Source organism: Nicotiana sylvestris, chromosome 11 (genome assembly GCF_000393655.2).
Source record: "Nicotiana sylvestris chromosome 11, ASM39365v2, whole genome shotgun sequence".
NCBI lineage: Eukaryota > Viridiplantae > Streptophyta > Magnoliopsida > Solanales > Solanaceae > Nicotiana > Nicotiana sylvestris.
Window position 1 is genome coordinate 14,706,470 of NC_091067.1, and position 72,089 is coordinate 14,778,558.

The 72,089-nt window shown below is 36.1% G+C and overlaps 3 protein-coding genes across 15 annotated transcripts; all 3 read left to right on the forward strand.

Moving 5' to 3' along the window:
* Positions 1–10,609: 10,609 nt before the first annotated feature.
* LOC104228906 (ubiquitin-like domain-containing protein CIP73) lies at positions 10,610–18,542 on the forward strand. Of its 13 annotated transcripts, none has more exons than XM_070162996.1 (16): positions 10,610–10,851; positions 11,556–11,593; positions 12,476–12,614; positions 12,835–12,952; positions 13,184–13,264; positions 13,662–13,696; positions 13,894–13,963; positions 14,039–14,184; positions 14,291–14,458; positions 14,531–14,596; positions 14,682–14,805; positions 15,192–15,257; positions 15,342–15,625; positions 15,766–15,843; positions 16,900–17,908; positions 18,241–18,542. In XM_070162996.1, exons 3-15 carry the CDS (start codon positions 12,498–12,500, stop codon positions 16,912–16,914), a joined length of 1,368 nt encoding a protein of 455 aa, XP_070019097.1. In that variant the 5' UTR covers positions 10,610–10,851; positions 11,556–11,593; positions 12,476–12,497; the 3' UTR covers positions 16,915–17,908; positions 18,241–18,542. The 13 variants fall into 13 exon arrangements, with proteins under 13 accessions (XP_070019097.1, XP_070019092.1, XP_070019095.1 ...); XM_070162991.1 differs by having other exon boundaries at positions 17,026–17,908; XM_070162994.1 differs by having other exon boundaries at positions 14,045–14,184; positions 17,026–17,908.
* Positions 18,543–22,911: 4,369 nt separating this feature from the next.
* LOC104228904 (uncharacterized) lies at positions 22,912–25,510 on the forward strand. Its single transcript, XM_009781458.2, has 7 exons — positions 22,912–23,035; positions 23,597–23,676; positions 24,051–24,204; positions 24,614–24,711; positions 24,822–24,899; positions 24,973–25,038; positions 25,251–25,510. Exons 2-7 carry the CDS (start codon positions 23,653–23,655, stop codon positions 25,257–25,259), a joined length of 429 nt encoding a protein of 142 aa, XP_009779760.1. The 5' UTR covers positions 22,912–23,035; positions 23,597–23,652; the 3' UTR covers positions 25,260–25,510.
* Positions 25,511–66,096: 40,586 nt separating this feature from the next.
* On the forward strand, positions 66,097–66,405 carry LOC138880761 (uncharacterized mitochondrial protein AtMg00810-like). The gene has a single exon (XM_070160934.1). It carries the CDS (start codon positions 66,097–66,099, stop codon positions 66,403–66,405), a length of 309 nt encoding a protein of 102 aa, XP_070017035.1.
* The last annotated feature ends 5,684 nt before the right edge of the window (positions 66,406–72,089 follow it).

Genomic DNA, 72,089 nt, shown 5'->3' on the forward strand with positions numbered 1-72,089 from the left:
TAATTTACAAGGAATTACGGGGTGATCTACCAACCAAATTAAATATCTATGAGTCTAGTTTCCAACGCATTAAACCGTTCATCGATACGATCTCGGAGTAGAGAGATATTCGCGTTTTCGCGAGACTGTGCCAAGCACCTCTCTATGGGGCCCACTAAGGCGGTTTAAGATATTTGAACCTATATAGGATGCCTCCAACCCGTTTTAAGTCATTTCTTTTCACTATTTTCAGACCTTAGAACCCTAGGAACATCCTCTCAAGGTTCTCTCAAGATTCAAGACCCAAAAAAAGGGCAAACAACACAAATCAAGTGTCGGGAATTCCGTGGCGCTAGTAAGTCTCTTGTTCTTCTTGTTGTTGCTCATTTTTGTGTCGTTTCAGCTCGTGTGGGAGGTTGTTTTAAAGGGTTTATGTTCTGTAAATACTCCCTCATGTTCTTAATATCAATCCTAGGTGATTTCAAGCCTTCTAAAGTGATTCTAGTGCCGAAAAACACTAATTGATCGCTAGTTTCGCTTTTTTGTTGTTGTGGCAGCATTGGAGGGATATTTCATGGAAATTTAAGGTCAAATTGGAGTTGTTCTTTCTGTATAAAGGTAAGGAACCTCTTACTCTATATGTATTTAAGATTATCCAAGTTGCAGCTAAGCCATTGAAGCTAGAACTTGTGAAATATATATCGAAAGGCTTGGAAGTAATGTTATTGTTTTGTGGACTGTTTTGCGTTGTTGTTGGGCTGCGTATTTTACTACTATCTTGTGGAGTTTTGGAGGAGGAAGGGTGTGGAGAAACACCATATATATGTAGGGTTATGGGCTGATAGTTATTCGTAACATTTCCAGGTTGTTTGACACGACTACGGTGGTCGTCGTATGTATGGAGTGATTAGGCTGTGTGTGGACTATTTTGGGAGGCTCAATATGTTTATTATTGATGTTGTTTGGGATGTTTGGTGACTGTTTTGAATGGTGTGAGGTCATATATATAGGGGAGGTGCTGTCCGTTTCATCGTAAAATAGGTTGTGGTCGATACATAATAGTTATGACGCTTAAATGATAACGATAGTATCGTTTCTCTTATTGTAGACTAAGGAGTTTTGACAATTGCATAGCTTGAGATTGGGGAAGTATATACAAGGTATGTGAGGCTATCCCTTTCCTTCTTTTGCACGACTCCGATTGTACATAATGTAATGAACGAGCTTCCAAAGATACTCTACTCTTAGAAGCTAGCAGTACTTACATTGTTTTCCCTCTTATGGAACGATTGATGTTAATGTTGCTTCTCTTATTCTTATGTTATCAATGTTATTGGTACTTCCTGATTCTTATAAGGTTCATAGTGAAGAGTTAGTCCTAATAACGTGTACAGAGGATACCGACCTTACGTCACTCCGAAAGGTTTAGAATGTGATTCCATGAGTCGAGCATGCATTATATATATGTATCTATTTTACTCTACCGAGCCACGCTATAGTTGGCCGGGTACGGCACCTATTGTGCAACCACTGATCAGTTGGGTTTTACCGAGCTCCACGTGGCCGGGTACGATTCTACCGAGCCTATTATGGCCGGGTACGATATGATGATGATGATGCCCACAGAGGCGAATGCTTTAAAGGTTTATGTATTTATACATATGTATCATGCATTTCATGTAAGTAGCCCTCAGAGGTACTAAGATGTTACATGTTGTATATTCTCTATCCTTGCTTACATTACTGATCGTATTTATGGTTCCTTGCCTTACATACTCAGTACTTTATTCGTACTGACGTCCTTTTATTTGTGGACGCTGCATGTCGTGCTGCAGGTCCTGATAGACAGGCAGGTGCAGCTCCCCCACCACAGTAGACTGTCCAGTTCAGCGGTGATTGGCGAGATCCCTTCTCCGGACTTGCCTTGGTCTTGGTATGCAATTTTTGTTATAGACATTATGGGTATGTCGGGGCCCTGTTCCGGCTATGTTGCAACACTTATGTTCTTTTAGAGGCTCATAGACAGGTGTCGGCTCATGTATAGTTTGGTATGCCTTGTCGGCTAGTTTTTGTTGTATAGTCTTTCATAGTAGCGTGGTAGCTCATACCTTATATGTAGTTTTTTGATTGTCTAGTCATCCCCTGCTTTGTATGTTCATGCCGTCATACTTTATTGCTGGTTGTCCATGATCCAGGTCTACCATTTATATTGATCTCGTCAGCCCTAAAAGATAATAATGAAGGTTAGATGAAATGTACGTTGGTGCTCGACAAGTGTGGTCGGGTGCTAGTCATGGCCCTCCAGTTTGGGTCGTGACACTGCCAGTGGGAGAAGAAGGTGCTGGTTGACATCCCTAGCCCTAACGAGAGCATAACGGACCATAAGGCCGATTTTATTTATGTATAGACATACCCCTTTACCTTGGGCCCTGTTGACTCCTCGAACACTTCTTCTCCGGCTATAGACCTGGTCATTCTCGGCTTCTGTTGTAAATACCAAGTGACAATGGGCCAAATTTACCCCTCTTTCTAGAGGATAGTTTACATGCTTCGCTATTTTTCTAGCAAAGTCAAGGATACGACTTTTACCCTTGATCATTTGGTCAGGCTGTACAGCCCCCGTCTTTTTCGAGGCTTGATCAAGCTTCACCCTCAATCTTCAAAACCCTTTTTCTCGAGTATCGATGAGCACAAGGATCGGGGGTGGATGAGCCGATTATCCGAGTGAGGACCTCAGACATTATTCCGACTGAATGGATGCCGTTTCCGGAGGAGTGAAACATGAAACGTAAGTGCCTCTTCTTTGAGTATGATTTATTGTCTTCTTACTTTCTTCCCAAAATAAAGCCTCAAGGTAATGGTATGAAATACTCACCACAACACTGAACTTTAAAGGCTATTCTCACTCTCTCAATGATTATTCATTATTTTTTAAAGGGTCAGCAGGCAGGATTACAATTGTTGCAGTGTATGTTGATGACCTTTTAATTATAGGGGGTGATTTTCCTGAACAAGAAAGCCTCAAACTTTTCCTTCATTCTGAGTTTCAAATAAAAGATCTAGGGGATGCACATTATCTTTTGGGTTTTAAAGTCGTAAGGGAGACACAAGTATCATTTTGACTCAACGGAAGTTTACCTTAGATCTTTTGACTGAATTCCATTGCTTAAGCATGAAAGTAGCTCCTTCTCCTTTGGATCCCACCCAGAAATTGAGAGCAGACGTTGAGTTCCCATGATCTCACCTTTTATCGTCGATTGTTAGGAAAACTTAATTTCCTAACACAGAAAATTACAATTTTTTGGTGTTTGGACAAGAGGGAGAAACTAGTTTAGGAGAATATAATTGGGAATGATGCATTTAGTGCTTTACCTTGGAAGAGATAAACTATAACTGGGCTTTAAGATCATACATTGTTGAGCAGAAATTAGTCATTTTTCCTTAGAATAAAACAAGTGTAGAAAATTACTTAAGGTAAATGTAAAGAGTTTATTTTTATTCTTGGCATATTTTTGTATAGAAGTAGCCAACAATGACTTTGATTTTAACCTAATGGATTACTGTTTCATACATTTTCCGGTTACATAAGGTCTGTCAGGCTTTGACATCATAGCCTTTTTATTAGGGTACTCATATGTCATTTTTACTCACACATTGACATTTAAAACATTGCATATCTTTATGTTTAATGGGAATGGTAGAGCATCTGTACTTTTGCCCTTGTCATCCTTCTATCCATTGCCTTTGTAAACTTGTAGCTTAAGCTTGCTTCTCATCTCCGGGTGTGTTTCAAGTTCTCTGCAAATGTCTTTTGGCTTGTCCCATGTTGATGAAGTTTGTTTGCCTTTTTCTTGATTTGTTCTACCATTTGGCTTGCCAAATGCAATGCTTAATCTTAATTGTTCTCTAAAATCATTTCATGAACTCTCTCTCTCTCGCACAAACACACACACAACATATATGTATAACTTTATTGATTCACTGTAATCATTAAACTTCTTTTCGGTCTTGGCAGTTTAATGGAACTCCTGAAAAACCAAGACTTTCAGTCTTCTGCTCAGAAAAACAGTTATATGCTGCATTGGTAGATGACCAAAATAAGAAGTCGTTGTTTTATGGGAGCACTTTGCAAAATCAATCTGGGGTGATCCACCATGCAACACTGTTGTGAGTATTTTTAGCATATTGAGACCATAATTTATAATTATGTTAGGGCAAATTTTATAGTAAGTGTTATTTCATGACTGCTTAATTTGAAGATGGGATCTCAGTTTTCTTGTTTCAACACATTATGGGATTTTCAAGTCATAGCATCATCCCTTGACTTTGTCCCTCTCAATCACAGGAAGCAGCGGGACGTGTTGGTGAGAAACTTGTGCAGACTTGTGTTGATATCAACATCAATGAGATTTCATCATATGATTGCAATGATTCATCTCAGTTTTCTTGTTCCAACACATTATGGGATTTTCAAGTCATAGCATCATCCCTTGACTTTGTCCCTCTCAATCATAGGAAGCAGCGGAACGCGTTGGTGAGCAACTTGTGCAGACTTGTGTTGATCTCAACATCAATGAGATTTCATCATATGATTGCAATGGTTTCGCTTGAGGAGAAAGAATGCAAGCGTTTGAGATTGCCATTTCTCACCATGGTTTCCTGCCGAGATAGTTTCTTCCTTCTTTTCTATGTGAATTTTGTGTAGCTTTCAGCAGGCTGAAGCTCTTACCTTTTTCTGCCAGCTTTCTCATTGGGGCGTCAAACAGACACATACGTAACTACCTTAATAGTAAATTTTATTAAGGATAGCTTTTGAAATTCTGGTACCACAAAGTTGTGAGACAAAAAAGAGGCTTCACACAACTAGTGTCAGTTGTTTGAGGCACAAAATAAAAATTTTCTTGTAATTCGAGTGGTTTTATGGTGAGCGTCACACAACTGACATTAGTGGTGCGATGCCTCTTTTTATCTCACATACTTGTACAATTATAATTAGCGTGTTATTTGTACATCATGTCCTTTTACAATTTTGAATCTAAGAAAATGATCTTTTTAGATCTGTTATGTGTAAAAGACAGATCTCTTACGTGTAAAAGTAAATCTCTCATGTGTAAAAAAAGAGGTAGGGTTATAAAACTAAAAATAAGTTTGTAAAGTACCAAAAAACCAATTGACACAGTAACATATATAAGCTCATGTTAATCAAATATTTTTAGTTGCACTCTTTGAGAAATCATCTTGGAATAGAGATAGCAGTTATTTTGCCTTTTACCAAAATAATTTTTTTTCTTTTCAAAAAGTAATTAACGGGAAAAAAAAGTAACTACCAAAATGAGGACTTGCAAATTTTTAATTTGAGAGGAATAGTTTGCGGGTGGCAACCATTCGAAACAAGTTAGTTACTTAACGTTAACCAAAGTCAAAAATTGTTCACGCCATTTAATTTACCTACCCAAAAATCAAGGGCGGCTCCTTAAAATTAGTGGCCTAAAGCCAAATCTATATATATATTAAAGGAATAAAGTTACTATATATAGTTGACATTATGGTTAACCCAAGTGGCAAACTAATAAATGCCAATACTATATAGTAACTTTATTCTATATTTGAATATGTTAGTCATATATATATATATATATATATATATATATATATATATATATATATATATATATATATATAGAGAGAGAGAGAGAGAGAGAGAGAGAGAGAGATAAAGTTTGAATTAAAAAATAATTTTGAATTTATAGATAAAGTTTTAAAATTTGAATTTAAATTAAAAATAAAAATTTATCTTTTTTTAATCATGTTATAATATTTAATTCGGTTAATGATCATATGCAATCATGTTAGGAACTTTTGTTATATTTTCTAATTATTTAAATACTACTTTGCCTCTGGCAAAAAAAAAAAAATTATTCCATATAACTATAAAACTCTTTCACATTTAATACCCTATAATTATAGTTCTTTAAAGCACTGTAGCTAGATTTGAATAAAGCGGATTTCTTTTAAAATAAATGTAGTATATAGGGTACACGTCTATGTTTATCCAAATAACAAAAAAGAGTTTAAAAATCGAATAAAAGTTTACTTACATATATAATGAAGTAAACATACATGCTGGAGAAAATACATCACAAAAAGTAGTCAATATTTAAAAAAAGTTGTTTTTTTTCTTTTCCTTTATGAAGATTATTTGTTTGAAGAGTCAATTTGTATAAATGGACATCAAACAATTAACAAAATTTTGGTTATATAACTGCTATTATTAATTCAATTTAGCATATTTTAGGAATTGAAGGGTATAAGTTGGAACCCCTTCATCTAGCTGTAGTCAAGCCAATATTGCAAGGGTATAATATTTTTTTTGTTGAAGAATATTAATTTTGAATTATTAGATTATTTGAAAGGTTTTTTCCCCTCGAACTCAACAAGAGAGATATTGGTTTCTACTTGATAGTTTCTATAGCGATTTTGAAGTGTAACAAAAAATATATTTTATAAAAAAAATTGGTAAGACGTGAAATATTTTTTTATAAAATGTAAACAAATTATTTCGAAAAAACTCTTTATTTTTGTCTACTTTAAAGATAATAAAAATATAATATATTTTTGAACATTGGTAGAATTTTTAAAATTATTATAATAGAATTCGTATCATGGATAAACTCAAAAAACCAAAATCTTATGGAATATTTACATAAATATCCGGCCAGATTTATTGTTTACTTTTTATAGCTAATATAAGTAGATGATATGCTGACAACACACAATTGTACACATATTATATATGGATTGTATAAAAATTACACATCCTTCAATTGTTTAATTTAAATGGTCGGGTGAGTACCTATTTAGGCTGATTAGAGAAAGCCAGAAGAAAAATATAAAAAAGTTTCAACCAAAGACTAAAAATATAAATAAAATTCTTATATAGACAATTTCTAGTAAAACTCATCCTTTTATAGTGAACTAAATTAATTTCTTGTAACAAAAGAAAGAATATATAAAAATATAAGATAAAAGAAAAAAATATTAAAAAAATGTATGAAATATCTAAAAACCAGAAATAAGAGATGACAACGAATTTCTTTGATGATTCATCTTTGTTGAGTATAAAAAATTTGGACATAAATATCATCGATTTCAAATATTTTTTTCAACTCAAGTACACAAATTTTAAGGTTATTTACATATAAATAAAATAACTTAGTTATTTAACATGGTTAATGTCAAATATCAAAATGGGGTCATACTGAAAAATAAATTCACTGACATTATTATAAAAATAATTATTATTGAATTCTAAAATTTTAAAAAAGAAATATTTTTAAGAGATATCGACGCACTAAATAAAAGTTCAAGCAGTAGTCAAAGAATCTAATCGTATCCAAAGAATCATTCATAGTCTCAATATTTGATTGTTTTGCCATAATCATGAGTTATTATTTCGCTTCATGATTACTTTTAGGATCCAATGACATCGGCAAGAATGATATCGAAAAAGAAAAATAGAAGAAATGGTTAATTTTTTTCATGTAGTATTTTTTATTAATATCGAATGATTATTTATATTTACCAAGAAAGTTTAAATTGTAAGATTATTTACATATAATCTAAATAACTTAAATAATTAACATGATTAGTGTCCGCGCATCCGCGCGGGTGCTAATACTAGTTTTAATAAGAGGCCTTATACTTTTTTTTATTAGTACGTATACACATATATGCAAAAAAATTAATCTTGCCATTTTTTTCATACTTATTGTTTAGTATATATTCTTAAATGATATAAAGTCTTTAACTTCACATAGTAATATTATTATTTATATTAAAAAATAATAATTTAAATAAATGAGATGTTAGACATGTATTTACAATATATTACCTTTGATATTGTTGTAAAAAATGTATTTACTAATATGAAGATTTAAGTAGTTTAATTCAAAGTTTTAAAATATTTTATTGTTAAAGAGTAGACACCTTTCTTTTTACTTTTTCTTTTTTACAATTTTTTGTAATTTTTTATTTTTTTCTACAAACATTAATATTGTCTAATTTGAAATAAAATTTTAAAATTCATTATTAAAATTTTGGGGGACCTAAATCAAAGCTTTACTAGTCTCCTATCAGAGCTACTTGTCCACACATGATATTCTCAATCAAATTTATAGAGTCTCATTTAAGATAAGGCAAAAATGACAAGAACATTAAAGGCAGTGAATAAAGTTGGTTGAACAGTACGTTCATGGTGGGGTTATAGTCTATAAATAATTGTTGATCGTCAATGAGGGGCGGCTCAACAGAACTAGTGGCCTAAAACCAAAATATATTAAAAAGACCCTGAAACGTCTTTTACGAAATCCATAGTATATTGAGATACAAAAAAAACTACATGATTTTGATATAGTGGTGAGTAGGGGTGTACAAACCGAACCGAAAAACCGCACCAAACCGAAAAGTCAAACCAAATCGATTAAAAAACCCGGCTTGGTTTGGTTTGATTTGGTTTGGTATTGAATAAAAAAATTCGAACCAACCCGACATATAAATATATAGTTTATATATATTTTTTTAAGATTTTATATAGAATTTTCTTTAAAAAATATCTAGAAATATTTGGAATTCTATTGCGGGATGTAAATTTTAATAGAATATGTAGTGCTCCATATTTATTGACCTTAAATAATGGGTTGTATGATCACTTTCTTATCAAGTGTTACTGAAATGCGTCTATCTCTTTGTTCTTCCATATTCATATCATATGTTAAGATCTATTAAATTCTTATATCTTTTTCGAATGTGAAGTGGTTATTAATATTTAGATATCATATTGATTTTTATGTTTAATTACTATATTCGGTTAACCTGAAAGTGTATATCAACGAAAAATTATTGTCAGACGACCAAAAAATAGTAACTATTATGTGTTACTAATAGAATTCTCCCATAAGAATATTTTAATCGATAATATGTTTGTCAATTTTTTATATTTTTACTAAATAAATATTTGCTTATCAAATATTTAACAAAGTAAGATTGAAATAGTATTTACGTAGCAAAAAACCCGAAAACCCGACAAAATCGAACCAATCCAAACCAACATAGTTGTTTTGATTTGGTTTAGATAAAAGGGATTTTTACCTACCTATACCATATATGAAACCTTATTACCCTCAATGTTTAGGTTTGTGTTTATTACATTTAAGCATACCAAATTACCATTTCTATACCATAATTCAAATTAGGGATATAATTAAGGGTTCATTTATATTAGGCATAATTATAGGACTGTATCTTCCCACTTTCTCTTTCCTTTCATCTCAACTGTTCACAACACACACACAACTCACGATGCTCCTATGCTTCCTCTCGTTGATCATCCCCAACTGCCCACCACCGTCGAAGAATATCATATTTTCAGATTCACAAGAAAATTTTAAATTATTTAATCGAGCCGCTTGAATTCCCACTGGAAATAATAATGGCAGAGAGTTTGAAATTCTTTGACCTCTTTTTTTTGGGCAGTGGTTGAAGGTTACTGGTTAACACAGTCGATTGAAACTCGTCGAAGAAGAAGAAGAAGACATATTTCCAGAATTTGTAGATATTTTGTAGTCAAATTAGAAAAATTATAGATAAATTGTAGACTGTTTTTTGCAGAAGATTTTGTAGAAGCTTTAGTCGTTTTGGATTTGTGAAAACAGAAAATAATGCATCTACAATCAGAATACAAATAATCTACAATTTATCTACAAGATATCTACAAAATAGATACATTGAATTTTAATATCCAAATTCTCATTTCAATTGTAGCATAATTGGCATTTTCGACATAATTGTAGAAGATTTGTAGAAGTTTTGGTCTTCCCAATCTACAATTCATCTACAATTTATCTATAATATATCTACAATTCTATAATTTAACTACAATTTAACTACAATTTATCTACAATTTCTGGAAATACGTCTTCTTCTTGTTCTTCTTCTTCTTCTTGTTCTTCTTCTTCTTCTTCTTCTTCTTCTTCTTCTTCTTCTTCTTCTTCTAAAATTCAGTCAAAACCAAGTTTAATCTTCACCAAAATCCCTCAAAATTGAGATATAAACTCCTAAACATATTCCGAATTATTTACAACAACACCCAATCCAAACAAATAATGATTTTTGAAAACCCAAATTTGAATTCAAAGTTTTCAAGCTTTTTAATGGCTATCAATGATGGAAAATATATGAAAGAACAGATTTTTTCAACTTTGAGTTGTTGAAACTCGAAAATTTGAATTGTTCGTTTTTTTTTCTCGAGAATTTGAATTGTAGTTCTAGAGAAAAATACGCAGATGAGAAATCTCCTTTCCCTTTTTAAAAATTGAATTTAATGTAGAATCAATTAACACCAAGATTCTCTTATTAATTTTAGCCCATTTTTTAGGGAATATTCTGCCCTTTTAATGCCTAATAATCGAATGGTACAAAATTTGTAGGTAAAACGTAGATTGGACAGGTAATTAACAAATTATGCACATTTAGGGTAATAAAGTTTCATATATGGTATATGGTAAAATACCTTGATAAAAACCGAACTAAGGTCCATGCACACCCCTACTTTTGACCCTTTTCCGAAGAAAAAAAAAGTGAAACTGCAAAATATAACCTCAATTGCCACGAAGTTGAAGAAGTGTGAGAGTAGGCAGAATCCAAAATGGATTACAGAGAGTCAAACATAATCCAAAATGGATTACAGATTAGTGGAATAAAGACAATGCTCACAAAGAAATCAGACAAAATGAGTAGGCCTTCTTCATATATAGCTGTTCACATTCAACTGTTTTCTCCTTCTAGGCGTTACATAAGTTTCTTCTCTTTTTTCAGGTTAATTACCCAGTGACTTTACCTTGTTTTTTCAGTGAATTGAGTGATGAATTTTTGTGGGGGTTTTCAGGTTTTTGATAATGCTTCTTAATTTTTAGTTTTATTGGTTTCTATATTCTGAATCTTTTTTTTTGAGTTCTTGAAGTCTTGATTAAGTTTATGTATCAAAAACCGCATATATGGGAATGTCCTTATTTGGATGATAAAATTTGGGTGTTTCTCTGAATTTTTTCAATCCTGGCTGTGTTAAAACTTAAAACTACTTTCGCTTTAGGTATTTTAGTTTGTTGAGTTCTTCAAGAAAATTATTTTACGAATGAAAATGCATCATGCATGTGCTTAAGTCTGATAGGAACCCCAAGTTGATATAACTTGAGCAATTTTTAGTAACAGAGATATCCCGAGGGGCAGTAGCACAAGGTTCGAAAAATATGTGCCCGCCCCTCTACCCTTCTCCACCTAAATACCATGTTGTTGTCTATGTCAAGGTTCGAATCGTGATGTGCGCCAAACCCACACATCACATGTTGCATCCTATGGAAAATGATAGAATGAAATAACTTTGATTCATTATTGGTTGTTTTCTTGATTGTTGGATTTGAATTTAGCTTTACCTATTCCATTGTTTAATGTGTGCCAATCAAAAGCTTCTCTTCTTTATAACTTGCTAACGATATATAGCTGATATATTTACTGTTGTGCAGGTTTGGTAATCTTGAAGCTTTCCTTCAATTTTACTATTGTGAGTATTCAAAATGTTACTTTGTTAGTGGTTCTGATATTGTAACCTTCTCAATTTAAAATGCATAAAATATATCATATTGAATTCTACATGATCTTTGTGATATAATAATGAGCGTGACCTAGTAATTGATCCCTGTTACAATGTAATATTCTCAAACTAGGCGATCACTGTTAAAAATTAAAATATGTTGAGTGGCTTTAGATTGGTAGATAGTCAGTTTGTTTCTTGTAAAGAAACTTCATTAATTCCTTTTAGATAGTGATTTATTTAGATTCCACAAGGCTATTCATTACGGAAAATTCATTCATCTACCAAACTGTACAAATTTCATGCATTCCGCTGTTGCAAGTTCTGAACAGTTTCCATTATTTTGGAGTTTGTACTTCCATATGTGTGCTTTAACCATACATACCTTGCACATAAGTTTAGTTAGGGTTGCTGCATAAGCTGTAAGATCTGTAATATCTATTCATCTTCCTTACTTGTTAGTGTTTCATTAGTGGTAATCTTTTCGCCTTGTCTCTAATTATTTTCCCAGGCAGTTATAATTTGCGAGTCATTAGGATGTGTGCATTGTAAGTTGACATTAGAATTCTTAACAAGCTCTAAAGTAATGACAGATTTCCATATAGTATGTACATATAATGGTAAGAGCTTAAAGTTAATGCAACTCGATCTTGAATAAATGTTACTTTCCATCTGTATGGTTAAGACCAGTTGCCGGTTAATTGTTTCATCTTCATTGTAAATTTCTGCTCTCATATTGATGTTGAGGATGGATCTCATCGTCAACTGGTAGTCCCCGTTATCTTGATCTGCATGTTAAACGCATAAACAACAATCGAGAAACACTAAAGCTTATAACTTGACCTGCTTCAGGTGCGTAAGGTGTTGAAAGGAAATGACTCGCACTGGTGAAACTTCTGAGGGCCATGAATCTGAAGGTATTGATACGACGATTGAGATAAAAGTAAAAACTATGAATTCTCAAACCCACAATTTGCGCATTGGCAATCAGGTACTTGTTTGTTGATATTAACTTCTGAACTGTTAAGGTGTTACCTATTTCATTAAGTAAAAGAAATTTGTGCGATACATTAATTGTGCATGTTTAACACTAAACCATGCTATTTTTGCGTGCACAACCACATGTATAGTTTATGCATGCATCCTCACTTTTTTAATCACTAAAATGGGTTCTTGGTTATGTGCTGATCTCTATTTGCGATTTCATGCAGAGGAAAGTATGGAACTTGAAAGAACAGGTGTCTCTTTTGATAGGGACGCCAATGGAACAACAGCGTCTAATCTATTGTGGAAAAGTCTTACAGGATGATGACCTCCTTTCTTCATACAGTATCCTTTTTATTCACTTTATATATGATCATCTTTAGTATAATGTAACTAAAATGCATTACTACCGCAGTAGTTTCTCAAAGTAGCTAGTGCTCCTTTGAGAAAAATGGTTTTCTTTAAACATCAAGTGGCAGTTTCCTTATGATTTGATGCATTTACATGTAGGAGATTTAGGCTATGTCTCTTTGCTCTTATTATTTCTTTCCCCATCAGAGACTTAATGCTAATTAGATATTGAAAGTGGTGATACTTTGCATCTGATTTGCACCGTCCAGAGCATGTCAACCTTTGGTAATTCACCCTGTTGCCCAGGTTTAATGAGCTTTCTTTAATACGATGTTGGTTGAGAAGTTGTGTAGACAATCTCCTCCTAAATATCCATTATAAATTGTTTATTAGTTGTTCTTTAGTTTCTTTTTGTATCGCAAGTGAAGTAGAAAATTTCAAAGCCATTTAATAAGCTATGGGTAGTTTTCTGTCATTTCTAAGTTCTAAGATAGACGTGTCACCAGCCACTCCTGTTTACTGGTCATGTGATTTTGGTACTTTGTCTTAATGCATTTTGTCCTTCGGCTCATTATCAGTTCTCTGTATTCTAGCTGAAGAAATTTATACTTCGTATCTTTACATTTCTATCCAGTTAATTCAATAATGCCCATTTTGAGCTAGCTGTTACTTACTCCTGCCTGTTCTATTTGCTCTACCTCAGGTGCTACTGATAGGATTTCTCCCAATACTCAACAGGTAATTTCATTTGCATCTTATCATTTTGACCGTCCTTATAGTTCTTATATCTCAACATGCTTTATGTGTGTATACATCCTCTGAAAAACGTAATATTGAGGGGGTTGTCGCTGCCGTTCAAAGTATTACAGTATTTTCTTGGGATTTGTTATTTAGATTGTACAGAAGTATGGTATAATATAGTCTGGTTGTTGCAGGAAATCCCTAACTCTATAGAAACTTTGTCACGATATCTCAACCGAATGAGACGAGGATATAATATAAACGGTCAGTACTTCTCTCCCTCTTTTATGTTTTCCTGTCACTTTGGAGGTATGTGGATAAGTCATTTTCTATAATCAGGAACAGAAAACAATACGAATGAGGTACTCGGAAGTGCATCCAATACTTTCACTCCTTCACAAGGAATTCCAGAAGTAGAACAATTAGCAAGACTGCTGTCTTCCACTAGGGATATGCTTATTAGCCAAACTGCACAGCGCTTTCTTGTAAGTGCTTGCTCCTGCTTATGTTTTATTAACTGCTCTCCAATTCCTTCAAATGTTCTAAGATCAGCTGAACATTTTTGACTGGTTGAATTTTCTGTTGGCATAGGAATTGGAAAGAGATATGCGGCAAAATCTGAACATGAGTGATCCGAGGGTGCGCCAGGGAACCCAGTTAAATGCACAGACAACAGTCGGAACAGTGTTTAACAATCTAGGCGCATATTTTCTTGAACTTGGCCGCACAATGATGGGGGTCCGAATGGGTGACAATGGGGTATTAGACTTTGCTTTCTACTAAATGGATTATTTTTTCTCTTAATATGATCATGTCTGTTATCGTGTTCAGAGTACTGCCGTAGTTAATGCTGGCCCTGCAGTCTATATAACCGACTCGGGACCACTGTCCATCCAGGTAGCCTCATCATTGTTTCTCTACTAAAATCAAATCTATATCTGACAATTAAACTTTGTAAATCCAACATTCTGTCCGTCAACAGGAAGAACTTTATTCTGTGCTGCTCTCAACAATACACAGGCTGATCAACTCTGGTTTAGTAAATGATAATGGTACGCGGCTGCACCAGAGGCAAGTTGGTACACAAATGATAGGAGGTTCGTTAGGTAGGTAGTTCATAAGATTTGACATTATTTCTGTACGCTATCTAGCTGGCAAATGAACAAGGTAAGATGAACACGTAGTTCTATGTCCACCATAAATAGAAATGAAATAATATAGTTCCTTTGTGAAATTATTACTTATTAGTTTCCAATGGAAATACTTGTTTCCTTACCAAAATAATAAAACTGATTGGCCCTTTCCTTGAAACACATGCAACAAAATTTCAGCACATACAACTACGTCACAGTCCCAAGTCGGGGTCAACTATATGAATCCTCACTGACTATGTTTCTCCATTTAAACTCATCTCTTGGTCAATGCTTATTACACAAAATAAAAATATCAGTTTCAATATCAAGTATGTTTTTTTTCTTCTTTTTAAATCAAGGGAAAAAAGTGTCAGTGGCTGTAAAGAGGTTAAGAGCTAAGTTGGATTTACTAACAACTAGAAGAGGTATTCTAGTATCCAAAATAGAATACCTGAATTTGGTTTAAAATATTTCTCAAAGATGATTTGCTGATCTTTATTCTTAATTAGGAAGACAAGCACCCAATATGCTACGAGTCAGATACACTAGATACTTTCTTAGACCCATAGTTGCCACAGCTGATCAAACTGAAGCTCAAATACTGCCACCAGGAAGTGGCGTACCAACGGAAGTTAGCCAACTTTTGAGAAGTATGTTCCTCAGTGGTGAACTTCAAGCTGCTACACCTGCAGGTGCAACTGTTGATAACGTCGTTGACAACTCAAGGATATTAGGTCTATCTTCTGGACCATCAATTATAGAACCAAGAAATGCTCGTGAATCAGCTGGTGAAGTAAGTGTATTTTGCACCTTGAATGTTAAACTTATGGATAACTCTATTCATTTCTGATTTTGACAACCATCTTTGCTCTATACTTACACAACTAGCATTTAGACTCAGCTTTTATTCTAAGCATCGACGTGTTTGTGCAGCCTGCTAATGAAGATGTTGGGACATCTCATCGACGAACAGCTGATTTTGCTGAAAGCTCATCAACAAAACGACAAAGGGTATATTATATTACAATTTAAGCTTTCTTCCATTCCATTATGCCGGCTGTTGCTTCCATTTAGAACCTTATAATTTAAGGAAGAAGAAAGCAAGGTAACATGAGAGAGTGGCATAATTTCATACTGTCTCAACTTCAATCAAAATAATAGAGCAAGTTTCAGCCTCACTAAGTCCTCCTTAAATCCATTGACCAGTGGCGGAACCAGGAATTCTGGTAAAGGGGATTCACAAAAATACATGAACGACATACTTGGGATTCGAACTACGACATAAGTAATTTTTAAACCCCCTTTACCACTACATTAGAAGTTTCTCTTATGTCGAAGGATTATATATACAAAAAAAAATTATTTTTACCCTATTTAGGATAATAGGCGGATCGGCCCTGCTTTTGACATAGGAGTGTTGTATCTTTTAACTTGAATATTCCCTTAGTTTTCCTATGCAAGTGAACTATATATTCAACAATATGTTAAACAATCAATTAGGTTCTGATACTTCAGAGGATATGGAATAGCTAGATTCATTTGATTGCAGCTTTGTGTTTATATCTTAATATGGTATTGGTATTGGGAAGTTGAATGGGTTTGTGGATAAAGTAAGGGAAAATGACCAGACAGAATATGACAATATTCCCACATGCTCCACATCCTCCAACGGCAAGAAAGAATATGGCACTACTTTTAACAAAAAGTAGTACATAGTACCAGACAAAATTAAACAAATCCACTAGTATGGGCTGCTCATGGGCATTTGAGTATTCAAGAGATTCCATCTTTTATTGTTACCGGGTAAATACACTACTATGTACAACACTTTTGATTCAAGAAAGTAAAAAATCAGAAATTTCCTTATCTCTGCGTTTTAATATGGTATCAGAGCAGTGTTCATGTTTTAGGTTTCTGCGGATTTTTTTTATTTTTCATTCTCAATCTCCTTTCTTGCTTTCTTCATCATGGGATCTACCACAGAGGAGACCTCTACCCTTGATTCAGGGAGTATTATTGTGATTGACTCCACTCACGCTTATTACCTTCACCCTTCCGACTCTTCAGGGATGCTCTTGGTAAATTCCATATTTGATGGAAAAAGATATGCTGGATGGAGAAGAGGAGTTCTCATTGCTTTGTCTGCTAAAAATAAAATAGGCTTCATTGATGGAAGTTTTGTTGAACCAACAGGCACTTCAACTCTTTCATAAGCCTGGAATCGGTGCAATGACATGGTGATTTCTTGGCTGCTCAACTCACTCTCCAAGGAGATAGTAGAGAGTGCTATTTATTCAAAGACTGCTAAGGATCTTTGGACAGAATTGGAGGACAGATTTGGCCAATGTAATGGGGCTCAACTATATCAACTACAAAAAGAGTTAAGTGATTTAACTCAAGGTTCATCAGATGTAGCAGGGTACTACACAAAAGTAAAGAAAATTTGGGATGAATTGGATACCCTGAACACTTGTGTTCATTGTAGTTGTACATGCTCATGTGGTGGCAAAGCTAAGTCACTCAAATCTTACCAAGATGGAAGGCTCATTCAGTTCCTCATGGGACTGTATGAAGCTTATTCAAGTGTTAAAAGTAACATCTTAATGATGTCTCCTCTCCCAACCGTGAATCAGGCCTACTCACTTCTCATTCAAAATGGAAAACAAAGGGAGATTCATGTCACACAACACCCGGGAGAGTCTGCTTTCTTTACCACAAACAAGTTTGGAAACCAAATACGAGGAAAGTTTGAAAGTAAGCAGAAGGGAAGCAATGAGGGAAGGAAAAACAACCTGATATGCAGTTTTTGTAAGAAACCTGGGCATACAGCAGAAAAATGCTATAGGATTTCCTGCAGATTTTAAGTTTACCAAGTCTAAGAAATATCAAGGAGTCGCACACAACAATGCAACATATGCAAGATCAGAGATTCCATCAGAATCAGTCAATATTTTTGAAGGAGGTAACAAGTCTATAACTCAGGAGCATCTTAATCAACTTTTTAACTTACTTCAACAGGTCAAAGCTGGTCAGAACGAGCAAAACTCTGAAGCCGTAGTGTCTGCCAACTGTGCTGGTAAAGCATTGCCCAACTCCAAATCTTTTTCTTATTCTTCTTCAATCAACTCCCTCACCTGGATTTTATATTCAGGCGCATCAGAACACATGACATATGATGCATCAATCATGTTTAATATAAAGCCAGCAAACAAACCTTTACACATTAGCTTACCTAACTCACACAAGATAAAAGTTACCCATTGGGGAAATGTCAGGGTTTTTCCAAATCTCATTCTTTCAAATGTCTTATATATTCCAAGTTTTAGATACAACATACTCTCTATTCAGAAGTTGTGTAATCAATTTAATTGTCTGCTAATTTTCTCTTCATATGGCGTTATAATGCAGGGCCCTTCAATGAAGAGGCTTCGGGTTCTTGGTGAAGTCAAGAAAGGTCTATACATTTTGAAGTCTAGTCAGTCTAGTTCTAAGGATAGAAATCAAGATTTTTCTCAGTTTAAGGTCAATTGTAAGCAGCCCAGTAATCCCGCAATTTCTAATTCAGTCTTCAATTCTAAGAAGCCCGTAAATGTTGCAATTTCCAATTAGTTCCTAGTCTTCTTAAAGGTCCACTGATGTAAGCCTTTGGCACAAGCGTTTGGGGCATATGCCTTTTTCAAACATGAATAAAATTTTAGTTATTCCAAATGCTTCTTTATCTCAAATACATGATCCATGTCAAGTATGTAAGCTAGCAAGGCAAACTAAATTGCCATTTCAATCCAGTGCAATCTCCTCTACTTCTATTTTTGAGCTTATACATGTAGATACTTGGGGACCCTATAAACAAAGCACACATGATGGGTATAAGTATTTTTTAACTATAGTTGATGACTACAGTAGAGGAACTTGGACATACCTTCTTAGTACCAAAAGTAATGCCTTCACCATTCTCAAGTTTTTTTTGGAAATGGTTGAAAGACAATTTAACACAAAAGTTAGAATAGTAAGGTCGAATAATGCTTTTGAGCTAAGTTCTAGCAACTCAACATCGCATTTTTTTTCTTCACAAGGGATTATCCACCAAACAACCTGTGTGGCTACCCCTCAACAAAATGGGGTTGTAGAGAGGAAACATAGACACTTACTTGAAACATGTAGAGCCCTTCTTTTTCAATTACGTTTGCCAGTTTCCTATTGGGAAAATTGCCTTCTTACAGCCACGTTTCTTATTAATAGGTTTCCCTCCAAAGTTATACATTCAAAAACACCTTATGAGAAGTTGTTTGGAAAGTTGCCTGATTATTCTTCTTTAAGAGTCTTTGGTTGTTTATGCTATGCTTCCACTCTATCACATGTCTAAATTAGATCCTAGATCTGTGCGTTGCGTATTCTTGGGTTACCCTTTTGGAAAGAAGGGTTACAAATTGCTCGACTTTCAATCTAAAAAGTGTTTTGTGTCTAGAAATGTGATCTTTTATGAACATATCTTTCCTTTTTCATCTCAGATTGATCCTCCCATGTTTCCGGTCAATAACACATACACTCTATCTCCCTGCATCAGTACACATAATTAATCTCCTCCAGATCATACATCTCCCAAACAACCAGGTAGCTAGAAGCTATGGCTACAGAATTTGCACCTTTAGAACAAAATAAGACTTGGGAAGTAGTGGAGTTGGCGAAAGGGAAGAAAGCTTTGCCTTGTAAGTGGGTGTACAAGGTAAAGTATAATTCAAATGGAAGAGTAGAAAGGCTAAAGGCACGACTGATGGTTATGGGAGACATTCAACGTGAAGGAATTGATTTCAATGAAACATTTTCACCAGTGGTGAAAATGACAACCATACGATGTTTATTGGCAATTGCAATTAAGAAAAACTGGGAGCTTTTCCAACTAGATGTCAACAACGCGTTCTTACATGGAGATTTACAAGAAGAAGTTTACATGAGATTTCCAGCTGGTATGCAACCACCTTCACCAAATCATGTATACCTTTTGAAAAAAATCTCTTTATGGATTGCGTCAAGTTTTTCGACAATGGTATGCTCGACTCGCAGCAGCTTTGAATTTCAAAGGGTACTCTTATTCCATAAATGATTACTCTTTATTTTTTAAGAATTCTGGATCTAAGGTGTCAATTGTGGCTGTATGCGTTGATGATATACTCCTTACTGGGAATGATATTGATGAGTTTAGCAGACTAAAGGAGTTTCTTAATTATGAGTTTAGAATTAAGGATCTAGGCCATGCACATAATTTTCTCGGTATGGAGATAATCAGAGAACCAAATTGACTCATACTTAGTCAGAGAAAATTTACCTTGGATTTGCTACAAGAATTTGACTGCATTGATTCAAAGCCAGTATCTTCTCCACTCGACCCTAACTGCAAACTCCATGCCAATTCAGGGGAGCCTCTTGTTGATCCAACTACATACTGGAGAATTTTGTGAAAGTTAAATTTTTTAACGCATATGCGACCCGATTTATCATTCACAGTGCAACATCTAAGTCAATTCATGCAGGACCCCTGAAGACCTCATTTTTATGCTGCAATCAGATGCCTTAAATACCTTTTAGGAAACCCGGGGATAGGCCTTTTTATGACATTTGAGGCCTCTTCTCACCTAGTTGCCTTTTGTGACTCGGATTGGGCATCATGCCCGAATTCTCGTCGTTCTGTAAGCGGGTTTTTCATAAATATTGGGGGTTCACCTATATCTTGGAAATCCAAGAAACAAATCTCAGTTTCCCTTTCATCCGCTGCAGCGGAGTATCGATCGATGCGTCGGGTAGTCGCTGAAATCACTTGGTTGGTACGTCTATTGGAGAATCTATCAGTAGCACCATCTCTTCCAATCCCAATTCACTCCGACAATCAAGCAGCTATCCACATTGCAAAAAATCCAGTGTTCCACGAGCGCACTAAATATGTTGAGCTCGATTGTCATTTTGTCCGACAACAATTTGTAGCCGGACTCATCTCTCTCTCGTTTGTCCCATCCTCATCTCAGCTTGCAAATATATTTACTAAACCCCTCCACGAGCCTGCTCATCACTCGATAATTAGCAAGTTGGGAGTCTCTTCGAGCCCCTCCAACTTGAGGGGGGATATTAGGAAGTTGAATGGGTTTGTGGATAAAGTAAGGGAAAATGACCAGACAGAATATGACAATATTCCCACATGCTCCACATCCTCCAACGGCAAGAAAGAATATGGCACTACTTTTAACAAAAAGTAGTACATATTACCAGACAAAATTAAACAAATCCACTAGTATGGGCTGCTCATGGGCATTTGAGTATTCAAGAGATTCCACCTTTTATTGTTACCGGATAAATACACTACTATGTACAACACTTTTGATTCAAGAAAGTAAAAAATCAGAAATTTCCTTTATCTGCGTTTTAATAATTGGTAGGTGCTGAACGTGCCTATTAACTTAGTATATCTTCCTGATTAAAAGCTTTTGGTTGCTGTTTTTGACACAGATGGAGTGATGCCTTTGTTGTGGGAGCCTATTTTGTTACTATATTGTGTATTGGGGTATCAGCTGGCGACAAGATGTTCCCAATTACTAATAGACACTTTCATCTTTCTTCAGCTTTGTGGAACTTTGTAGTTATTTTCTTGTCTGTTTTGTGACGATCTTTTACTGGATCGATCTCCCTTTAAAAACTTATGACAAAGGATTTTAAGCTTTCTGTTCATTGGCATTGTCTTTTCATGACGTATGTTGTTACATGCATTGCCTTGAGATTATATAGTAGGAAAGCCAAAAGTGGATGTGTTATAATACATATATTTGCAAGTATTCTTTCTTCGTTTGGATGCTATACTGAAATTATTCAAGTCATTAATGTGGTCATCAAACTAGGTCATAATTCAAAAGCAGGGCCAGAATTTTGAGTTTGTGGGTTGTGGAAACTTTATATATATGGTATTTGTTACTGGTTGAAACTTCAATTGTTTCCTTTTAACTAGTGATTTATTTAGTGGTAGAAAAAAATTAGGTAACACTAGGGTGAGATCTATCTTGTAAGATCTATTTATCTTTCTTTATACCAAGGAAAGAAAAAGGTTCCTTTTGTATCAGGAATAATAAATAAAATTGAAACAAGATAAAATTTTATATCAAAACGACTTATGGCATCACAGGAAGAATCACATCCTCCTTTCAATCAAGTTTAATCTACGGTCGGATGTAGGGAAAGAAAGGATGGATCGATCGACCAACTTGAACAGATTCATAACTTGCTTTCGTCTATCCTGGAAGAGTGAAATTATGGCGTAACACTGTAATTTAACATGTTATAATAGGTTACTTAGAATTACTTGCATTAAGTGAATGGAGTAGAATGTATAAGAATTTTTTACATGATCATGTCACATTAAAAGTAAGTAATTATTCTTGTTAACTAGTACTATGCATTAATTTGTTTCTTTTCCTGCCCATCCTCATTATCCTAATCTGCACATCGAATTCATTAACAATTGAGAAGCACAATCTAATAATTTTTCCTACTTTAGATGCTTAAGCTGTTAAAAAGGAAAAAGCTCACACAGGAGAGGCAATTAAATGAATAGGTGGTATAGGAAAAGAAATAATTTTATTCTTTTCCTTTATTCATGGCAAACGCAAATTACATTAATAAATATTCAAATATACAAATATAATTAACTAAAATAAAGATGGAGCTAATGTATCCAAATTATATATATATATATATACACACACACACCCCATTTAGCCGGTTGAAACTGAAAATTGAATAAAAAATTTTGAGTTCCAAACTTTCTTATTTTTAATATTCTTTTAAATTGTTTATAGTTTAAAATATGATTATGACAAGCCAAATATGTTTTAATTAACGGACGTGTAAAATTGACTTTTTAATGAATAAGTTTTAAGAAATTGACACTTATAAGTATAATTATTTTAATGATACAAAACATAAATTTGTGACTTTACTGATACAACAAGTAAACTTCAACGACTTTAATAGTATAAAAATAGTTTTGTAATTTCATTTATACAACAAAGTAAAGTTCACTGAATTTATTGATTCAAAATAGAGTAGTGCCAGATAGTGCAGAATCCAAAATAGATTAGAGGGAGTCAAAGTGGAGCCTTCATTCAGTTTGTATAAATAAAGTTTCAAGTAAAGACAATGCTCAACAAACCAATATTGCAAAAAGGTGAGTTCACATTCAACCATTCTATCTCTATAGGCGTTACATTTCTAACTAAAGAAGAACCCAGTGATCTTAATTGTATTTTAGTGATTTGAGTGATGAATTTTTGTGGGATTTATCTGAAACTCGTCCAGGTTTTGATAAAGCATCAGATTTATAAGAGTATTCTTGATTTCTTTCTCAATTTTGTTTTGGTGTTTTTAAAGTTTTGATTTCTAGCATTCCTCAAGTCAAGTCTTTGTTTTTGATTTTTACATTTCCTTTACCCTTGTTTCTGCTCCCCTTAAATTGGTCACATGGAGCACGAATGTGAATTAGTCGAGTCAGTGAATCCTAGTGGTTAAACCAAAAAAAATCATCATGGTTGTACTAACATTCATCATTTCTTTTCTTGTTTTACTAAATGTTACTTAATTGTTAGCTGTGTTGATCTTAATATCTTAATATGGTATGATAGCTTATGCGTTTAAATATGAACTCTTAATGATCTCTTATGATATAATGAACATCAACTATTTCTTCCCATATATATCTGCTTGAACTGATTTGTTTTGAATTGTCTAGGGAACAGCTGACCAGCCAAGAGGAGACACTGATTTTTGCTCGTGATTTTTCTTACAATGAAAGACAGTGATTGGATTTTGGTGAGTTTGATTCTTCCCAAATCTAATTTTGTCATTCGATTTCTTTCCCTTTTAGTCACTTGTGTTTTTCATATAAATATGATTGATTTGACCTAGCAAATGTTACTACTTTATGCTGAGATATATACTAGCTCATGTCTGCAATAATTTTTTATTGATTCTGAAATTAGATCATTGCTAATTAACTTTAATTCTAGTAACACGATCAGCATATGCTTGTTTATTTGTCCCCACATGGATTTGAGCTCATTATAATTTGTTTTCCAACTTTGAACCCATCAGTACTATAGAGGGAAGATTTTACTCTCTGCCGGAATGAATTCTCAAATTTGGATATATAATTCGTTGAACTTGCTTTTTGTATAATTCTACAGTATATGTTCGGTTTGAAAGGGAAAGAACATGATCGTAAGAAGAAGATACAGAATCAAAGATCTGATGTAGAAAATGAAGGCAAATCCGGAAAGGATCAAGACGGCTCTTTTGAGGAGACAGTATTGGCTAAAGAACAGCCAAAAGACACCGATGGTAATTAATTAGGAATTCTACATCTTATACTAATTATTTTGTTTTTCTTTTGTATGGGGTGTGTTACTCGATAGGAGGAAGAGAAAGATAGACGAGATTGAGGCGTATCCAAGGTGGATGTAGTGCTTAAGTTACAGATTCGTCTAAACTCAGTAACTTTGGCTCAAAACCTATATATGTGTTTCAAAGTTCACGAAATAAGTACATATAACAAAATTTGAGCCCACTCCAAACTCAAACCCTTCAAATTCTGAATCCACTTTTGGGCGTATCCCAAATTTGAAATTAGCATGTATAGAGTATACCTTTGCCTATAACATATGGTCTTGAAAATTTTGAGAACATAAATATATCATGTTCTTACAAATTTTGAGAAGTTTCTAATTCCTCAGTGTTGAACTCCATGTAGAAGAAACTGCTACACCTGGAGCAACTAAAGATATCACTGAGAATGCAGGGAAAGGTGTATCTTCTGGATCTAAAAAAGTTCATGAATCAACTGATGAAGTAAGTGTAACTTTTCGCTATCTTTTGCTCTATACTTACACGGCCTGCATAGACTTTGCATTCCGTGTAGCCCTCGACTTTAATTCTAAGATTAATCTATGTGTGTGTAGCCTGCTAACGAAGATGTGGGGACCTCTTGTCAACTAAATGATTGTGCGCAAAGCCCATCAGATGCAAAACGGCAGAGGGTATTATTACAAAACTTAAGTTTACTTCCTTCCATTATGCTTGCAGTCGAGTCTAAGCATGTTGTTTGTGCAGCTTGCCAATGAAGATGTCGGGACTTCTCCTCAACAAAATGATGTTGCACAAGCAAAACGGCAGAAGGTACTATATTCAGTAACTTAACTTTCCCCCTTCAACTAAAGTTGTGCTCAAATTCGGTTCTTTAAATCCAATCAAATAGGTTCTGGTACTATAGATCAGAGCCATTTGGCAGCCTTCTCTTTACTTCTGATTATTGTACGTGTTGAACATGCTTATTTAGAATGTTTTCCTGATAAACTATTTTGGTTGCTTTTTTTTTTTTTTTTACACAGATGGAGTGATGCCTTTGTTGTGGGATATGAGCTGGTGACAAGATGTTACTACCAACTAGTATTTAGACAATTTCATTTTTCTTCAGCTTTGAGAACTTCGTAGTTGGTTTCTTATATGTTTCTATGACAATCTTTTAATGGATATTTCCTTAAGAACTTGTGGTGGTGAATTTTTTTAAGCTTTCTGCTTACTGGTGTTATCTCTTTGTGGTTTCTTTTACATATATTCCCCTTGAGATTATAAATATTGCACTTGCTTTACATACATCGTTTCCAGTTTTGGGTTGTACGTGTCCCCTAGAAGCTGAGGGAAAAACCAGAGACTACTAACTCCTCCTTTATAACATTACTAGTGATATTATGCGCGGTAATATAATTTTTTTTTAAAAATACTTCATTGATTTTTTTTTGTAGAAGAATAACTTTCATATATGCATACAAAAATTAATTTTAAAGGTAGATTAAATCACAAATATAAATATTTTTTCTAATTAATTAGATACACTACATATAACTAATTTCACATTAACAATAATACACTACAATATCAATAAAATTAAAAAAAAAATCAGTAAAAAAAAATGTTTTGGCCCTCCCGACAAACTCTCCCAATTGTTTTGTTCCTTTTAACTATATCAGAACAACTCAACCCTCTATCTTTATATTCCAAAACAGATTAAACAGTAGAAAACTACAATATTTGGGAGTTATTGAGATTAAAGTATGGAAGCATTACGAATATTATAAAGAGTAGAAGATAAAAAAAGTGTGAGTTATGAAGGTAAATCTAATATCTAATACATTAATTAAAAGAAAAAAACAATGATACAGTATAAAGATAATAAAAATATTCATATTAAAACTCCAACAATATAAACTATCCATATAAATAGAAGTATTAATTAGCAACATATATTAAAGGTAAGAAGATATTCTTGATAAAACTATTGGAGAATCTTGCACCTTCACTATGGTTATCAACCTTTTGATATGGTATTTTTTTTGAACCAAAAAAAAGAAAAGAGAACAAACTAAAGCAAAATATGTGCTTCCTATACACAAAGACCAAACAACAAAAACAAACCTTTCACATACTCAAGTACTCAACAACTTTTTTGCAATAATAGAACAATACAGAGAAAGATCCAGAAAGATGCATTAAAAAAATATCACAATATGGAATCAAATAGAAATAATAATCTAATTGATATAGAAGATTACCATAAAGGTTTTGCTCATTGATCAAATTGTAATCACAAATTTATGAATAGAGCACACAAAATTTGGGAACATTTTCATACTCTTAAACAATCAGAGGCGGATCCAGGTTTTTAAGTTCGTGGGTGCACTACCGGCTTTAACAAAATTTAATACTTGTAAATAGTGTTAATTTTTTTTCTTTTTTTTTTGGTAGTGTCAATTGATATGGAACCATTTAGTGTTTTAAGACTTATTGTCAATTTTAAATATTATTTAAAGAGATAACATATACACTTCTTAAACCATTCAGCTCTTACCATCAAAATTCAAAACAAAGAGGAAAAATAAAATGCTAATAACAATTAAATATCGTAAAATTTAAAACTTGTGTAAATTTTAGTGCAAAAAGAAACACAAAAAAATCTTAACATATGACTAATTCTATATATGTGAATTACTTACAAAATAAACTATATGTTGTAATAAAATATTATAGACAAAAGTCTAATAATTTTATTGAAACAAAAATATTCAAACAAGTTATTGTGTAATTTAATATTCAGTAAAAAACAAAAAGGGTAAAGAGAAAATTAATTGAGAGATTACAATTAAGATCGAGGTTAGCATAAATTGGGAGTAGGAAGACTAATAGATTATAGGGGGAAAAAACAAATGAAAAAAAAACAAAAAAACAAATAAAGAACAACAGGATGAGAAAATCACAAGAGGTCGATCCGTTGTTGGGAAAGTAAAAGAACGGACAACCAGTGAACCACTTAGCTTTATACAGCATGGGTTCCCAAAGTTAATATTAAACACTTTCTTTAAATTATATACGTGGAAAAACTAATTTGCTGGGAAGATCATGGATTCACGCGAACCCCAATTTACAATGTAGATCCGCCCCTGACAATGATAAGGTTCCCAAGATAAAAAAGAATGATGAAAAAATTAAAAAAAGACAACATAGAAACTATTTCCAACAAGTAAATTATTAGCTATGTATAGGAATAAACTCTTACTTTTTGCTTGTCCTTTTCCGATTCTTCTTTGTCCTTTTATCTTTTTTCTGCTCCTGATAAATTCTAATATCTGTGTTTTTACTCAACGATATAATAGAGTTTTGGGTTTGAGGGTGAAAAGAAGAAGGAAGTCAAGTTGGCAAGCAAGATTCACATGAGGCTAGTCAAGATGGTCTTATTTTGTGAAAAATGTGCTTAAATTAAAAGGTTTTATGAACTGAGATTTGACTACAATAAATAAATAATAAAAATATTGAAAAGAATGAAACTTGATACATGAGGAACAATGTAGAAATGAAGTTGAACAGGAGAAGCAAATAGATGGAAACAGAGGCGAAATTTCAATTTCTACTATTTCCTCAAATCTCTCAAAAAATCTATTTGCTGATATCCAATATATTATTAACAGAAAGAGGCTAATTATAATCCTAATATTGATTCATGAGATAATTGTAACCAAAAACTTTTTAGCAGTGGCATTTCTTCTCCCGGTATTGATTGTCATCATCTCGGTCCTCAGCCTCAAAAGAGAGCTTTTTTCTCTTTCGATCCGACTGTATCTTGTTCAGATTTAGCAATTGAGTATATATAGAGAAACACGTTAATCCTGAAAATACAAAGCAATTCCAACATTGTAAGATAAAGTTAGAATTGAAAAGGATCATAAAAGCTCATAATTTTTATATTCAGAGAAATATGTTATCATGAGAAGGCATAGCAAGTCCACTATTGTAAAAATATTATAGAAACTTGTTATCCTTAGAAGGCATAGCAAATCTAATATTTCAAAAATAATACTCCTATTTGGCAGGGGAAAGAGAAGATGTAAAGTTGTAATTAAAAAGGTTCAGGAAAACTTACAATTGAAGAAATCAGCATTCATCTCAACTCTAACTCTAATGCAGCGACAAATAAACGCAGTACCTATAACAAAAAACAAACTCATATCAAGTTCGGCAGATCAACAAGAAAAGTCATTCGGGGAGAGAAAGACGTAGTACCTATAACGAAAAACAAACTCATATCAAGTTCTACAGATCCGCAAGAAAAGTCAATCGGGGAGAGAAAGATTAATGAGAAAATACTTGAGAGAAAGACAACTTAAAGAAGAGGGACTGTAATTGAGAGGATTAATGAAGGTGACGCTTGGGTTTTGACTAATTGTTAAACTTCCCCAAAATAACGGTTGTGTGATCCTTCTTAATTGTGTCTTTTAATGCACGGTTGATATGTGAGATTTGAATCGGTGTTTTTTTTTTTTTTCTTCTCTTTATTGTGGTTGTTTAAAAGCCTAAGAAGCAAAAAAAGGCAAAAAAATAAGAAAAAAGATAAATAGATTTCTAGGCTAAAGAGAGGTGTCATGTTAGCATTCTTTGGCTCTCTTTTATATATATATATATATATATATATATATATATATATATATATATATATATATATATATATATATAGATTTCTTTCATTTTAGACTTTTGAAAGAGAGGAGGAAAGCCGGTTGTGAATGTAATATGTGCAACAAGTGTTCGATAAAGAAGAGAAAACAGACTTTGTAATTGGTTTCTGATCTGTTTTTATGGCAATCTTTTATTGCATCTTTCATTAAGAACTTGTGGTGGTGTCAAAAGATTTTAAGTTTTCTGCTTATTGGTGTTATCTCGTCGTGGTTTTCTATTACATATATTGGCCTGGAGATTATAAATATTGTACTTGCTTTGCAGACATACACTGGCGACTCAACGAATTTAATATCCTAAATCCAAATTTGAATAAGATGCCCTTTTGTTTTAATTATAGCATATAGAATATTTTTACAAAAAATGAAGTCTGTAATTTCACAACAAATATTTGATAGTAATATTAAATATATTTTGGAGAGAGTTAATTTAAGTTATGAAGATGTTAGTCATATGTTTGCAATACATTACCTTGAATCTTATTGTAAAAAATATTATTGAATAATATGAAAACGTGAGTAGTTTAATTCAAAATTCTAAAATATTTTTATTGTTAAAAGATAGACAATTTTTCTATCTTACTTAATAACGATTTTGTGCTATACGAATTTCAATATTGTCTAAGCCAAAGCAGCATCAGAAAATCTATTCCTAAAATTTTTTGGGGTCCCAAAAAATTTTCGGAGCCTAGGCCTCACCTTTAAGCCACCCCTGCATACATATCTGGTTTCCTGTTTTGGGTTGTACACGTCCCCTTGGAGATGAAGGGAAAAGGTAGAGACTATAACAACCCCTCCTTTTTGTTCATTAAAAAGAGAGCAGGAAATCCAACTGTGAATGTAATATTTGCAACAAGTGTTCAATTAGAGCCAAACTGAAAATTATTCAAGCCATTGTGGTCATGAACGTTTCGGGTGGTTACATCTTACTTCAAGATGAGGTTACTATTGTTTTACTCTTGACTTAGCTTTATATTGATAAGATGAAGGAGGAGAAAAGGGGAATTGAACATGGATATGTTTCCTAATTCTCTATTGCTAACAGATGTTCCATTTGGCAATGTTGTTCTTGCAAAAGTTAGAGAAGTACAAAAAATATATCCATGGTCGATGGGATAGGGAGAGGGGAACAAAGAGAGAAGGGATAGTGAACAGAAAATAGACTTTAGCTCATTTATCCGTACCTTACTAATTACTCTCGCGGTTCACTTTTACTTGACATGTATATTAAAAATAAATTTCCATTTTTACTTGTCACTTTACGCATATCAAGAGAAGACAATTTTTTTTCCTGTTATACCCACAGTATTTATTACTCATTTCAAATTATTTTCTCAAATCTAATAAAATATGCATCAATTAATATGGGTATCATGGTAAATTATGCACTTTATTTATTATTTCTTAAGGGGCATGAAAAGTCAAAACATGCCAAGTAAAAGTAAACGGAGGGAATAGTTGAACGTGTTGAAAATTCGAATACAAACACAGAGCCAACACATCGGAATATTAATAGGAACGTACCATCAACAATGGTTGTTCAAGTGATGCGGGGAATTCCTTCGAAGAATCTTGAGAGAAAATCTAAGGAGTCTTCTAGCCTGTGCCTATCGTAGGATGCCAGACTGATGGAGTCAGTGACGTATTTATAGGTAGGCTAGAGACTCTTAAGCAAATAATTTAGCCTTAGGGACTTCTCCATAAATTATAATTACCGTAGGGACTTCTCCATAAATTTTAATTACCTTAGGGACTCCTAATATATGGTAATTTCTTTCCATCAAAGAAACTACCATATATGCATAACTACAGAATATTATCTAATATATTATTTTCTTTAGGAGACAAGGTAAATAATTTATTACCTTATATGTGGGTCACACTAGAAGTCTCTAGAAGAGATGGTAATTTCTAACATTCACCCACTTGGACCATATTAAAATTAGATAATTCTTTATGAGAAATAAACATATAATATGGCCATAAACTTTATCACTCAATTAAAAGTTATGCAACATTCACTTTAACTAGAATATATTATTACATGAATCATGACGGTCATGCTTTTAAACAAACACTTCCTTCCATGTATTACAATGCACAATATATTCTATCAAATTATCTAACAACTTTATGAATGAACTTAATATAAGTCATTCAGAGTCCAATTTTATTGATCCAATGATCATAAATAATACATGAAAAACCAAAAGTGTGCACTGTCATGTATATCAAAATAAACATAATGTTTAGACAAACTGTTAGAGAGCAAAGCAAGACTAAATTGAGCTACTAAGCCCCATATGAGTTACATGATCCTGGAAAATATTAGCCGGCAGACCTTTAGTCGTAAGATCAGCAATAATCAAAGTAGTACTAAAATGCTCAAAATTCACATCTTGCTTCTTCACATAGTCTCTAATCATCAAGTACTTTATGTCGATGTACTTGCTTCGGCTGCCACTTTTATTATTCTTAGAAAAGAAAACTGCAGTTGAATTGTCACAAAAGATTCTCAATGGCCTTGAAATGGAATCGACAATCCTAAGGCCGGAAATAAAGTTTTTCAACCATAACGCCTGTGATGTAGCTTCATAGCATGTTATAAATTCAGCTTCCATTGTGGATGTTGCAACAATGGTCTGCATGACACTTCTCCAAGACACAGTACCTCCAGCAAAAAGGAAAATGTATCCTGAAGTAGATTTACAGTGTCTTTGCATCCACCCAGATCAGAGTCTGAATATCCAATTACCTCCAATGAGTCAGAGCATTTGTATGTGAGTTTAAAATCCTTGGTTCCTTGGAAATATCTCAAGACCCTTTTACGAGCTTTTCAATGGTCAAGACTAGGGTTACTTTGATATCTGTCAAGCATTTCTACCGCAAAAGCAATATCAGGTCTAGTACAGACCTGTGCATACATAAGGCTCCCAACAAGGGAAGCATAGGGAATGTCTTTCATTTTCTCCTTTTCCAATTCATTTGGTAGACATTGATTCAATGAGAATTTATCACCTTTAATTATGGGTGCTGCTATAGGTGAACAGTTCTTCATCCCGAATCTTTCCAGAATTCTTTCAATGTAGGCCTTTTGAGACAGTCCAAGTAATCTTTGGGATCTGTCTCTATGAATCTCTATGTCAATGGCATAAGAGGCTTCACCCATATCCTTGATCTCAAAATTCTGGATAAGGAACTGTTTAGTCTCGTGCAACAATCCCAAATCACTACTTGCAAGCAAAATATCATCCACATATAGGACTAGAAAAATATATTTGCTCCCACTTATCTTAAGGTATATACACTGATCAATGATGTTCTCCGTAAATTCAAATGAAGAAACAACATTATGAAATTTAATATACCATTGGTGGGAAGCCTGCTTTAGCCCATAAATGGATTTATTCAACTTGCAAATAAGGTGACTTTTGTCCTTATCACAAAATTCTTAAGGCTGACTCATGTATACTTCCTCTTCAAGATCTCCTTCAGGAAAGTTGTTTTCACATCTATTTGATATAACTCTAAATCAAAATGAGCTACTAATGCCATGATTATTCTCAATGAATCCTTCTTTGATACTGGAGAGAAGGTTTCATGGTAATCAATGCCTTCCCTTTGGGTAAAACCCTTGGCTACAAGTCTGGCTTTATATAGTTCGATATTACCCGATGAGTCTCTTTTAGTTTTAAAGACCCACTTGGAATCTATGGTAGAGGATCCCTTTAGTAATTCGACGAGATCCCAAACTTTGTTTTTAGCTATAGATTCTAATTCTTCTATCATGGAATCATACGAAAGTTTGGAGTTTTCTCCACTCATGGCTTGTGAAAACGAGCATGGATCATCTTTTAGTCCAATATCATAATCAGACTCTTGGAGATATACAACATAATCGCTAGAAGTTGCTGATTTTCGAATTCTTGAGGATTTTCTCACTCTCATTGGTTCAGACACTTCTTCAGTGGGTTTAGGTAAAGCGGATTGATCTTCATGTGGCTCCTCAAGTGGTGGTGGCTCATGAACTTGTTATTGTTCAGATAATTCATGAGGATTTTTCTGAGCAACATTCAAGTTCCCAATATATAAAGGTACCACAGGTGGTTCCCTTATTTCTTTCAATTCTATCTTTTGAGTCAAACCACTCCCACTCTCTTCATGCTCCTCAAGAAATTTAGCGTTTCTAGCTTCGACAATTTAAGGATAATGAGAAGGACAATAAAGCCTAAATCCCTTAGAGTTAACCGCATAGCCTATAAAATAGCCGCTTATTGTTCTTTCATCCAACTTCTTTAATTGTGGGTTATAAACTCTCACTTTAGTTGGACATGCCCAAACGTGTAAATGATTTAAACTAGGTTTCCTTCATTTCCATAACTCAAAAGGTGTCTTGGGGACATCCTTGGATGGAACCCTATTTAAAATATACATAGTGGTGTTTAAGACTTCACTCCATAAGGATAAAGGTAAACTTGATATGCTAATCATGCTTCTTATCATATCCATTAATGTACGGTTCCTTCTTTTTGCCACACCAATTTGTTGTCGTGTTCCTGGCATGGTATATTAAGCAATTATACCTTCACTTTCAAGGAACTCAGCAAATGGACCCTTAACTTGTCCCTTATCTGTGTACCTACCATAATATTTTCCACCCCTATCAAATCTTACAATTTTGATCTGAGCACCAGTTTGTTTCTCTACTTCTGTTTTGTAAACTTTAAAAGCATCAAGTGCTTCTGATTTGTTATACAGAAAATATAGATACAAATATCTTGAATAGTCATCAATAAACGAGATGAAATACCTCTCATTATTCAAGCAAAGGGTAGGAAAAGGTCCACATATGTCTGTATGTGATCTCAAATAATTGAGAACTCCTTTTGGCACCTTTACTTTATTTGTTGGTATGATTACCCTTTATGCAGTCCATACAAGTCCCAAGGTAAGAAAAATCAAGAACTTTTAGAACTCCATCATTAACCAACCTTTTGACTCTATCAATAGAGATGTGTCCTAATCTCTTGTGCCAAAGACTTGATGAGTTCTCATTGATAATACATCGCTTAGTGCCAATTTCTTTATCATGAAAAGTTAATACATTGCATTCAAATGTGGGGTCTAGCTCAAGTTTATATAAATTTTTATTCAAATTTTCAAAACCAATAACTTTATTATCTTTCAAAAGATTCACAGAAGGATAATGAAAGTTCAAATCATATCCACTAATCGATACTCTTGAAAGAGAAATTAAATTTCAAGAATATTCTGGAACATAAAAAGTATTTTCTAAATCTAAGTGAAAACCATCCTTCAAAATGAGCCTATAAATCCCCACACCTTCCACACGTGAACGCGTCCTATTGCCAGAATAGACAAATTGTTCACTTCCTATCGGCTTCCTCAAAGTTAGAAAGCCCTGCATGATTTTGGCAATGTGAATTGTTGCACCAGAATCAATCCACCATGTATTATCAGAAACTTCAGTAAAATTAGATTCATAACATACAAAGGTAAAATTACCTTTCTTCTCAAGCCATTTCTTGTATTTCAGGCAATCTTTCTTCCAGTGTCCCTTCTTTAACAGAAACGACAAACATCTTTTTCAAAGGTGCTTTCCTTCTTCATGGGAACACTTTTGCTCTTCTTTGCATTTCTCATACCATGAGTCACCATATTAATACATTCAGGTGTCTCATGCGTCAACCTCTCTTCTTCTTGAACACACATAGTCAAAAGTTCATTGATTGACCATTTATCCTTATGTGTGTTGTAAGAAATCTTGAACGGACCATATTCTTGTAATGACCCGATCGGTCGTTTTGAGCTTTTGCACTCCGCTCGCTAGTTCTCGAGTATGACTAGCCCCGTATGATGTATTATGACTTATGTAAATCATCGGTTTTGGTTTCAGGGTAATCGGAATGGATTTGGAATAACAGTTCTCAATTTGAAGCTTAAAAATTTGAAAGGTTTGACCAAGTTTTGACTTTTTTGTATTCGATCTCGAATTTGGATTTATATTATTTGGCTAGCTCCGTTAGGTGATTTAGGACTTGGGATCGCGTCCGGAATGTATTTTAGAGGTCCGTGGTAGATTTAGTCTTGAATTGGCAAAATTGGAAATTTGGCATTTTTCGGTCGGCAGTGGAAATTTTAGGGTCGGAATGGAATTCCGGAAATTGGAGTAGGTCCATTGTATCATTTGTGATGTTTGTGCAAAATTTCAGATCATTCGGACGAGGTTTGATAGACTTTTTGATCGAATTCGAAATTCGAAAGTTATTAGGATTCTTAGGCTTGAATCCGATGATGATATGATGTTTTGATGTTGTTTTGAGCATTCTGAGGGTTGGAACAAGTTTTAATGAGGTTATGGGATGTGTTGGCATGTTTGGTTAAGGTTTCGAAGGCCTTGGGTAAATTTCGGGTGGTTAACGGATCAATTATTGGTTTTGAAAGTTGGCAGAATTTGCTAGTGTTTTTGTTGCAGAAAACCCTTCTTTGCGTTCACGATAGGCCCTCGCATTCGCAAAGGGTTGTTGAGTGAGGCTGCAGGTTTGTTCTTCGTGTTCGTGATGCAGGTCCGTGTTCGTGAAGGTTTAGGAGATCAAGCTATGCGTTCGCGACTAGGGGATCGCATTCGCGTAAAGTCGAGCTGTGTGGTCTTCGTGTTCGCGAAGGAGAGAATTTTGGTCAGAGAAGCTTTGTGCTTTGCAACACGAGGGTACTGGGCAGAATATTAAGTTCAAAAAATGAGGGTTTCGTCCATAATTTCGAATTTCAATAGAGAGCTCGGGAGAAAGAGATTTTGGAGGGGAATTTCAGAGGACTTATTGGGGTAAGTGTTCTTCACTTAATTTTGGTTAAATTCCATGATTGTATCTTGATTTTTATCATATAAATTGGAAATTTGGGGTGAAAATTGAGGGAAAAGTGGAAGAGAATTGGAGAGATGATTTTGGGGATTTGAATGGGCATTTGATATAGGATTTTGATGATTTTGGTATGTATAGACTCGTGAGAGGATAAAGATTCTATTGATATAATTTTTATCGGATTCTAAGACGTGGGCTCGAGGGTCGGATTTGGCCAATTTCGGGATTCTTGGTGTAAATTGGTTATTTTCGAGTGGGCTTTGTTCCCTTAGCATATTTTGATGGTATGAACCGGTTTTTGGTTAGATTTGGAGCATTCGGAGGCCAAGTCGAGAGGCAAAGGCATCGCGGGCTAGAGTTTGGACCAGATTAAGGTAAGTAATAATTGTAAATGTTTGTTCTGAAAACCCCGAATTTCACACCGTTGTGCTACTTTGAGGTGACGCACATGCTACATGACGAGCGTGGGGTCGTGCATCGTTGGGGATTGTGAGTTTGTTCGTCCCGTACGACTGCTAAGTCGTGTATTTGATTGAAAACTGTTTGATATCATTGTGTTTTGGAAATTATTACCATGTTTTGGGTTGAACGCCATATTTGTACCTTGTGCCAAGTATTTTGGACCCTTAGAGGATTTTTACTCCTATTCCTCACTGTTTTGACTTCATATTTGTACTCAGTTATGTTGTATTCTACTATTTTCATAACTCAGCCATATTTACTCGTTTTTGATATTTTAAATGATATTTTGGGCTGAGCATCATGTTTTACTGTTGCCTGAGTGGCTTGATAGATTTCTGACTGAGTGAGGCCGAGGGCATGTGTTGTGAGGATACTATGGGATCGGGCTGCGCACCGCAACAGTGTTGTACTGATTCATGATTTTTGAGGCTGAGGGCCTGATTTGTTATGCCACGAGGTGGCTTGTCATGAGGCTGAGGGCCTGTTTGATTATGTCACGAGATGGCTTGTTATTGCGCTTGGGCTGTAGGAGCCTCTCTAGAAGTTTGTACACCCCCAGTGAGCGTGAGTACCCAGTGTGAGTGATATGTTGTAGCCCGAGGGGCTGTTGTTATTTCATATTATTGCTTGAAGGGCTGTTCTTGATCCATATTTTGCCCGAGGGTCGATTCTTGATTCATGTTATGCCCGAGGACTGATTACGAGTGATTATGAGGTAGCCCGAGGGGCTTGTTCTGTTGATATTATGCTCGAGGGGTGGTTTATGGTACATGTTTTGCCCGAGGGGCTGTTTACTTTCTATCATTTTTACTCACTGTTTTATCACTCGTTTGAAACTATTAAAAGTTGTTTTAAAAGGGTTTACCGAAATTGAGCATGACTTACGAAGTAAATGATTTCTATACTGTGTTGGAAATGTCCTGCATTTGTTGTCGTGTTATGACGTGGTTTATGTGTTTTCTTACTACTCAGCTTTCATTTACTTTTATTACTTACTGAGTTGGCGTACTCACATTACTCCCTACACCTTGTGTGCAGATTCAGGAAATTCTGAACCCGGTAGAGGGTCTTGATTGCTCAGTGGCAGAGTCATCGGAGTTAGCAAGGTAGCTGCCCGACGTTCGCAGCACTGCTCTTATCCCTCTTGTCTTCCTTAGATTGTATTTAGTATATTTTTAGACTCTTCGTTGTATTCAGACCTTAGTAGATGCTTGTGACTTGTGACACCCCGATATCGGGCTTGTGTATTTATTTCGCACTGTTCAATTAGACTTACATTATGAGACATTTGATTAATTAAAGGCTTAAAATGACTTTTATTGATTAAATGGTTAATTCGGGAGTTATGTCGGCTGACCTAATTTCATGATAGGCGCCATCATGACCGGGTTAGTTTTTGGGTCGTGACAAGTTGATATTAGAGCCTAGGATACATAGGTCTCACGAGTCATGAGCAAGTTTAGTATAGTCTCCCGGATAGGTACGGAGACGCCTGTACTTATCCTCGGGAGGTTGCAGAACCTTTAGCAAAAACTTCACATTTTTGAATTCTTATCATGCGTCCTTGATTCAGCTTGAAATGTAACTCTTTGAATTCCATCCACGCGTTCGTATGTGCAAATGAGCGCTCGGTATCAGCTGTGCATTGACGGCTTGTGATTCCCTAATCGAGGGGCGAGATGTGATTTCTGTGAGTTGATGTTGGGCCAGTCTGGAGGACTTGAGGACGGGTTTTGCCTGTAGCTTGAGCACTAAGGTGCTGATTGTGTGAGCACGTCTTTTTGAATTTATATATTCGGTAGTGTCCTTATTGTGAGCACCTAATTTTTGCCCTACATGAAAATAACTCCTGAAAATAAACCAAAAATGATTTTTAAGGAATTTTAGAAGTTTTTCTTTATTTAGTTGCATTTCATGCATTTTTAATATTTTAAAATCATAGAAAAATGATAAAAAATTTCACATTTTAATTTCATGTCATCTCATGTCCAATTTGCATGTAGGAATTAATTTTATTAAGAAAAATCACAAAAATGGTCATTTTTAAAAATTACATTGATTTAGGAGTAATTTAGGATTTTATTAGATTTTAAAACTAAAGAAAAAAAATTAAAAAAAAGATTTCGTTTTAGTCTTCCTACCCCAAAGTTAATTAGCCCAAATTCATTACCCAAATCCCTTAAAGCCCAAAACATTGAATCCGTTCCCCATTTGAATCCTAATTCCTATCCCTATAAAATAAAGCTAGAACTATACACCCTAGACCCCTACCTTAAGTTTCAGCCATTTTTGGAGACTAAAAGAGACCCTCATATATCATCTTCTTCTTGGACACATTTCAGATTTCAGAAGAAAGGACCTAACACAAAAAAAAACACCCGAAGAATTTGATCGTCTCTTTCACTTTCAGAGAGGCAACCATTGATTTCTTCTTATTCTTCTTCAGTTTCACCAAAAAAAGCCATAGCTCCTCCAGTTTTCTCCCTAGGATAACCACATTTCACCATGTATACTCATCTTTTCTCCTCCATAAAGACCCACATCTTTCACCAATGGAGGTAGCTCAAAATAATTTCACAAAAATGCTTTCGTGGATGCCATAGCTTGTCCTTTTAAGCTCCATAAAAACGCAACAGTCTAGCTCCAAAACCTCACCTCAGAAAATAGCCTTTCTTCCTCAACAATATAGCTGAAAAATGCAAAAAAACAGTCATGAAAGCTGGCCACTAAAGCTCCCCGAAAATCATTCGCAAACCAGCTAAAATGCAACAACAACATCTGCGAGAAACTAGCTGAAAATTCCATGAAACCCGAGCTGAAAACCAGCCGAAACTCACTTCAAAACTGTTACAAAATGACACCTTTAAAACCACCTAAAACTTTCCCTGTCTTCACTGAAAAACATCCATCCATTCCAATGAAAACCAGTCGAGTAACTAAACTCCGTCGAAGATAAGGCGAGGCTTCTATCTCGAGGTTCCGATGCGTAGCTTTGACTTTTAGTCCGACGATTGTTGCTCTGTTTGGCTTGATTGAGCTGTAAATTTTCAGATTTGTTCATCACTATAAAGGTCCATCTCTAACTTTTTTTTATAATTAGTATTGGTTGTTATCCTTTTGAGTTTGAATAAATCTTGCGCCCATTATGGATATTGTTTAATCTTTGAGTTTTAGCTATGTGCTTATAATACTACTGTCTCGATTTGGCATGTTAAATGGAAGCTCTGTTTGAAGGTTTTTTTTCTCTATTAAATTACAAAGGTAGTAGCTAGAATCCAGTTCGCTTTGTGATCGCCTCTTTGACATCTTGAATTATCATGCTGAAGTATTAATTTTAAAGTCGGGACAGTAGTTTGCTTCTAAAAATTCTCCTTTTTATTTTCTTCAATTACAAAAGAATTCTTTCGTCTCCTCTAATGTTCAATATTTTATTCAAGTGTTATGCTAGTTTCCCGTTTCCTTGCTTAGTTGTAGCACTATGGATATGTTGTTTGACTAAGGTTAATCCATGACCAGTTGGGCCTAACTTATGTAAATGGCAGAATAGCATAAGCTTTTTCAAGTTGTAAATATTTTCTAATGAATGAACCCATCCTTTTTTCACTAATAATTCCATTATCTATGACCTTAAAATAATCTCAAATTAGCTTTAGTTAACAATTCATGAACATCGCAGATTGCTTTAAGCGCGATAATTAATAAATTATCACGGCTATGGGTACGATTTCGTGATACCTAATCCAAATTCGGGTGTGCATTTCATGTGAACCGATCATAACAACTTCGAATGTTAATAAAAATAAAACATGTCGCGAATCGCGGGTGCATTTCATGTAGCGCGGTTTGCGGCGTGTCCCAAAACGGCAAGTGTACGACAATCGTAACTTGTTCAAGAAATAATTCTATAAATCTTAAAAAGGGATTTTAAATAAATAAAAGCCGTTATAAAGTTTAGAATGCACACTAGGTTTAAAAAATATAATAAATATGATAATAGGCCATTTTTAATAGTTTAAGGGACCGTGCTCGAACCACGGAACCCGGGAATGCCTAACACCCTCTCCCGTGTTAACATAATTCTTTATCTAGAATTTTTGGTTCGTAGACTTTTAAATAAAGTCAAAGCTCCTCGATTTGAGATTTTAATAATAAATCGGTGACTTGGGATACCAAATAAACTATTCCAAGTGGAGTCTATGAAAAAAATAAATCCCATTTCGATTAATATCATTTTAATTGGAAAAATACCCTTATGCCCCCCTCGGGTGGTAAAAAAGGAGGTGTGACAGCTCTGACGACTTTGCTGGGAATCGAACCCAGAATCTCTGGTTCAGGGTTCAACAATTCAAGCTTAGAATAACTATTATAGTTGGCTTGTTTTTATCTGATTTTTACATGTTGAGCCTAATATGCTAATTGCCGCTTTTTACCGCTTTGATATTGTTTGGACTGTATATAAATTGCTACAAAACCCTCCTTTCTCTGAGTCTTCTAAATCATCTGGGAAGTGTGCACTTCGTGTAACTTCTTTTTTGTTAGAGTCATATCCCAATTTTAGAACGAGGTTCGGACAAGTTACAAAGCCGGTGAAGCTTCTGTATTCTCGGTACGCTGATCCCCCCTCGGCTCGAGCTGTCCGCTCAAGTAAGCCAGGTCTAGAACAATACACCCAGGTTTTTAAACTTAGAATAACATAGCCTCATGCCGGATCCCTAGTAGGAACACTTGTTTGCATCACGTGCATTTGACTTTGGGGACTTAACACAGGGGTTGGGTCCGTCTAAGACAGGTGCACCCAAATTAAAAAGACCATCCTGATGCATTTTTACGTGCTACTTGTGCATCTGTTTGTTTCGGCTTGCATGTTTACCGACTTCTAGAATAGAGGAAGAAAATCAAAAAAAAAAGTGAGAGGTAGGTATTTAGAAAATTCTGAAACTCTGCCGGAATTCTGAAGAAAAAAAAAGACAAGGTCATTTCAAAATGAGCCCAAAATCTCAAGTGTCATGTTTTCCATGTTCCGTCAAAACTTACCGAACCACGCGGGTCTGATTCTTACCGGATGTATGTCGATAAACCTCATCGGTTCCGATGCCAATTTTTAAAAATTCAAAAATATTTTCTTTTAGAAATTTTTCCTTAGAAAATTCAAAACAAAAAAAGGGGAAGTTTCTAAAACTCAAAAAAAGTAGTTTCCTTCTTTCTAGAGTATTTCATAAGGGTTTTCTTTGTTTTGAATATTTTTCCAAAAAATTAAAAAAAGAATCCAAAAAAAATATTCTTTTCCCTCTTTAAAAGTATTTCTTTCTTAAATGTCAAAAAGAAAAAATTGAAAATTGAAGTCCAAAAATATTTTGCTTTTCTGTAGAAGTACTTTTGTAAATAAATAAAAAACTGAGAAATTCAAAACATTTTCTTAAAAGTCCCTCTTTAGAAAATTAAGAGGCAACATCCAAAATCTAAAAAAAATATTTTCTTTCTTCTTTAGAAAAAGAGAAAACAAATGAAAATTCAAACAAAAATATTCTCTTTTTACTTTAAATTATCCCAAAGTTCCAATCAAAAGAAAAGAAATTTTTAGAAGTCTTTCTTTCAGAAAACAAAAGAAAAATCAAAATCAAAAATTTTAAAAAAAATATTTTCTTTCGAAAATTCCAAAAAAAATATTTTTCTTTTGCCTTAAAGCTTTCATGGTCTGAGTGTTATAAACCAAAAAAAAGAGTTAGATTATTTACTCCATTCTTAGTCTTCCCGAACTACGCTAGATATGATTCATGCGGCGTCATGATACGTAGGTAATCCCCATCGGATTCGATCATAGCCATAAAATAAAACTGAGTGAAAAATAATTTGAAAAAAAAGAGAGAAAAGAAAAAAATGATTGAGTGAAAAAGAACGAAAATAGCGACAAAACAAAAAAAAAAGAAAAAAAAGAGTGATAAAAAAAGAGAGTGCATATATAAAGAGCGATAGAAACGAAATAAAAAAAATCAAGAGTGATTAAAGAGAGGCAGAAATAAAAAAAAAAGAGGTACATACTGAAAGGGTTAACTAAGTCCAGGATAAAACATGCAACTGTCAAACACACGGTAGAAACGTTTAACCGTTTAGGTGCACTGCATCCAAACGTGCGATTTCCTATTTGTTAAGCGTCTCAAAACTAACAAGGTGCTTGGGTGTGCAAACTAGCCAGGTTTTGGTGGTTGGTTTTGTTGGTATTCTAGCCTCCCCTCTTTCACAAGATCCAAAGGCACAGATGGCCTCCGCAAGCAATCTACCAATCATTGGTTCTGAGGATAGCCCAACATCGGCTATTCTGCAGCTAGAACCAGCAGCTGCTGAAGAGAATAAGATGTTGCGTCTCCGCATATTGGAAATGTGGGATGCCTGGTCTAATGGTAGGGAACCGCTAAGTACAATCCCTGGGTTCCTTGAGTTGATCCCCAGGTCAAGTGAGGTTACCAACGCCCCTGTGCCCAACCCGCTCATCCCATGCGGGCACCCTCCAATGGCATCCAATGATCCTAGCATGCCTTCTACGGTTCGCCCCCAGGTGCCAGTTTCCTGGGCACCTCCAATATTGTTCTCTATAGCACCAGTCGCCACCAGAACCAACTTTACCACGGCCGTATGTTGACCCTCCAATGTTCACCTTTCAGAGTCCACAACTTCAATCAGAAATAACATATGTGACCCCGTACTCTTTCACTCAATCTCCGCAATATGATCTCTCAGGGGAGAAAGAAAAGGTTGTTAAAAATTCCGAGCAAGAGGAAATAGCTCGGAAGATGAAGAGCCTAGAACAAAGCCTGAAAAACATGCAAGGTTTGAGTAGCCAAAAGAGTGTCTCATACTCTGACCTCTGTGTGTTTCCCCATGTCCACTTGCCGGTTGGCTTCAAGATGCCAAAATTTGAAAAGTACAACTGGCTTGGAGACCCAGTCGATCATCTGAAATGATACTGTAACCAGTTAAGGGGTGCTGGTGGAAAAGAGGAGCTCCTAATGGCCTATTTTGGGGAAAGCCTCGCCGGAATCACTTCTGAGTGGTATACGGATCAAGAAATTACTCATTGGCATGTGTGGGACGATATGGCTCAAGATTTTGTCCGCCAGTTCCAATATAATGTTGACATCGCTCCCGACAGAAACTCCTTGTACAATTTGAAAAAGAAAATCGCGGAAAGCTTCCGCGAATATGCTGTCAAATGGTGTGACCAAGCTACCAGGTTAAAGCCTCCAATGGACGAAACTGAAATGGTCACGGTCTTTCTGCAGGCCCAAGAGGCTGACTACTTCCAGAACATGATGTCTGTTGTGGGTAAGCCGTTCTCTAAGGCTATCAAAATTGGGGAAATGGTTGAAAACGATCTAAAAACGGGCCGAATCTTGAGTCATGTTGCTTTTAAACCACATTATCGGATGTTCAAAATGATTCGGAAGGTTTGATGAACAGAAATGGGAGTGACGAGGGAGCCATGATGGTTTCAAGCTCGAGGGGGGCCCGCAGGTCATTCAACCAGTCATATATGCCTTCTATGGTCCCACCACACTATTATCCCCTTCAAGATGTTGCTTATGCCATGGCACCGCCTCCCTATGGGGTGATGAGCGCACAATCTTACTCGCAACCACAACATTATACAAAAAATCGAGCTCCACCTCCCAGAAATGCCCAGCCTTACCAAGCTCCATATAATCCTCAACCAAATGATCCCCAATACAATCCTAGCCCAAGAGAGCCTTTCAGAAAGAATCAGTTCACCCCTATTGGTGAATCGTATTCAAGCTTGTTCCAAAAGCTAATCAGGCTAGATCTATTACAGCCAGTGGCCCCGAACTGGCTAAACCCCGAGTCCCCCTCGCACCGAGCTGACGCTAGATGTGAATACCACTCTGGAGTAGTGCGACATAGTACAAAGGACAGTTGGACCCTCAAAAGGGCAATTGAAGATTTGATTGAAGGTGAAAGAATTGTTTTTCAGGATGAAGAAGCTCTTGATGTGATGAACAATCTATTGCCTGCACACAACAGCGAGCTAATAGTCGGAATGATTTGTGAAGATGAGGAATTTGATCTGGCACTAAAGGCCATTGCAGCCATTGCCGAGATAGAAGAAAAGCCAAAAAATGGTCACCAAGCTTGAAAGTTCCCCATCAGACGGGAGTCTCGGTAGCCAGTCTTGCTATTCTTTCTGCGTCCGGATTATCTCAGGGTGTGATCTGGATGTTTTACCTTATTGCCTTACTTTCTGATGTAAACCCTTCTATCTTCAAAAAATTGAAAAAAAAATCAGAAATCAAATGAAATTAATATTTCATTGTCCAGGAATGTCTCTTTTCTTAATCTTGTCGTTTTCCTTATTCTCTTTTTAGTTCTGTTAAATGGAGATTTCAATAACATGACATGGTGTAGACTTTTTGCCCAGATCCTAAAACGTTGTCAGACTTCGAAATAATGAATCAAGAATTAGATTGCAATGAAGATAAGTTTAAGGAAATAGAATAAAGAGTTGGAACAACTAGATGAAAATTGGTTCCAGATTGGAAAGATCCATACATGGTAACAAGGGTACTATCAAAAAGAGCGTTGCACCTGGAAATATCGAAGGAAATGTCCTGAAATAACTGTCAATGCAAATGGAGCCAAAAGGTACTATGTTGGATCCTCTATATAATATAAATGTTCTCTTGTTGGGATGAAGAAGGCTTTTATTCTCGCTACCCAAAAACTATCAACCCTTTGCAAACCCTTTGAGCTGGTTACTTTTCTTTGATTATCCTCTTTGGAACCTGAAAGTGTTATTGAAAAAAAATTCAAAAAAAAGATGAGATGAAAAGTGAAAAAAAGGAGAAGAAAAAGAAAGATACAAAAAGGAAGAAAAGACAAAGAAAATGAAAAAAAAATGAAAAAAAAAGAGAAAAAGGAAAGGAAAAAGAAAGAGAAAACAAAACAAAACAGAAGAACAAAAGGAAATCAAAAACAAAGTTTCTTGAACTATGTTCGACTTGATTCCGAAAGGATATGTAAGCAGCTTCTCTCTGGGGTTCAGTCACACCAAAATAAAAATTCAAATTCTCCCAAAAGTGAAACTAGGCAGATGTTATAATGGTTCGGCGATGGTTTCGCCCAAAAGGTTCCAAAGCTGTAACTCAATCCAAATCCTTTTTGCCCCAAAACCCTGTTCAAGTCCTTTTGATCAATCGACAAAGAGGTTAAAAATGGGAGGATAGAGTTACTTGGATCCGATACAACAAAATGAGAGAAATAAAAGGAGAGAGTCTTATTGGTCAAAACCCACACGGGCACCGTAAGGCGATGGTAAGTAGAGAAATGAAATGAGAGACCCTTATTGGTGAAAACCAACACAGTCACCATGAGGCGACAATAAGCATAGAAACTAGAAATGAGAGAGTCTTGTTAGTGAAAACTCGCAAAGAGCACTATAAGGCGATGGTGAGAAGAGAAATTTGAGTGGTCAGCTAGTGAAAACCCGCAAAGGGCGCCACTGATCGAAAAAAAGATCCTCACAGCCTTTGGCATCGACAGAGTCCTGGCAAGGTTTTTCGATTTTGAGGCAAAAGATGTGATAAATTTCTGAGAGTCGGACAGTTTACACGGGTCAAGCATCTAGTCCAAAAGGCATGTCATGTTCATTGAAGTCCGCATGTATTCCAGATAAGTCCTTCTTTCCTTTCCCCGAAAGGGACACTTTTTGTTTTAAACTCATTCTCCATTCCATTGTTTGTTTTCTTTGAATCCCTTTCGGTCTAACTCTATTCCGAAACTAGGACAAAGAAAGGATGGTAAGACTGATTTACATGGTTCTCATTTGATACAAGCTAATATGCAAAATGGAACCCAGCCTCATCGGGGCATCAAGTCAACCTCGACCGGCCATGGCTGCTGATGTTTCGAAATTGAAAAACTCCTGAAAAGAAAGGAAATCAAAGTCAAATGCCCACAAAGGCAAAATGAAGGTGAAAAAGGTCAAGTCCCACGTGGCTAACCGTCTCGGGAAAGATTTGAAAATCCAAGGGATCCCAAATGCTTTGAAGCTAATGTTGGAAGAAAAAAACTAGAAATGAAAAGGCCTATAAAGGCAAAATAAAGTTGGAAAAGGTTAAGTCCCACGTGACTAGTCGTTGCAGCAAGTTTGAGGAGCCAAAAGTTTCCCAATGCTCAGAATGTTTAAAAAGAAAAAAGAAGAAAAAAAAGAAAAAAAAGAAGAAAAAGAAAAATAACAAGTCAAAAGTGAAAGGCCTACGAAGGCAAAATAAAGTTGAAAAGGTTGAGTTCTACCGACCAACCGTCATGGCAAAATCTGGAAAAAACTAGAGGTTCTCAAGGCCTGAAATGAAATCGGTCCCCAGGAAACGAGTAACTGCAATTGAGATCTTCATCAAAGAAGCCGGGCCGAGATCAAGTGATTGAAACAATCAAGGCCACAAAACCAACCACCGTTTCATACTAACAATTGTTCTTTATTTGAAAACAAGAAACAGGTGCAATCCAAAGCAACCTTGCAAGAAGCAGGTGCAACCAAAAAGAAACTGCGCAAGGGGTAGAAACAACTTTGCAACAATAATCAATCCAAAAGGGAAGTCTCCTCTGAATTCTTTCTTGCATTTTTACTCATTTTCTTAAAAAATAAATAAATAAATCATTGTATCCCCAATCTCTAATCGCTTTTACAACATAAGGTCTCCACTCCCTAGTTGATTTTATTTTAGACATAGGGTCTCCACTCCCTAGTCGTTTTTTCAATATAGGGTCTCTACTCCCTAGTTGAATTTATTTTAGACATAGGGTCTCCACTCCCTAGTCTGTTTTTCCAACATAGGGTCACTACTCCCTAGTCGAATTTTATTTTAGACATAGGATCTCCACTAACTAGTGTACTTTTCTAACATAGGGTCACCACTCCCTAGTTAAATTTTATTTTAGACATAGGTTTCCACTCCCTAGTCTGCTTTTCCAACATAGGGTCTCCACTCCCTAGTTTGAAGTTATTTTAGACATAGGGTCTGCACTCCCTAGTCTGCTTTTCCAACATAGGGTCTCCACTCCCTAGTCGCTTTTCCAACATAGGGTTTCCACTCCCTAGTTGATTTTATTTTAGACATAGGGTCTCCACTCCCAACATAGGGTCTCCACTCCCTAGTTGATTTTATTTTAGACATAGGGTCTCCACGCCCTAGTTGAAGTTATTTTAGACTAGGGTCTCCACTCCCTAGTTGCTTTTCTAACATAGGGTCTCCACTCCCTAGTTGAATTTATTTTAGACGTAGGATCTCCACTCCTTAGTCTGTTTTTCCAACATAGGGTGTCCACTCCCTAGTTGATTTTATTTTAGACATAGAGCCTCCACTCCCTAGTTGAATTTATTTTAGACTTAGGGTGTCCACTCCCTAGTTGAATTTATTTTAGACATAGGGTCTCCACTCCCTGGTTGTATTTTATTTTAGACATAGGGTCTCCACTCCCCAGTTGAATTGATTTTAGACATAGGGACTCCACTCCCTAGTCTGCTTTTCCAACATAGGGTCCCCACTCCCTAGTCTTTTTTTCAACATAGGGTCTCCACTCCCTGGTTGATTTCATTATAAATATAGGGCTCCACTCGCTAATCTTTTTTTCACAAGGATACACAATCCTGATTTTATTGCTTTCAATAAAGAAATAGTTTAGATTTTGTTACAATGAATCACGAAATTTTCCTTGTGAAAACTAGGGCAGAACATTTCGTTCGTTCGTTTGCTTTGGTACCTGAACAGGTTTTCATCGTGAGGCACAAGGTTTGAGATGACCAAAAGAAGAAATCTCAACCTAAATAAAAGAAAAGAAAGAACAAGAAAAGAAGTGAACTTCAAGTGCAGAAGCGGATAAAAGATGCGGACTGCTCAAGATATGATTGAAGTCGCAAGCTTTGCATGTCCCGCCTTGATCCAAAAAGCTGAAGAAGAATGAACCAGTGGTTGCAGCTAACGAGCATCAAGATTCAGATTAGAGTCTGCAGGAAGAACTAGCCAAGACTCAAGATCAAGCTTCAAAAGATTTATAGATAGGAATCTTGGAACTCGTAGCTGATAGGTTTAGTTAGTCTTTTTCATTTTGATTTTGATGTAATAACAGGACCGCGGACTGGAGCTTCAAAGGAACCTCTCTCGACTCTCAAACTCATCACTCCATCATCCTTCCAAAACTACACTGACCTGATTCCTTTATGGCCAAGTATATGTAGGCAACCTTCGAAGCAAGGTTCAGTCAAACCTTTTTCAAAATGCTTCCAAATGGAGTTTCACACGGACAAAAATTGCTCGTAATTGGTCACTTTATATTTGCCCAAAAACTCTTCATGTTTCCGAGCAAAGAGGAGCAGCTGTGAGCACCTAATTTTTGCCCTACATGAAAATAACTCCTAAAAATAAACCAAAAATGATTTTTAAGGGATTTTAGAAGTTTTTCTTTATTTAGTTGCATTCCATGCATTTTTAATATTTATAATCATAGAAAAATGATAAAAAAAATGTCACGTTTTAATTTCATGTCATCTCATGTCTAATTTACATGTAGGAATTAATTTTATAAAGAAAAATTACAAAATGGTTATGTTTACATATTTAGCTTTTAGTCTTTAGAAAGTAGTATTTTTATTTAGTTTTAAGCTAATTTGTTTTAATAGATAAACAATTTTAATTTTTACAAATTAGATTGATTTAGGAGTAATTTAGGATTTTATTAGATTTTAAAACCAAAGAAAAAGAAAAAAAAAAGATTCCATTTTAGTCTTCCAACCCCAAAGTTAATTAGCCCAAATTCATGGCCTAAATCCCTTAAAGCCCAAAACATTGAGCCCATTACCCATTTGACCTAACCTAATTCCTACCCTTATAAAATAAAGCTAGACCTATACACCTTAGACCCCTACCTTAAGTTTCAGCCGTTTTTGGAGACCAGAAGAGACCCTCATATATCATCTTCTTCTTGGATACATTTTAGATTTCAGAAGAAAGGAGCTAACAAAAAAAAATCACCCGAAGAATTTGATCGTCTCTTTCACTTTGAGAGAGGCAGCCATTGATTTCTTCTTCTTCAGTTTCACCAAAAAAGCCGCGGCTCCTCTAGTTTTCTCCCTAGAACAGCCATATTTCACCATGTACACTCATCGTTTCTCCTCCATAAAGACCCATTTTTTCCACCAATGGAGGTAGCTCACAAAAATATAACGAAAATGCTTTTGTGGATACCATAGCTTGTCCTTTAAAGCTCCATAAAAGCGCAACAGTCTAGCCCCAAAACCTCACCTAAAATAAGTAGCCTTTCTTCCTCAATAAATAGCTGAAAAACGCAACAAAAACAGCCATGAAAGCTGGCCACTATATCTCCCCGAAAACCATCCGCAAACCAGCTAAAACACAGCAGCAACCGCTGCGAGAAACTAGCTGAAAATTCCATGAAACCCGAGCTGAAAACCAGCCGAAACTCACCTCAAAACTGTTGCAAAATGACACCTTTAAAACCACCTAAAACTTTCCCTGTCTTCACTGTAAAACACCCATCCATTCCGGTGAAAACCAGTCGAGTAACCAGACTCCGTCGAAGAAAAGGCGAGGATTCTATCTCGAGGTTCCGGTTCGTAGCTTCGGCTTTTAGTCCGACGATTATTGCTCTGTTTGGCTTGATCGAGCTGTAAATTTTCAGATTTGTTCATCACTATAAAGGTCCATCTCTAACCCTTTTTTTTATAATTAGTATTGATTGTTATCTTTTTGAGTTTGAATAAATCTTGCGCCCATTATGGATATTGTTTAATCTTTTGGTTTTAGTTTGTGCTTATATTACTACTATCTCGATTTGGCATGTTAAATGGAAGCTTTGTTTGAAGGTTTTTTTTTCTCTATTAAATTACAAAGGTAGTAGCTAGAATCCAGTTCGCTTTGTGATCGCCTCGTTGACATCTTGGATTAGCATGTTGAAGTATTAATTTTAAAATCGGGACAATAGTTTGCTTCTAAAAATTCTCTTTGTTATTTTCTTCAATTACAAAAGAATTCCTTTGTCTCCTCTAATGTTCAATATTTTATTCAAGTGTTATGCTAGTTTCCCGTTTCCTTGCTTAGTGTTGTTTGGCCAAGGTTAATCCATGACCAATTGGGCCTAACTTATGTAAACGGCAGAATAACATGAGCTTTTTCAAGTTGTAAATATTTTCTAATGAATGAACCCATCCTTTTTCCACAAATAATTCCATTATCTATGGCCTTACAATAATCTAAAATTAGCTTTAGTTAACAATTCATGAACATTGTAGCTTGCTTTAGGCGCGATAATTAATAAATCATCATGGCTATGGGTACGGTTCCCGTGGCATGGTCGTGATACCTAATCCAAACTTGGGTGTGTATTTCATGTGACCCGATCATAACAACTTCGAATGTTAATAAAAATAAAATATGTTGTGAATCGCGGATGCATTTCATGTTGTGCGGTTTGCGGCGTGTCCCAAAACGGCAAGTGTACGACAATCGTAACTTGTTCAAGAAATAATTCCATAAATCCTAAAAAGGTTTTTAAAATAAATAAAAGCGGTTATAAAGTTAAGACTGCACACTAGGCTTAAAACATGTAATAAATCAGACAATAGGCCATTTTTAATAGTTTAAGCGACCGTGCTCAAACCACGAAACTCGGGAATACCTAACACCTTCTTCTGTATTAACAAAATTCCTTATCTAGAATTTCTGGCTCGCAGACTTTTAAATAAAGTCAAATCTCCTCGATTTGGGATTTTAAAAATAAACCGGTGACTTGGGACACCAAATAAACTATTCCAAGTGGCGACTCTGAAAAAAAATAATCCCATTTCGATTAATGTAACTTTAATTGGAAAAACTCCCTTATGCCCCCTCGAGTGGTAAAAAAGGAGGTGTGACACCTATTAGTGGAAGTGATGGCTGGATGACTGTGTGATGAGAATGATGTGACCACGAGATGTATTCATATGATTTGGATGCGACGAGAAGGGTCTGCTTGAGGATAGAAAGAACTACTTGGTGCTTGATTTCCATCTTGATTTGATGTATAGCCCCAAGTTATGGGTATGTGAAGAATCTTTTTCATGTTGTTTAGTTGGGGAGTGGAGCAGATTTCATGTTACAATATGAGTTCAAACTCAGGAAGACTAAGTGATTGTGTAAAGTTTATGACTGTGGAAGGGTATGAAGAGCTATTAGTTTGAGGCGAAACAGGTGGGTTATCTCCTTCGGAGCGTTCAAAAGTTTGTGTGAGCCTTACGTTGTTTGTTGGAAGATCTCTTTTATTAGTGAAATGTATGTATGCAATTTGAATTTGGGTCTCTTAAGAGAGTGAGCTTGACTGTTACGAGGGTGAATGCGAGATTTGCAGAAGATTTGAAGTACTAGATGGACTGTGTTGCACGAGCTTATGAAGGATTGAGTTTAATCTCACTATGGTATTATGGCAGTAATAGAGTTATGCATTATGAGTTATTGTGTGTTTTGATCTATGGTTTTGAGCCAAGTGGGGGAGTCTGCTATTGATTAGTTGATTTCACGGTTATGTGCTATGTTGGTTCCAGTTTGAGGCGTACTAGTGAATTAGTTATGGCTTACGGAGGTTGAGACCGAGGATGGCTTGAGTAAAGGAAATTTCAATACAGGTTATGTTATGCTTTATGTATGTATGAGATTCACGGAATGACTTGAGTTATTATTGGTAAAGGATGTACGATGCATAGAACAAGAAGTTTCTTGGTTGCATTAAGGTGGGATTACTTCCATAGGTGTTGTTGTTCTAATGGGGATTAGGTCGTTCGGTCCGTTTGATCGGTCTAATTATGGTTTGAGTAGAGTGGATGACTCTCGAGAATGGTTCTAATGGGTTCGAGATTTTACATGTAATAATTGGAGATTTTCAGGTTGTATATATTTGGCTAGAAATGGAGATTTGCACTGGAGGGTGTCAAGACTCGTGGTATTTCTATATCATTATGGATTCTACACATCAGTATCAGGAAGGTGAAGGTAATGGCTTTAGATTCGCAGTAAGTCTCTTTAGGGAAACTGTTTCGAATGTGGTGCCTTTGGGGATATTTGAGAGAGTAGTCAGCGGCTAATGAGCCGTAGGGCGGTGTGGCTTTATGCTTAGGTCTCGTGTGGCGAGTCTGGGTCGAGGATTGTTGTGTTATAGCGAGAAGAAGTATCAAGTTGAAGGTAAATCAAAAGGAACTTGGATAGATGTGATAGCTTGGTAGTAGGCCTGATCAGCAAGGTAAGGATATGATTAGTTCTTTGGGTACTTACGAGGTAATAAGTATCTGCAGATGTTTCGCGGCAATGCTCTTGGGTTTTAGTGGCATGCGTAGCCTAGTTGAGTTAGAAGGATTCAGTCCTGACGGTGTAGTTTGTGCAGATGGAATCCAGAGAGTTCTTGACGGTTTATACCACGGTTAGAGATGTATATTTTCTACGAGCGTGAGGAGCATGGGATGTATAGTGATTTTCTTCTAGATGGGATCATTGGAAATTTCTTAGCTAGTTGAGTACGTGGTTGTTTGTGGCTCGGAATGGATATGAAGGTCTTATAGTTATCCTAGGAGGGTATAGTATATGCGGTATGTTGTGTATTGCATGTGTAAGGTCACAGTTCATTTATGAAAGGAAGGTCATAAATTCTTAGACAACATGGGCAATTTCAGATGACTAGGTAAATAATATCACTGATTGGTGTGGCTTGATGATGGTATACATTTTAGAAAGGGAGATGTGTTTGAGTTGAGGATACTTCATTAGTATTGCGACACTCTCTTGTTGGATCGACTGCTGATATTCGAGTTTGCTTGGTGGCACGGGAGAATTTTTGGAGTACCTCTCGTGGAATGATTGGGTATTAGAGGTGTGGTATGTTTTCGGACGGCGAAATTGGGATCAGATATGGTGATTTGTGTGCTTTATGGACTTGGAGGCCGGGAGTTCTCATAGACAAGTTATGTTGTGGTTGTGGGTCGCGCATATCGGCTTGGTGTGGTGACTATTGGGGTTTGGAGACCCAAGCGAATCCTTTGTCGCTTGGTATGTTAGATTTTGGATGTGATATTGGGCATAGACTGGTTGTCTCAGTATCCTGTTATTCTGGACTTCTGCGCTAAGGGGCGACGTTGGCTATGCCGGGGATGCCACAGATTGAGTAGCGAGGTTTGACGGATTATGTTCCCAGTAGGGTGGTTTCATTTTTGAAGACCCAGCAGATGGCTAGGAAGGGTTGTCTTTCTTATTTGGCCTTCGTGATGGATGTTAGTGCAGAGACTCCTACCATTGATTCAGTTCCGGCGATGAGGGATTTTCCGGATGTGTTTCCTGATGCCGCGCATGTCGCCAGACAGGGTTGTTGATTTCGGTATTGATTTGGTGCCGGGCACCGTATCGTATGGCACCGACGGAGTTAAAGGAATTGAAGGAGCAGCTTCAGGAACTCCTTGATAAGGGGTTCATTAGTATGCCAATATATATGCGTGTTCCACATCGAGTCGGCTTGATTGACTTCAGGTTGTATTATTGAGGGATGCGTTGATTCGATTGCTATTGAGTTTATTAGTGATCTGGAGATATTTATGAGTTACCTTTCCATGTTGCGAGGCATTATGACTTGTTGGTTATAGGCACATGTGGTACGATTCTATTGGGGTCTCTCTGTGGACTTAGAGCGTGAAGAGTATTAGGTATTGCTCGGTTGATGGCATATCAGTTGTGTCCTTTCGGATTTGTGTAATGTTATGTCAATTGCTTTGCCGTGGTTATGATGATTTTCTTTGGTTCTAGACATCAAATTGCACGTGGTTGTCGATTTTGAGCATAGTGACTTGAAGTGTTTCATGTGGACCAGTGTTTGGATAGGGTCGCGCATTGCAGCAAAGTTATGTGGAGGTATTATCCTTCAGGTTAGATTCATATGTTCTGTTTCTACGATGTGTGACGAGTTCTCAGCATTGTGTGTAGTGGTACTGGTGAGCTTGCGATACAACTCTCTCATTTGAGTCATTTTCATGATTTGAGTACGTTCGTATCGTTGCTTATTGGTGCGCGGATTGCACGAGTTGTGGGTTTAGATTGTATTGATGTGTCATGTCACCCGAGTAGTTGTGTTGGATTAGATGAGATCGTTGGGGTATAGAATGAATACAAACGGATTTGGTTTCAGCGTGTTGGAAGGATAATATCGATGTTTGGTTCAGAAATTTGCTATGGTCCTTGCAAAGGAGAAGTGACTTCACGAATGGTTGATATGAGGAATGATTATGACTTTCTACGTGTTACATTTATCATTGGCAGTATACAGAAGTGTTGGAATGAGGATTTATTTGATAAGAGGCTTATTATCAATATTCAGTTGTTTTAAGCAATTGCTGTGATTAGAAGTTATTGCTAGGAGTGTTTGAGTTATGTGGTATATCATGTAATTGCATCTGAGGTTGTAGGTATGGTTTGTTACAATTTGTTTGGGATTATTCAGAGTATAGCTGTGAGATTCTAATCTTGTAGATGATTTTAGAAGTGGAAATGTGGTTCTATGGTTTATCGGCTAGGTTGGATTGCGAAATTTCAGTTACATTATGTTATCATACCTATATGAGATAGGGTGACGTGTGATCACCCCTGGGTATGTGCATGGTAAGATTACACAGCGATTTGATGGCATTCAGAACAACTCTAGGTACGTTCAAGGACGAACGTATGTTTAAGTAGGGGAGGATGTAATGACCCGACCGGTCGTTTTGAGCTTTTGCTCTCCGCTCGTTAGTTCTCGGGCATGACTAGGCCCGTGTGATATATTATGACTTATGTAAATCGTCGATTTTGGTTTCAGGGTAATCAAAATGGATTTAGAAGAACAGTTCTCAGTTTGAAGCTAAAAATTTGAAAGGTTTGACCACGTTTTGACTTTTTTGTAATCGATCTCGGATTTGGATTTCTATGATTTGGTTAGCTCCGTTATGTGATTTTGGACTTGGGAGCGCGTCCGGAATGTATTTTGGAGGTCTGTGGTAGATTTAGGCTTGAATTGGCGAAATTGGAAATTTGGCATTTTCTGGTCGGCAGTGGAAATTTTGATATTGGGGCCCGAAAGTAATTATGGAAGTTGTATTAGGTACATTGTATCATTTGTAATGTGTGTGCAAAATTTCAGATCATTCGAACGAGGTTTGATAGACTTTTTGATCGAATTCAGAAGTTTTTGGGATTCTTAGGCTTGAATCTGATGTTTTGATGTTGTTCTGAGCGTTCCGAGGATCGGAACAAGTTTGGATGAGGTTATGGGATGTGTGTGTCATGTTTGGTTGAGGTCCCGAGGGCCTCGGGTAAGTTTCGGGTGGTTAACGGATCAATTATTGGTTTTGAAAGTTGGCAGAATTTGCTGGTATTTTTGTTGCAGAAAACCCTTCTTCGCGTTCACGATAGGCCCTCACATTCGGGAAGGGTTGTTGAGTGAGGCTTCAGGTTTGTTCTTCACGTTCGCGAAGGTTCAGGAGATCAAGCTACGCGCTCGCGACCAGGGGATCACGTTCGCGTAGGGTCGAGCTGTGTGGTCTTCGTGTTCGCAGGTGGGCCCTCGCGTTCGCGAAAGAGAGAATTTTGGTTATAGAAGCTTTGTGCTTCACGAACGCGAGGGTACTGCCACGTTCGAGATAAAGAAAATATCTGGGTAGAATATTAAGTTCTAAAAACGAGGGTTTGGTCCATAATTTCCAATTTCATTAGAGAGCTCGGGAGAAGGCGATTTTGGAGGGGAATTTCAGAGGATTGATTGGGGTAAGTGGTCTTCACTTAATTTTGGTTAAATTCCATGATTGTATCTTGATTTTTATCATATAAAATGGAAATTTGGGGTGAAAATTGGGGGGAAAGTGGAAGAGAGTTAGAGAGATAATTTTGGGGATTTGAATGGGCATTTGATGTCGGATTTTGATGATTTTGGTATGTATAGACTCGTGAGAGGATAAGGATTCTATTGATGAATTTTATCGGATTCCGAGACGTGAGGCCGGGGTCGGGTTTGCCCAATTTTGGGGTTCTTGGTGTAAATTGGTTATTTTCGAGTGAGCTTTGTTCCCTTAGTATATTTTGATGGTATGAACCTGTTTTTGGTTAGATTTGGAGCATTCGGAGGTCGAGTCAAGAGGCAAAAGCATCGCAGGCTAGAGTTTGGACCGAATTGAGGTAAGTAATGATTGTAAATGTTTGTTCTGAGGGTATGAAACCCCAGATTTCACACCATTGTGCTTCTTTGAGGTGATGCACACGCTAAATGACGAGCGTGGGGTCGTGCACCGTTGGGGATTGTGACTTAGTCCTCCCGTACGACTGTTAAGTCACATATTTGATTGAAAACTGTTTGATATCATTGTGTTTTGGAAATTATTACCATGTTTTGGGCTGAACACCATATTTGGGCCTCGTGCCAACTGTTTTGGACCCTTAGGGGATTTTTACTACTATTCCTCAGTGTTTTGACTTCATATTTGTACTTAGTCATGTTGTATTCTACTGTTTTCATAACTCCATCATATTTACTCGTTTCTGTTATTTTAAATGATATTTTGGGCTAAGCATCATGTTTTACTGTTGCCCAAGTGGCTTGAGAGATTTCTAGCTGAGTGAGGCCGATGGCCTGTGTTGTGAGGATACTATAGGATCGGGCTGCGCGCCGTAGCAGTGTTGTACTGATTCATGATTTTGAGGCCGAGGGCCTGATTTGTTATGCCACGATGTGGCTTGTTATGAGGGCGAGGGACTATTTGATTATGCTACGAGATGGCTTTTTATTGCGCTTGGGCTGTAGGAGCCTCTCCAGGAGTCTGTACACCCCAGTGAGCGCGGGCACCCAGTGTGAGTGATATGTTGTAGTCCGAGGGGCTGTTGTTGTTTCATATTGTTGCCTGAGGGGCTGTTATTGATCCATGTTTTGCCCAAGGGGCGGTTCTTTATTCATGTTATGCTCGAGGGGCTAGTTATGTTGATATTATGCCCGAGGAGCGGTTTATGATACATGTTTTGCCCGAGGGGCTGTTTACTTTCTATCATTTTTACTCACTATTTTATCACTCGTTTGAAACTATTAAAAGTTGTTTTAAAAGGTTTTACCGAAACTGAGCATGACTTACGAAGTAAATGATTTATGTACTGTTTTGGAAATGTATTGTATTTGTTGTAGCATTATGACGTGGTTTACGTGTTTTCTTACTGCTCAACTTTCATTTACTTTTATTACTTACTGAGTTGGTGTACTCACATTACTCTTTGCACCTTGTGTGCAGATTCAGGAAATTCTGAACCTGGTAACGGGTGTTGATTGCTCAGTGGCAGAGTCATCGGAGTTAGCAAGGTAGCTGCCTGACGTTCGCAACACTGCTCTTCTCCCTCTTGTCTTCCTTATATTGTATTTAGTATATTTTCGGACTCTTCATTGTATTCAAACCTTCGTAGATGCTCATGACTTATGACACCCCAATGTCGGGCTTGTGTATTTATTCCTCACTGTTCAATTAGACTTACATTATGAGATATTTGATTAATTAATGGCTTAAAATGACTTTTATTGATTAAATGTCTCTCATTTCCGCTGGGTCGGTTTTTGGGTCGTGACAATTCCGTAGGAAGTGAGTTGAGAATGAAATGCACAAGAAATAATTCAGACATATCAACCTCAAAGGACTTGAATTTAGCAGCAATGTCTCTCATCTCCATAATGTGCTTACGCACTGTACGACTTCTGTCGAAAGTCATACTTGAGAGCCTCTTCATAAGGGTGCTGGCCAATGCCTTGTCAGAGCTTACAAATTATTCATCAATTGCCTTCATATAAGCTTTGGCCTTATCGCTATTAGGGATAGAACCCCTAATGCTTTGACTTATGTGAGATTTTATGAGCATTAAACTTAAGCGATTAGATCGCTCCCACCGCTCATATTCAGCCTTAGCAACTAGCGTACTTGATTCTTTGGGAATAAGTGGTTCATCCACATGGAGTGTCAGGTCTAGATCCGAGCACCCTAAAGTAAGAATGACTTTCTCTTTCCATTCGGTATAATTGTCACCAAAAAGTATTGGAATTCGAGTATTCTCATTAAACATTGCAGTAGGAAAAGCTGTAAATACTGCAAAACAAGAATAAACATACATAAGCTATGAAGTACAATCCATCAAAGGTGAATCGCGTAAAATACCGATTCTAAGTAAATTCTAGACCTTTCTGTGGGCAGAGGTTGCAACCCATGCATAGAATTTACTTTACTTTATTAGACCAGTAAACCAAGATATACAAAAATTAATCCTTACCTGTGGGCATAAGATTATTTTTAACTTAAAGGTTTACCATCTCTTTCCAATTAATCTCACCAAAATGGTTACCTCCCTGTAGGGCCGAGTTACCATTTTAATGAGATAATTGGATTAAGTAGATGTCATTATAATTTTAATCACTAAACTTTATGTGATTAAAAAACTTAATTTCTTTTATATCAAGTACTCAAGATGCCGTGGCTACTCCTAAGTACATTACATAAAAGAAAACTTAAAAATGACATCTCAAAATAATTAACCTTAATTATCAATTTAAGCAAATATTGATTGGTTTCATAACGGACACACTGAATATAAACATAATGCCTACAAAGTCCCTTTAACAGAAAGTAATTCTTGTAATAATAAATCTTAATTTATGAGAATCACTTGAAATAATAAGAAAACTATTCATAGCTGCCAAATAACATATTGATAGACAAGTTTGTAGAACACATTTTGTGGCTTTAAAACTTGAATGAACACAAGAAAAATCTTCATGTCATATTACATAGAATTACTTTTCTCCTAATTAAAGCTTTCACCCAAACTTTGAACGAGCAAGGATCCGAAATTAGACAGTTCAATAATACTATATAACCGTGAAAACAATAATTGGCTCATATCCAAGGTGAGAAAATCTCACAATAAATACTGTTTGGGTGCATATTTTCACTTGAACTAAATGAATTAACATATATCCAAACAGTAGACATATTAGCTTTCCAAGAAACATAATATAGCCAAGTAATTGCTAAATTACAAAGAAAAGAAAAGTTTTAAGCCACAATATATATATATATATATATAGATCTATCATTAAAATAAACTAACAAAAGCACTCACCTAACAAAGGCTCTTGGCCAAATTCAAATATAGACAAAATTAAGCTTCTGGCTACCAGTTAATACAAGACGATGTATTATGGATTCTTTTCACAGGTAAAATACAAAATTATTAAGTTTTCAGTGCCTCCTTCTTAACAAAATCACAAACGACTCCGATGACTACATACTGGTAAGCCAAAAACCTAAGGTTTTCCCTATAGACTAGAGAAATCCAAGTTACATAAACGTAACGGTACTGGATGTTATATCATATTCGTAATCATTATCAGCATACGCAGAACAACACAGCTAAAAGACAGGCTCTGATACCATATGTTGAAAATTCGAATACAAACACAGAGCCAATGCAGCAGAATATTAATAGAAACATACCTTCAGCCATGGTTGTTCAAGTGATGTGGGAAATTCCTTAGAAGAACCTTGAGAGAAAATCTAAGGAGTCTTCTAGCATGTGCCTATCGTAGGATGCCAGACTGATAGAGTCACAAACGTATTTATAGGTAAGCTAGAGACTCTTAGGCAAATACTTTATCCATAGGGACTTCTCCACAAATTATAATTACTCTAGGGACTCCTAATATATGGTAATTTCTTTCCATCAAAGAAACTACCATATATGCATAACTATAGAATATTATCTAATATATTATTTCCTTTGGGAAACAAGACAAATATTTATTACCTTATATGTGAGTCACACTAGAAGTCTCTAAAATTAAGAGATGGTAATTTCTAACAGAACGTTGTTAAAATGCTCAAGGAAAGACATGCACTTGAAGTGGCATTCTGCATTTAATGGAGTATGCTATTTGTGACCTTTGCTATTTTCAAAGACAACAATTATAGCAGGAAAACCCTCAAAAAGAAAAAGCAAAAGACAAAAAGTGGAACTTTGCTTTCTTAGCGTCAGAGAATGCAGCAACCAGATGGATTATACAGAGAAAATAGAAAGATTGCTTCTTCATAGTTGTTCACACTCAAGCATTCTCTTTCTGGGCATTACTTTTGTCAAATAAAAAAGGATCTTGTTTTTGTCAGGTTAATTATGCAATGATTTTACAGTATTTTTACAGTGATTTGGGTGATGAATCTCTGCGGATTTCACTATACTTTATTGGGCAAAAGTCCAAAATTATCCCTCTACTATAATATATAGTTTAAGTTTGTCCCCCGTTATACTTTTCGTTCAGATCCACCCCTACCGTTAACAAACTTTCTAGAATTGCCCTTAACCCTAACGTCCCTCCACCGTGGCACTTAATTCCTCTATTAATTTATCCATGTCAGCTACCATATCAGCAGGCCCCACACACTAAATAAAAAAAACTATTTTTCACTCTTTTCTTTTCTTTATTTCACTTTTCCCCTCCTTTTCTATTTCTTCACATTTTCATGTACTTCTCCGGCGACTAAAATTCAAAGGAAAGCCATTTCTTTTCCTACTTTCTCAAAACCCAGATCTGATTTCAAGGTAAACAATAAGATAAAGAACCGACCAATCTATACACCGAGATCTATGGAATCACATGCACAAAACTATAGAAAATACTAAAAATTTCAAAAATCTGAATTTAATTTTGTTTTAAGTTTGAGTCTTTCAAGTTAAATATGGTCATATTCATTTGTCTTTCTACCCAAATAAATCTGATACATTAGATTTCATAATAGAGATTAAGAGGTGTCTGATCCATAGAATTTTTTTATTTGAAATCTAAGAAGTCCCATCTCCATTTTAGCATTAGCATCTAGTATAGCGGCCAATACATCCTGCTTATAGTCCGATGACATCAGGGAATGAAGACGTCGATCCCACACACATAACCTAAGTAGAAGCTTCGGCTCTATTCTGTTCAAGCTCAGAGCTTTATACACAGACTCCTGTTTCTCTAACTCAGTTGGGTATTGATTTTATGTCATTTTCACCAAAATCTGGTATCAAAAAGAGTTACCTGTATATTCTAATTTGGAAGGGTTTGATAAATTTGAACCCACGTTGTGTTTGCACATAAAAGATGCATGGGGTTAGCATCAATGATGTTGTTAGGTTCTTTATGTGTATGATGGGGCTGGTATGTCTGTTAGGCTTAGCAATGGTGGGAATTGGGAATTTTGAAGAGATGAAAGAAGACAATGATGGTGGGTGTGGGTCCCATATTTCCATGTGTTGGGTAGTAGAATTCAAATCGGGTATTAAAATTGGGGGTGGGTTTAGTGTGAGGTACCTATTGGTATGGCAGCTGACATGAACAAATTAATAAAGGGATTAGGTCACACGGGGGAGGACATTAGGGTTAAAGGCAATTCTAGAAAATTTGTTAACAGTAGGGGTGGATCTGAACGAAAAGTATAACGAAGGACAAATTTAAACTATATACTATAGTAGAAGGGTAATTTTGGACCTTTTCCCAATAAAGTACAGTGAAATCCCTAGAAATTAATCACCCAAATCACTGTAAAAACACAGTAAAATCACTGCATAATTGACCTGACAAAAACAAGAACCTTTTTTATTTAACAAAAGTAACATCCAGATAGAGAATGCTTGAGTGTGAACTGTAGAGATATAAAGTCTAGTTGATGGTGTTTGTACAGTATGCTATTTAACATGTACATTTCTAGAATGGTCTATTAGTCAACTTGGTTAAGACACATTAGTAGTTCTGTATATATCAGAAATATACTTCTGTACAGTGCAGTTATGCAAGAAAGAAATAGAAATACAGTTTTTTCTCTCTCTCTACGATTCTCTATGTTACTCTCTGTATTTCATTCCTTCTCACTAGATCTTGCCTCCATGTCCATGGCAGATCTAGCTTGATTTTGACATGGTATCAGAGCAGGTCGATCTGTAATCTGAAGCTGCTGGTAGTTTTCTTCTTCTCAATTTCCCCAAATCGAGTTCTCGCTCCTTTGATTTTTTTCTAGCCCTAATTTCTGAATATTGACGAATTTTGCTGTAATGATAGGTGATTCTACACAAACTGGAGTCGGAGATTCACATGCAAACAGTCAATTGCTCGAGTGCAATGATCTGATGTTCTTTCATCCCTCAGACACGTCAGGGACTGCGCTGGTCCCTCAGCTGTTGGCCGGAACAGAGAACTACTCGGAATGGAGTCGTTCTATAAAAATGTCATTTTTAGTGAAGAACAAAATAGGTTTCATTGATGGAACCTGTACTAGGGAGAAATATGAAGCAGATCCGTTCAAGTTGCACCAGTGGGATCGATGTAACGCCATTGTGCAGTCTTGGATCATGAGTTCAGTGGCTCAAGATCTTAGGAAAGGTATTGTTTACTCCTCAAATGCACAAAAGGTTTGGGAAGCCTTTAAGGAAAGGTTTGACAAAGTGAATGCAACTAAGGTATATCACATGAACAGAAAAATTGGAAGTCTGACTCAAGGAATATTGAATATCTCAATCTATTATTCAAGGTTGAATGATCTATGGGCTGAGTTTGAGTCGATTATACCATTTCCTGGGTGTGATTGTGTAAAATCTAGAGAATTTGTTGTTTTTTACGTCAACAAAAGTTGATGAAGTTTCTAATGGGGTTGAATGATACATATGCACAACAAAGGAGCCAAATCCTGATGATGAATCCTACGCCTACAATTGATCAGCCTTATTCAATATTGATCCAGGAAGAAAGTTAGAGATTGAGTGGGAGCTTGGGAATGCAAATTGGAATCCTAGGGACTGCACCTACAGATGGAGAATCCAGTGGTATAATATCGATCAATGCCTCTAATACAAGGCCTAGGAGGAATGGGAACATACAATGTGACTATTGCCATATAAAAGGTCACACAAAAGAGAACTGCTACAAGCTGATTGGTTATCCAACAGGGCCTAAGTTTAATAAAAACAATAGGAGAAGAGGAGTCTACAATGGTGCTCCAACAATGGCATACAATACAAATGTGAAGGCATAAGAGGAGATATATACTACTGGGACAAAAGGCATGGGATAAATAGGAGGTTTAGCATTTGCACCTATCTTTACCCATGATCAATATCAATAGATACTTATGATGCTGGACAAGAACAGAGGATCAACTATAATAGAGATGGCAAATATGGCAGAGTCGACTGCAATGAGATTGCTAATATGGCAAGTAAATCCATTACTAACTATGGTTGTTGGATAATTGATTATGGAGCCTCAAATCATATAGCTTTCTTCTTGTATCTGTTTTCCCAATCATAATCCATACCCTCTAATTCTGTTTCCAATTCTGTACACTTACCTAATGGAGATAGTACTAAAATCACTCATTCAGGGTCTTGTTCCTTGCCCAATTCCTAAGTTCTAGACAATGTATTATATGTTTCACAATTCAAACATAATTTGTTGTCTGTCTCCAAGTACACTAAGGATTTAAAGTGTTTAGTAGCTTTTTATCCTGATTTCCGTCTGTTTTAGGACCTCTTCAGTGGCAAGGTGAAGGGAATTGGTAGTGAAAAGAATGGGCTGTACATTCTCAATCCTTACACACCTGTTGCTGCTCCTGTCTCCAAGTGTTTGTCTTCATCTCTTCGAAATAACTCAAATGTTTTGTGGCATCAAAGACTTGGTCATGCACCACAGAATGTTTTACTGAAAATTCCTACAATTAGAAATCACTTGTCAAAATCTACTGATTGTAATTGTCCAATTTGTCCTTTAGCTAAATAAACTAGATTACCATTTCCTATTAGTACTTCTAAGTCTACTTCTGCATTTGAGTTGGTACATATGGATGTTTGGGGTCCATAAAGTCTATACTTATTGTGGCTTCAAATATTTTCTTACTCTAGTTGATGATTACTCTAGAATGACTTGGACCTTCTTCTTAAGAGTCAAAAGTGATGTTTTTGTTGTTCTGAATAATTTCCTTCATTTGATTGAAAAACAATTTTCCTCCAAAGTTAAAATATTTCGATCAGACAATGGTTATGAATTCTTTAATACAATTTGTTCCACTCTTTTCAAATCCAAAGGGATTATACATCAAAGTAGTTGTGTACACCCCCCAACAGAATGGGGTAGTGGAAAGGAAACACAAACATCTTTTTGAAGTTAGTAGAGCTTTAAGATTTCAATCCCACATTTTATTAAATTACTGGGGTGAGTGTATTCTAGAAGCAACCTATATCATTAACAGACTACCCAGTAGTGTTTTGAATGGAAAAACTCTTTATGAGTTGTTCCATGGTCATCCTCCTAACCTGCATCATATGAGAACTTTAGGATGTTTGTGTTATGCCACAAGACCAAATTACTGTGATAAATTTTCTGCCAAGTCTTGGCCTGCTATCTTCATGGGATACTCTTTACATCAAAAAGGTTATAGGCTCTATGACATTGAATCTGGGAATTTTTTTGTCAATAGAGATGTTGTGTTCAAAGAACATGTTTTCCTTTCCAAATTCCCCAGATCTCATTTCCTCCCTTCCAAAGCATCTCCTTCTTCTTATTTCCATCCTGAACCTTCTCTCAACCCCATGCCTATATCTTCCCTTAATTCAATTTCTTCTATTGAGTCTTCACCTTCACCTGTCTCCCTCGCTCCATCATTACCTACTGGTTCACCTGACATTATGCCAACCTCTCCTACCCCTTCTCCTACCTATGTCACTCCTGTTACTACTACTCTTGACCAACCTAGAAGATTAGGAAGGGCCACCAAACCTTCCATCTGGTTGACTGATTATGTGCATCCTCCCTTACCCATTACTTCCTCTTCCTCTTCCTATCCTATTCAACAATTTGTTTCCTATTTTCACCTATCCTCACATTTTAGGTCATTCCTTGCTTCTTTTTCTTCTGATATTGAACCCTCCTATTTTTCTCAAGCTAGTAAGGATGCTAGGTGGGTCAAAGCCATATAACTGGAAATTGAGGCTCTTGAGCAAAACCACACATGGGAAGTAGTGGATTTGCCTTCTGGTAAAATTCCCATTGGGTGAAAATGGGTGTACAAAATTAAATATCATACAGATGGTTCAGTAGAAAGGTTCAAAGCCAGACTGGTTACTAAGGGCTACACACAACTAGAAGGTTTGGATTTCCATGATACTTTCTCCCATGTGGCCAAGCTTACTACAGTCAGGACTATAGTTGTTGCTGTAGCCCTTAAGGGCTGGCCTATTTTTCAAATGGATGTGCATAATGCCTTCCTCAATGGTGACCTTGAGGAAGAGGTCTACATGTCCCTACCACAAGGCTTTAGTAGCCAGGGGGAGCATAAAGTATGTAGGCTACTAAAGTCCTTATATGGTCTGAAACAAGCATCTAAGCAATGGAATTCGAAACTAACTCAAGCTCTCATAGAATCTGGTTTTACTCAAAGCAATCATGATTATTCACTATTTACCAAGACTGACAAATACAAGTTTGTGCTTGTACTGGTATATGTACATGATTAACTTGTAATAGGAAATGATCTAGAGGAGATTCAGAATGCAAAGGCTGCACTACACCAGAAATTCAAGTTAAAAGACGTAGGAGAGTTAAGATACTTCCTCGGAATAGAATTTGCAAGGTCTAAAGAGGGAATACTGATGTCAAAAAGGAAATATGCACTGGAAATGATCCCAGATGTGGGTTGAGCAGGTTCAAATTCTAAAGATACACCTATGGAGCAGAACATGAAGCTCACAAGTACAGAATTTGACAAAAGTATAAATGCTGGCACCTCTGATAAAACATTGGAAGATAGGGGGAGTTTTCAAAGGCTGATTGAAAAACTTCTGTATCTCACAATAAGTAGACCAGACATTTCTTATGCAGTTCAATGCCTAAGTCAATTTATGCATGCACCCAAGAGATCCTATTATGAGGAAACTCTACATATTGTTAGATACATAAAGAGACAACCAGGTCTAGGAATCCTTATGTCAAGCAAAGGGACACAACAGATTGAAGCTTACTATGACTCTGATTAGGCATCTTGTCCCATGTCAAGGAAATCTGTGACTGGCTACTGTATTAAGCTAGGTGATTCATTGATCTCTTGGAAAGCAAAAAAATAGAGCACTATCTCTAGAAGTTCTGATGAAACAGAGTATAGAAGCATGACACACACAGTGACAGAGTTGGTTTGGCTTAATGGATTACTGAAAGAATTAAGAATGGATGTGCAGTTGCCAAATAGACTGTCACTTCATAAGAGAAAAAATACAAGAGGGACTGATTGAAACTTCTTACATACCAAGCCAACACCAACCAGAAGACATTTTGACAAAGCCTCTTGGCCATCAGCAACATGCTTTTCCGTTGACCAAGTTGGGAATGAAAAATATCTTTCATTCTCAACTTGAGGGGGAGTGTTAAGATATAAAGTCTAGTTGAGGGTGTTGGTACAATATGCTATTTAACATGTACATTTCCAGAATGGTCTATTAGTCAACTTGGTTAAGATACATTAGTAGTTTTGTATATATCAGAAACATACTCCTGTACAGTGCAATTATGTAAGAAAGAAATAGAAATACAGTTTTTTCTCTCTCTACGATTCTCTATGTTACTCTCTGTATTTCATTACTTCACACTAGATCTTGCCTCCATGTCGATGGCAGATCTAGCTTGATTTTTACATAAACAACTATGAAGAAGCAATCTCTCTATTTTCTCTCTATAATCCACAAAAGCTTCTGAATTTGACTTATTCGTTTTGAATTTTCATAGATTTTCTAAAGTATTGATTAGGGATATTTAAGTAAATCTTTGTTGTTGAGGTAGATACAAGTCGCTATAGTGAGTTTGTTTGTCGAAAGACCCATATGTTGGGTGTGCGAACTTGTCCCACATTAATAGTGAAAAGATTCAAAGAATACATGTAAGATGTAGGAATCTCTTAATGAAGTGAGGCCTTTTGGGGAAAATCGAGTGGACTTGGCCTAATGCAGACAATATTACAGTATATTAAGAGTATTTATGGGTTATTTTAGCCCAACAATTAGTATCAAAACACAGGTTCGGCTGGACGAGTATGGCGATGACAGAGTGACGGTGCAAGGCTCTCTTTTCTTACCCTTACGAACTTAAATATATACAGAAGAAGCTAATTGCAGGATTCACTTTCCATAAATACTCTGACAATGCCGGTTACACATAATAAATCTAAAAATTTGATCTGTGAATCGTGGTAATCGGTCACGTGAAACTTGCTTTGAGGGGAGACCCGTGTATCGTAGTAGTGGGTCACATGAAACTTAGTAGAGTGACATTGCGAGGCTCGGTTTCCTTAATCTTACGAGCTTAGAGACGCACAAAAAATGCTAGTTAAGAGCTTTGTTTACCATAAATACTCTGACAATGAGGATGGCATCTAGTGAATCTCAGAAATAAACTCGTGGCACTTGGTACTTGGTTTGAGGGGGAGACCCGTGGATTGTGGTAGTGGACCATGTGGAACTTAGTTCGAGGTAGAGATTGTTATTAGGTGCGCGAACAAAGCCCCATATTAGAAGCTGAAAAGATTGGGAGCCTACATAAAAGGCTTATGAATCTCTTAATGGAGTGAGGCCTTAAGAAAGCCTGAGCTTAGCCCAATATTACGCTATATTAAAAGTATTTATAGGTTGTTTAAGTCCAATAATTGGTATCAGAGCTCAAGTTCAGTAGGATGAGTATGCCGATGAGTGATGATGCGGAGCTCAATTTCCTTACCCTTTAAGAGGTTAGAGACATACAGAAGGAGCTAGTTGTGGGCCATAAATACTCTGACAATATGGGTGGCATACGATGAATCTTGGAAATTGACCCGTAGATCATGGTAATCAGACACATAGAACTTGGTTCAAGGGGGAGACTCATAGATAGTGGTAGTAGTCCACGTGGAACTTAGTAGAGTGACGGTGCAAGGATCAGTTTCTTTATCCTTACAAGCTTAGGGATGCTAAGAAGAAGCTAGTTGCGGGCTTTGCTTACCATAATACCCTGACAATTATGTGGGTGGCATACAGTGAATCTCGAAATTTGACCCGTGGATCATGGTAATTAGGGCCACGTGAAAATTAGTTCGAGGGTGAGACCCGTGGATCGTGGTAGTGAGCCATGTGGAACTTAGTTCGATGGTGTGATATTGTTAGGTATGCGAACAAATTGGTGGCTGAAAAGATTAAGAGCCTACAAAAAAAGTGTAAGATTCTCTTAATGGAGGGAAGCCTTTTGGAAAATCTGTGTGGGTTTGGCCCAAAGAGGACTATATCATACCATATTAAGAGTATTTGGGACTGTTTTAGCCGAATACCATATATGGGAATTAATGTCCTCGTTTTGGACAAATTGGATAGAGTGCTGTGTTTTTTTTTTGTTTTTTTTTTATTTTTATTAAAGTTGCCCAAACAACCATCTAAGTCGTTGTATTCAAAAAAGCGCAAGAGAGGGGCTAGACCTGAGCTCACAAAATACAATAACGGTGATGCAATCACCCCAATAGAAGGACAGGAGGTTTATATATATACACCCTCCTTCCTAAGACCTATGAACAAAATTAACTGACAAAGAAATTTGATTTTTCATACTTTGTTCTTAAACTAGGAGGTGGAATCTCAGAAGTTTAGTTGATGTAAAGGCTTTTCCTTTACGCGTTTTACTTCTCCAAGAAAATACATGTTTTTTATATTCAGAATTCAGAAAGACTAAAATCGTTCTGTTCTTTCTTTGCATGTTGCAGGAATCAAATTTTTTATTCATGGGAAGTCAGTGAGATTTTAATGAAGTCTTGATTTGAGCTATTTGAGTCGAATCTTCTCTTTGCTTCCTAAGGTTGTCATCGGTTACATGTTTCTACTTGCTAACAAAAGATAAAGCTATATTATAAAGTGTATCTTTAATGTCTTCAAGCTTTCCTTTAAATTTAACTGGAGCAGTTAAAGGAATTATTAAAGTAAATCCTGTTTGATTATTTCTCCCCATAAACAAGTGCACCGGTGTATAGCTGGTTCTTGTGTACGTTCTCGTCAGCTCATACTGTAAATTATTCAGTACATGAGATGAAAAAAGCAAAAGCTGCATTGTGAAGCTAATAGCTTAATTTTGGTTCAAGGTTCATATCACACAGTAAAATCTGGTTTACGTGTGTTTTGCATGCCTCTTTCTCACTGTATAGTGTATACTATTTGCTAGCATCTAATGCTTCCTTTTCCATGCAGAATGGAGAAACCACGTGTAGTTTAGTTTTCCAAATCAATCCACCCCCCACACAATTTGTGTTTTAGATATGTATTTTTTGTTTTTTTCCTAATTAAAGCATGGTACCTGCCGTATGAGTCAAAATCTATCTCTAAAATACGTAAATCAAGATGGTGTCACAACCTAAAACCTAACCTGCCGTGATGGCGCCTATCGTGATACTAGGCAAGTTGAAATTTCCAAAATACTTCCAACATATAACAGAAAATGAATTAAGTAATTTTTAAATAAGCAAATTTTTTATAAACAGGGTAAAACCAAAAATACATGTGCAGAAAATATCTCCCAAATCAGGGTGTCACTGAGCCCGTGAGCATCTATAGATCATCAGTCTAGAAATGAAGTGTATATCAATTTTTGGATCTAAATACAACGAAAGAAAAGATAAGGAAGGCGAAGCAAGGACTGCGAACGCCAGACAGCTACCTCGATATCTTCAACGGTCAGCTATATGAAATATCAACCCCCTCCGCGTCCAGAAACTCCTGGATTTACGAAGTGCAGGGTGTAGCGTGAGTTCAACCAATTCAGCAAGTAACAATAATAAATAAGGAAGTGAACGATAGTGACGAGCTACACAATTATAATTCATTTTCAGTAGTCTTAACAATAAAAGTAGACATGCTTTCAAATACGGCAAATTAAGTCTATACATGCCAAGTTCAAGTAAAACCGGATAAAAATATCTCTCAAAAGTTTTCAAAGCGATGATATATGGCAACTATGTGCAACAATAATGAAATCATATATAGCCTTTGGGTAACAATTACTCAGTCCTCCCATTCACTCCAACCCCACAATCACTCATTTCTCACAGTTACTTATTCCTCACGGTCACTCAGCACTCGTACTCACTAGGTACCCGCGCTCACTGAGGGTGTGTACAGATTCCGAATGGGCTCCTTCAACCAAAGCACTATATCAAGCCAATCATGGCATAAATCAACAAAATTTGTTGCGACGTGAAGCCCGATCTTATAGATATCCTCACAATCATGCCTTCAGCATCACTTAGTCATCAATCTCTTCAATCTCTCGGGCTCTCAGAAATCATAAAAATCAGCCCAACAACAATGATATGATGTATCAACAAAAATAATAAAGACTGAGATATGATATGCGAGTAAAAATTGAGACTAGGTACAAATAGCATTTAGCAGGTAATTTCAATATTTAGCACCTCTATGGGTCCCAACAGTACCAACACATATCCTAAACATGTTTTCTAAAATGATTTAGAGTCAAACTTCTACAACACATGGAGAGCATATAGCTAACAACAAGTTTATTCAACTTTTAGTTTTACGGAATGGACCAAGTCATAATTCCCACGGTGTACGCCCATGGCCCGTCACCTAGCATATGCATCATCTCCAAAACAATCACATAACACAAGATCCGAGGTTTTGTACCCTCAGAACCAGAGGGATTCTTGAGGTAAGCTCCTTATGCCTTATTCGCCGCATCTGCGGCCTCACAGGTGCGGATGAATCTTCGCACCTGCGACCCCATATCATCTCATCCTTGACCGCTTCTGCGAGCTCACACCTGTAGTGCCCACTTCGCTGGTATGATCATACTAGCAGTAACAAAACTTCAGCTGCTTCTCTAATTCAATTCCAAGTTCGTTAACCATCCGAAATCAACATCAAAAACACGAATTGCACATAGATTCAAGCCTAATGAACTTTGAAATTTCCAAATTCTACAAACGGCGTCAAAACCTATCAAATCACATCTGATTGACCTCAAATTTTACACACAAATTACAAATGACCCCACAAAACTACTTCAACTTCCGCAAATCCAATCCGACCCCGATATCAAAAAGTCCAATCCCGGTCAAACTTTCTAAAATTCCAACTTTTGTCATTTCTAGCCTAATTCTACTACGGATCTTCAAATCACAATCCAGACACGCTCCTAAATCTTAAATCACTTAACGGAGCTAACAAAACCATCAAAATTCAAATCCGAGGTCGTTTACACATAAATCAATATCCGGTCAACTTTTCCAACTTAAGCTTTCAATTAAGAGAGTAATTGTCTCAATTCACTCCGAAATTGCTCCGGACCTGAACAAACTAACCAGGTAAGTCATATAACAGCTTTGGAGCACAAAAGGAGCAAAAATGGGGGAACATGATACAGCTCTCTAAAAAATTGGCCGGAGATTTCTTCTGTCTAGACTGCGACGTGCGAAGCCGCTCCTGAAACAATTTAACCTTGTCCAAAGCATTTTGAACCAAGTTAGTACCCAATAGCCTAGACTCACCCAGCTCAAACCAACCCACCGGATATCTACACCATCTCCCATACAAAGCCTTATATGGAGCCATGTGAATGCTCATTTGATAGCTGTTGTTGTAAGCAAACTCCACGAGAAACAGAAACTGGTCCCATGAACCCCCGAAATCAATGACACAAACGT

What these genes read in the sequence shown, in the direction of transcription:
- LOC104228904 (XM_009781458.2), top strand. Translation starts at nt 23,653, where the DNA reads ATGAAAGACAGTGATTGGATTTTG. An exon ending in AAGACAGTGATTGGATTTTG is followed by an intron (nt 23,677 to 24,050) that starts GTGAGTTTGATT and finishes ATAATTCTACAG; the next exon opens with TATATGTTCGGTTTGAAAGG. An exon ending in TTCATGAATCAACTGATGAA is followed by an intron (nt 24,712 to 24,821) that starts GTAAGTGTAACT and finishes ATGTGTGTGTAG; the next exon opens with CCTGCTAACGAAGATGTGGG.
- LOC104228906 (XM_070162991.1), top strand. Translation starts at nt 12,498, where the DNA reads ATGACTCGCACTGGTGAAACTTCTGAGGGCCATGAATCTGAAGGTATT. An exon ending in TAATTCACCCTGTTGCCCAG is followed by an intron (nt 13,265 to 13,661) that starts GTTTAATGAGCT and finishes GCTCTACCTCAG; the next exon opens with GTGCTACTGATAGGATTTCT. An exon ending in TTTACTAACAACTAGAAGAG is followed by an intron (nt 15,258 to 15,341) that starts GTATTCTAGTAT and finishes ATTCTTAATTAG; the next exon opens with GAAGACAAGCACCCAATATG.
- LOC138880761 (XM_070160934.1), top strand. Translation starts at nt 66,097, where the DNA reads ATGGAGCAGAACATGAAGCTCACAAGTACAGAATTTGACAAAAGTATA.